General features: G+C 28.4%; 3 protein-coding genes across 15 annotated transcripts in view; 1 reads left to right on the top strand and 2 right to left on the bottom strand.

Annotated features, from left to right (window-relative positions):
* The window catches only part of LOC101238046 (uncharacterized), a 45,623-nt gene extending 44,983 nt beyond the window's left edge, over nucleotides 1-640 (top strand). For all 9 annotated transcript variants that reach the window (XM_065816767.1, XM_065816768.1, XM_065816770.1 and 6 more), the window contains one exon: nucleotides 1-640. This exon is cut by the window's left edge and continues 243 nt beyond it. In XM_065816767.1, coding sequence (XP_065672839.1) covers nucleotides 1-453 — 453 coding nt within the window. In that variant the 3' untranslated portion in view covers nucleotides 454-640.
* A 15,550-nt stretch (nucleotides 641-16,190) lies between these two features.
* On the bottom strand, nucleotides 16,191-53,833 carry LOC100199564 (uncharacterized). Of its 5 annotated transcripts, none has more exons than XR_010643093.1 (9): nucleotides 52,936-53,833; nucleotides 41,607-41,717; nucleotides 30,326-31,626; nucleotides 29,123-29,474; nucleotides 28,704-29,027; nucleotides 27,827-28,287; nucleotides 27,379-27,730; nucleotides 18,174-18,366; nucleotides 16,191-16,673 (listed from the first exon to the last, which is right to left on the bottom strand). XR_010643093.1 is itself a non-coding variant. In XM_065815503.1 (8 exons), exons 1-8 carry the CDS (start codon nucleotides 53,414-53,416, stop codon nucleotides 16,324-16,326), a joined length of 3,732 nt encoding a protein of 1,243 aa, XP_065671575.1. In that variant the 5' UTR covers nucleotides 53,417-53,833; the 3' UTR covers nucleotides 16,191-16,323. The 5 variants fall into 5 exon arrangements, 3 of the variants coding, with proteins under 3 accessions (XP_065671575.1, XP_065671574.1, XP_065671576.1); XR_010643094.1 differs by having other exon boundaries at nucleotides 16,191-16,918; XM_065815503.1 differs by lacking the exon at nucleotides 18,174-18,366.
* Nucleotides 53,834-61,499: 7,666 nt separating this feature from the next.
* On the bottom strand, nucleotides 61,500-63,665 carry LOC136089804 (uncharacterized). The gene has a single exon (XM_065815893.1). It carries the CDS (start codon nucleotides 63,663-63,665, stop codon nucleotides 61,500-61,502), a length of 2,166 nt encoding a protein of 721 aa, XP_065671965.1.
* Nucleotides 63,666-72,089: the final 8,424 nt, after the last annotated feature.

A 72,089-nucleotide genomic window follows, 5' to 3' on the forward strand; every position in this document is an offset into this window, starting at 1 on the left:
TCAGAACATTCACGCATTGCTAATGATCAGAGACTAGGTGATGTCCTTCGTAATAATACTTTTATGAACACATCTCCGCATGATACTATACAAGCTATGCAGTCATACTCGCGAAATCACGATATGGATAAAGATCAACAGCGTATTACTGATTATAGATATCGTTATCAGACCTCGCCTGGTATTAGAATTGATGGTATTTCAAGTCGCAGTGAAAATAGGACTGTTTTTGATCATAGGGTACCAAAAATGGAGGATGGGGAACAAGCACGACTTCGTGAACGGTTTTTGCATCAAAACACTATGCAGACTGGGCTAAATTCGATTTCCCCTAGTGCAGCGCACTCAACTGTCCCGACCAATCGACCTTCGACAAATTTAGTGCTTACAAGAGTAGATGGCGCATTTTTAGGACCGTTGTCTTATGAAAATAGAACTGAACATAAAAGATAATTTTCTACACTACAACATTCGACTTTGATAGCCAATCACTTTTTGCTAAGCCATAAAACGCGAGGTGCAAGTCTTGATATTTTTTAGAGATTTTTCTGATTTTTTTTTAGTTTTAAAACAATTTTATTTTATCGTGTAACATTACTTCCAATAAAATATATTACCGAAACAGCGGTAATAATAAAAATGTATACTTTCAATACATTTTTACCCTAAATCGGGCTCCGTAAAGCATGCTATTCAAACTGTACCTAATAATATTAGGTACTGTATTAACATAGTCATAAAATACATAGTCTGGCCAGTTGAAGAGCGCTTTCGTTTATCTTATTAGCATTTTTTTAGAACCCAGTCTACTAACTAGTGCACACTGTAAACAAAGACTCGTTTAAGAATAATATTTACAAAAAGGTTGTTGATTTATCCTTGGTATTTGCAAATGCCTGGTACTAATTGTTCTATATTCGGTTGTGTTACTTCTCGAAGAAATAAAGGTGTTTCACTTTTTAAGATACCATCCACCGATGATGATTTCAACATAGAATGGAGAAAAAAACTTACCCATAACTAAAGATTGAGTAATTGACGAAAACCCAAATAAAATAAAAATATTGTTTATTTGCGAAAAGCATTACGAGGCTAACATGTTAATTGTCAATCCAATTAAAATTACTCTCAAGCCTAGTTCACTACTTACATTAAGTCTAGCTTTTACCAGTTAAAAGCTTTTCATTGCAATGCCCTTCTTCATGTTTGCTTATTCCCAAAGGACGAGGATCAGCTTCTTCTATATCCCTAACAAGATCAGCTTTTCCTTCTATATCAGATAAAGCAATCAATAGTAAGTCACATAAGTCTTTTAAGGAATTGGTTAAACGTATTAGCTTTCAAAAACTTGACTGGGATATAAATGCTAGTGAAACTTTTTTTAAATTGAGTAAGATGAATGAATTTACATTGATGATAGCCTCTCATTTACTATTCGTATATTTTTATGGCTTCTACCAGATAATCATGAAATATACTTGCATTTAAAAAGATCAATGTTTAATACAACTATTTCTAACCTTATTTCAATTTTGTTATCATATATGGTATGCCCTGGTATTACAAATAAATCCATTAGTTTTTATGGATATCTTATGTTATACCTAAAAAGTTTGAATTATTTATTAGTTATTCTTTACCTTTAAATCAAACAGAACATATCCGATCTCTTTCATGCGAAGTTATTATTACTAAGGATGAAATTTGAAACGCATGCCAATGTCTTCAGTCTCAAGAAAAAATAATAGTGACAAATTACTTATTCCAGCTAAACTTAGAGCTCCAATTTCTAAAACTGCATCAGAACGTGTAAAATTAACCCTACAAAGTTATTGTTTAGAAAATAAATTGCTAAAAGAGAACATAAAAGAAATGCAAAAGGAATTAAGTAAATCCTCTCATCTTGTCAGTGATGACCTACACAAAGACTTGGTTTCAATCATATCAAGAACTTATAGGACAAGCACTCAGTTTATGAAGCTACTTTGGGATGAGCAGCAAAAATACTTAAATACTTCAAAACATAGAATTCGTTATCAATTCGTTATTTCATTTTAATGAAAAAACAGATTCTGGATTTTTAATTTTACCAAGTCAAAGGCGTTTAAGAGACTACAAAAACTATATCCGACCACAAAGAGGATTTAACCATGAAATTGTCAATGAATTAAGTTTAAAGGTAAAGGATTTTTCTGAGCAAGAACGGTTTATCATTTGATGAAATGAAAATTCAGGAAAATTTGGTTTGGGACAAGTGTTCTGGTGATCTTATTGGATTTGTTGATCTTGGTGATACAAATATTAACTATGCAACTCTTAACGAAGTTGATGAAATTGCAACACGTATCCTTGTTTTTCTTGTGAGAGGTATTGTAAACCTTTTTAAATATAGTTTTACAAACTTTGCTACTACAAACATCCAAGCTATTCAGTTACTCCCCTTATTTTGGAAGGCTGTCAGTATTTTAGAGCTTTCATGCAATCTTAAAATAATTGCTACAACAAGTGATGGTGCCTCATGCAATTGCAAATTTTTTAGCATGCATTTTCATATGAAAGAAGAACAAGATATTAACACAAACGTTAAATTTATCTATCACATCAAAAATAAATTTGCTGACGATGATCGTTATATATACTTTATAGCCATTTTATATGATGAATGATGAAAGGTTAATATGGTTGACTGAAGTCATTTTAAAATATTTTGAAGATTGGAATTTGTCTATAGATCAAAGACCTGGAAATTTTACTGAGGCTGATCGGGGGAATATGTTTTTATCTTGGACATATGAAGGGATCAATATTACTGTTCACTCAGTTATTGATTTAATTAAATACCTTTTAAATATGGGTGTCCAATATGTTTTAACTGAACGGCTATGTCAAGACTCATTAGAAAATTATTTTGGCCAAATATTAAAATAAAAACTTACTTAATTTCATTTGATTTTCACTGTATTAATCATTGCATCATGCTGCAATATAGTTCCTATGCAAGAATATCCATCATGCTGCAATATAGTTCAAAATCATCCATCATGCTGCAATATAGTTCCTATGCAAGAATATGTTTTTAATGACATTTGTGGCTATAAAAATAACCTTTTCTAATGTCTATTTTTTATCTAAACTATTCAGTGGAGTTCAAAGTTCCTTTCTTAATTTCTTTTCTTAATGAATTTGTTCTTTTGTTCTTAGACTTGATTTTATGCAAGTTTACAAGGTCATTTGAATAGGAAAATGAGCGAACACGAATGTAAAGAGTTAAAAGATGGTCTAGAAGATTGAGAGACATTTCTTTAGGTACTTTGGTAGAAGAAACATTGCAAATTTTTGAGAAGTGAGATAAAACCCTAACATCTTGAAGCAACTCTGCAGTCATCTTGCTGCAGTCAATATTTTTACTTAAAACTTTTGTTGATTTTCTGAATGCTATTTCTGCTATTTTAAATAGTGACAAAGCATCAGAAGATATAGACCAAAGACCACCTCGATTTTTAAACTAGTACATTTTTTATTAGTATCATGGTTATACTCATCAAAAAATAATTACAATCATTTTCTACAATTTTTCTAGCCTACAGAATTGAGAGTGTTTCTTGACAAAATCTGGTTTGCCAACTTTTTGAATAACGTGTCCTTCGATAAAAAGTACCAAATACATACCCACCCAAATATTCAATTAAATTATTTTCTTTATCTGTAAACTTGTAAAATTGTGGATAAAAAACTTCCGCATCACCATTAAAATTTTTAATAACTTTCTTTATTAGATCAAATGAATGCTTTGCTTCATCTTCAGAAAAACTGTACCTTGAAAGCTCATCTCTGATATATGGAGGGTAGCAAGATCGTCTTGTACAAATTTAATGCTTTTTTTAATGAAAGTTATGAACTCGTCTGCAGTACACGCACGTTTAATATCAGTTGTTGCATTTGTTTGCATTGTTGAAGAGTCAATCTTAGAGTGATGTGTTGTTATGTGGCGTTTGAGTACTTTCTCTGATTTGCATTTTTTCACACACTGCTGGCAGTTAAAGTTGTTTGAAACGCTTCCATTCTCAATTTCTGTAAGAAAAGCATGGACATCATTAAGAAACTTACTTTTTTCAAAAAAAACGTCTAGATCTAATATAAAAGAATCAATGGTCTGTTCCTCTCCAAAGTTTGCCATTTTTTAGATTTTTGTGCACTTGTTAGTAGTCTGCGCACGATAAATAAACTATTTTCAACATTAATTCAAATTTTTAATTTTTATTGTTAAAAAATAAAAGAATCTTGCGAAAACGACCCAACTGACCATACTATATGTTATTATGACAATGGCATTAATAATACTAAATTACTTTTTTTTGTTAAAAAGATTTTTATTATTTCAGTCTCCTAACAACGCACATAGCAACCGTTTATCAATCAATCAGTTAATATATTTCTGAAATAGTTGTTACATTTACGGAAGTTTACAAATAGTTCTAATTCTTAAGTAAAAACCTCGCAAATAAAAGCTGATAATTATATCATTAAGCTAATGGTAATATTAATCGCAGTAACAAAATTATTTTACACATTAAATGTTGTTGGAGTAAAAATACTACTACTAATAATAAAAATGGTAGTAGTAACAATAATAACAATACAATGATAATAATAAAAATAAAATGATAAAAATAGAAATGATTACAATAATCATAAGAAAAATAATAGTAATTTAGTATTAGTCACATATATATAAAGACAATATATATATTAGTCACATATATATATAAACAAATACCTACTTACAAACACACATACATTCACAAATACATGTAAACACATATACTTATAACCCCCTGTATTTTAAATACAGCACATTGTACTTCTGCGTTACTATTAATTCTCTGGATTCAGAACATTCATTAATCAAATCTGACATACGAACTAAAATATTAGTTTTAAAAACAATAAACGAAAAAGTCGATCGATAAATAATTTTATTTAAAGTACTTTTATATCTAACGAATTTGTTCTATTCAATAACTAAAATGTTCAATAACAATAATGTAAATTGTGCGGCCGTGGCGCAGTGGTTAGAGCGCTTGCTTTAGAAGCAGGAGATCCAGGCTCGAATAGAACTGTGGACATATATTCGCGTCACGGTAAGGACGATGGCGTGAACTTCCCAGCACTTTTGCAGTGCTCTGTGTCAAGACCGTTAGGTCTTCTTTGGGCACCTAAATAACAAACAAAAAAATACGTCCGCAATGGACCGTTACATCAATTCCCAAGAGCCACTCCGTTGTAAACAAAATATTAGCTTGTTTTTTTTTTTCCTAACTTGACAACCACAAAAATAACAATTTAAAGTAAAAATTATGTTTATTTCTTATTTTTTAAAGTGTTTCTAACCGATCTCGCAAAGGTTGCCCAGAGATGGCTTTAAACTGCCACACAGTGGGCTAGAATGGCCAATTTTGAGACAAAATTAATAGCTAATTTAATATTTGTGCTACTTTCACTATTTTTGGCATGAGTACCAATATAAGGTTTGAGTTTCTTATGAAGGAATTATTTTTTATTTAGTTGCTATGGATACCAATTTTTTGCTTAGCAATAACCAACTTTTTGTAGTTGCAGATTTGTTATGCGCGCTATGTACACTAAATTTGACATGAGCACCAGTGTAAGGTCTGCGCCTCTTATTAAGGTGTTATTTTTTATTTGGTTGCTATGGATACCTAATTTTTGCGAACAAACGACCTACTTTTAGTAGTTGCAGACTTGTTATGCATAACATATATATAACATAGCACACATATATATGTGTTATACATACTAAGTTTGCCACGAGCACCAATGCATGGCCTGCGCTTCTTATGAAGGTGTTATTTTTTATTTGGTTGCTATGGATACCTATTTTGGGGCAGCATTAATCTATTTAGGTCATATACACTAAGCTTGGTAAGAATACCAATACGAGGTATCCATTTTATATTATGATATTAAGTTTGGTATGGATGCCTTATTATGCATAGAAACAAGCTTTTTATAGTGGTAGTCAATTTTATACAAATTCTTGACTTACGCTGCAAATTATTTAAAAAATTGCAATTTTTAAATTAAATTTAAATTAAATTAAATTAAAAAAATTTTAAATTAAATTTAAATTAAATTAAAAAAATTGCAAAAATAAAAAAATTGCAAAAACTGCAAATTATTAAAAAAATAGGATTTTTAATGCTCTGGTGTTCCAAATAAATGTATGTGGGAACTTTTTAATTTATCTTAATTATGGAATACTGACATTTTTAATTTACAATGCATAAATTTAAATTTTAATAATAATCAAAGTAAGAAACCAAAATTTGGCCTGAAAAAATCCATAATAAGAACAACTAAACACTGTTTTTTAACAGTTGCAGAACACCTTCTGGCAAACCTTCTTCTTAGTTCTAACTATTGTTCTTAGTGAAGGAATGACTGAATAACTAGAACAAAATAAATCGCTTAAATAAATCTTCATTACATTTGATACGATCACACTTGCGTGTAAAATGCTCACAATACTTTTTAAAATCTTTATTTCGGGCCTCTATAGTTTCTTCACTTAAGAGCCCAATTGGTAATGTCATGTAATTAACAACACTGGGAGCATGAGCTAGCATTTTGTGAATGCTCTGCGGAATATAGTACCATGGATAGCATTCCACGTAAAACCTAGCTGTATGTGTACAGTATTCCCTGAATAAATCTACATCAAGCTCAAAACTACATGAAATACAATTCAGAACAACATGGAACATTATTATAAGTTCAAAATTAAATTCTGTGATTTCAGAAAACAATTGTTCATTCTAAAAGGCTCTTCTGGAGGTGTTGCAATAAAGACTCATCAGAAATGCATCATTTCTGATGAGTCTTTATTGACTCACCATCATTTCTGATGAGTCTTTATTTATGAAACACAGTGTTAAATGAAAAACTTTTGTAAAGTGATTTTCTGCTAGTTTATATATATATATATATATATATATATATATATATATATATATATATATATATATATATATATATATATATATATATATATATATATATATATATATATATATAGAAAGAGAGAGAGAGAGAGAGAGAGAGAGAGAGAGAGAGAAAGAGAGAGATATAGATATATAGATATGTATCTATACACATAAGCGTGTACCTGTGTACAAAATATTTTCTATATACCTTGTCAATATTATTCATTTCTTAAGGACTAACACCACATAGTCAGTTACATCTGGTAATGCAGTATGGGCTTTATCATCAATCATAGTAATTTCAATTTTATAGTCAACATCAATAGACTTAACATTAAGTAGGATATAGCTTGTTTTAGTTAGCTGTTTGATCTCATTTTTTAATGTAAATTCCTCACAACGAAAAAGGATGCGGATTCACAACACTTTCGTAAGTTCAAAATTTGCGTAAAGTTTTCGTAAGTTTTGCTTAAGTTCAAAGTTACGCTAAGTGGTATTCACAAACCTTGCGTAAACAAAAACTTACGAAATTCTTAAGTTTTTACGTAAGTTATTACTTACGCAAAAAGTCTAAAAAACGGTATTCTCAATATTTTTCTAAAAAGTGCTCAGCAAACTTTACGCAAGAAAAGTAACGTCTGCTATTTTCTGACTTAAGTTTGGCGTAACTTTAAATCATCTAATAATGTTTAAAAACGGCGTTTTTATCATTATAAAACATTTCAGATCTTGTTTGTTATTGCTAATAAAATATAATTTTATCTTAATTTTATACTGTTATGTGTTAAGTTATTTATTTAAATAACACAATTATAGTTTTTTTTTTAACAACAACAACAATAGCAGTATATTTACCAAAAATTTAGATGTACTACATAAACTTATTTTATAAAACTTGTTTTCACCTTAAATTTAAGGTTAAAAAAAATACACACATCTATATAATGGATATTTCACTCTCTCATAGCCTAGCTAAAACAAGGAGAGCGACCATAGTATGGATATATCATATAGTTTTGTAGTATGCCAATAACTTATTAAATAAGTTAAGTTAAATTAATAACTAGTTATTGTCATACTTCAAAACTATATGATGTATCCATACAATATTAACTTATTGTTGTATCTATACTATACTATCTATACTATATTATACAAAAATATATACAATAATATTATTGAAGATATACTTTAACTTGCATAACTAGTATAAAGAGAGAGAGTCTCTCCCTCTCATTCTCTGTGTATGAGAGAGAAAATATTTGTGCTAACATCGATAAAATATTCACAAAAATATGTAATCAATTCATTAACTTTTTTAAATATCTATTTTTTTTATTTATAAATGTGAACAAGACTATTTCAAAATATAATAATGCTAAAATTATCCCCGAGTAATCAGGCTATTGAAGTAAAAAAGTATTATAACCTAAATATTAAACTTACTTTGAATAATGATGCTATGTTTTTCGATAATTTCAGTTATTCAAAGGTATTAACAATATTAGGATTTTTTTGAATCATAATGCTCTGTTTTTAGTTATTTCAATTATCAGGAGATATTATTAATATTTATGGATAATTTAAATTATTAAAAAAAAGAGCATTGTTTTTTAAAGCCTAATTTCTTGGTAAATAATATTGTTATTTGCAAATAATAAACATATTCTGTGATGGTTTAAATTGTTTTGGTAGATCATTTTTTTGTATTTCTATATGAAATCTCATTGTTGTAGTTAGTTATTGCAAAGAGCAGAAATTTCATAAAAAGTTCCTTGATCCACCAGTTAGTCCAAATGATAATTTTTTGCTAATGTTTTCAAAATGTTCCTTATATTTCTGACAATAGAAATTTGTTTATAAATAGTTTCTTATATACTAGAATGCAATCAAATGTATTTCTTGAATTTATTGAAGCAATTTCTTTATTTAATGAAACTGTCTTTCCCTATGCAAATAAAAGTATTTTTGATTCAAGTCATTTAAATGATAAAACAAGACCACTGAAAAGAAAATTTAACAATTATCATGATTTTTTCTTATACCCTAGGGTATCAGAAGAAAGAATGAAAACAAGAAGTTAAAAAAAAACACTTTAGTTTAGCACTTCTATTTTTTTACGAACGTGAAATTTTTGCTAAACTAAAGTATTTTGTTTTAACTTCCTGAAGCAATGCAAGACAAGTTGCATGATCTGATCAGGTGTGAACCCAGACTTTTTTTGGTACGATAGGACTGGTATGGGTGCCAAAATAATGCCTCAAAATATTAATTTCATGTTGTTTTTCTTTTTCTTTTTATATTGCCCATTTGGATTTGAATAAATATGCCCATATTATTTCTTAATGAGTGCCTGTAATGTTTATATTCAAAATAATAGATGTGTAACATTTTGTTAATAATCGATATCTCATTTAAAAAACCAACCGACTCTTATTTGTTCCATTTTTAATTCAATTATTAATTATTTTGATTATTTTGCTAATAGATACTTAAAATAGATTGAAAGAATGTTTATGCTATATATGCTATTACTTTTAAAAGTAATTTCACGTATATGCTATATGGGGCTATTCAAATAATACGAAACACTTTTTTGCTTTCAAATAATACGAAACACTTTTTTGCTAGACTCTCTTCTTTGTATATGTAACATTTTAAACAATCTCTCCCCGCCCTATTTGTGACGTGACATTATTTTTAAACAAATATATCTTTGAGTTTGTACTATTATGCTAAAGGTTTACTATTCCGCTGTGATTAGAATTTAAAATTTAAAAATTTTGTCATGTCACACTGTGACTAACCACCCCCTCTCCCATGTGATGTTTGGTGACACTTTCAAACACCTCCACTCTATATAAGAATGTCGCATACTATTTGAATAGCCCCTATACGGTTTTGCTACATTTTTAAATATAGCAACAACAACAAAAAAATAATTGTAAGTAAATTTAAGCCCTGACTTTAAAAAAGAAACATTCACTGTTTGGTCACATTGCCCTGTGTGTCTTAATAAATTAGTAATACTAACTACTTCCTTTATACAAATAGTTATAAAATATTTGCCTTAAATTTTCGGTAAGTTTTTGCGTAAGTTTTTCCATAAGTTTTGCGTAACTCATGCGCAACCTTAACTTTACGCAAATGCTGCGAAAAAGTTGTGAATACCAAATAGTTACACAAAAAATATTTTGCGTAAGTTTTTCGTAACTTTTGCTCAGCTACGCAAGAGTTACGCAAAAGTTGTGAATCCGCACCAAGCACACAAATATACGTATAAATATACAAACGCACGTACACTTACATATATACACGTACATTAACACATACATACATACACATATACAAAAATAAATACAGATACACACATATACACATACACGCATATACGCATACACATATATGTATATATACACACACACACAAATTCACATATATATATAATCTACAATAGACTCTATAAATAAGTAACAGAAAGCAAAATTTTTAGCGAATATCAGTATGGCTTTCTAACGAATCATTCAACGGAACATGCAATCATAGACCTCATGAACAACATCAGCTCATCCTTTGATATAGGAAAGTTTGTATTGGGAATCTTTATTGACCTTACAAATGCTTTCAAAACGGTCAATCATAAAATTCTGATTGAAAAAATGAAAAAATATGGTATAAAAAACAAAACTATTTAATGGTTTACCAGTTATTTAAATAATAGACAACAATGAGTCATAATTGACGATATTTCTAATTCAAAGCTATTAAAAATAAAATGTGGTGATCCACAGGGATCAATTCTTGCCCCCTTGCCGTTCCTTATATACATTAATGACCTTCCTTGAGCCTCTGCAAACCTTGGTTGTATAATGTTTGCAGATGATACAAATCTGTTTTATTCATATTCTTCTATCGATGACCTTTTTGACAAAGTCAACCTTGAGCTTCAACAACTTAAAACATGGTTCAGTGCTAAAAGTTATCAATAAACGTATAAAAAACGAAATATATTTTATTTCATTCAAAACAACAAAAAAAGGCACTTCCATCAATTCTTCCCTCTCTAGGTATAGATTTCAACAATATTGAAAGAACCCAAACAATCAAATTTCTTAGAGTGGTTATAGACGAAAATGTTTCATGGACAGCCCAAATAAAGGCCATCAACACTCAAATATCTAAAAATCTTGGTTTACTTTTACAAAGCTAGATCATTTTTATCACAAAAAAACTTAAAAATTATTTACTTTTCGTTTATACATACATAAGCTAACTTTGCTTGGGGAAGCACACACATGAAAAAATTAATGTCTCTTTATCGACTGCAGAAACGTGCTTCTAGAAATATCATAAAAACAAATATACACATACTAAACCTCTATTAAAAGAAATGAAAGCGCTAAACATTTATCAAATCAATATCTATGCTAATATACTATTTATGCTAAAATATAAAATGAGATTAGTACCTTCATGATTTACAGAAAACTTTTTTCATTCAATTATTTATAAGTTTAACACTAGAGCAACTGGTAACTTTATCGTACCCCGAAAAAAAAAAACTCTAAATTTTCTATCTCTTATCACGGTCCCTATTTATATAACAAATTAATTCTGAAATACACCTTAATTACTCTTCCTGACAATATATTTTCTTTAAAGTTGAAACTAAAACATCTTGTTCTTAATATAGATAATTACATAGAACTGTTCTAGTTCACAAAATCAAAATTTTAACTAAAACAATCTACTACGTGAGAAAAGTCGGATTTATATATATATATATATATATATATATATATATATATATATATATATATATATATATATATATATATATATATATATATATATATATATAAACCATTAAAAAAATAAATAAATTAAAAAAGCACACACACACAAATCATAATCCAACTAGAAAAAACAAAACAAAATTTTATCACAATAACATTTAAAATATTTGTGCATAAGAATCACTAGGTTTATGTGTATCTTGTGTAGTAAAGGTTCTCAATGATAAGACTTAGTCAGTCTTCTACAAGTTCCCGATAACAATATAATCTATCTTGACAAGTCCTTCATAATATATTCACCTAATGCTTCTCAAATTTTTTTTTTTTTCAGTTGTTTCTTCTTTTTAAACTGAGTGTTATTTTTTCTGTTAAATGTATTTTAGCAGTATTTAGTTAAATATAATCTTTTGTAACGGAAGTATAATTTGCTTATATTACGATGTGAAAAAATTGTAATATAAGCACAAATATATATATACACACACACACAGACACACACACACACACACACACACACACACACACACACACACACACACACACACACACACATATATATACACACAAATAAATTTCTTAAAATAAGAACCAAAAGTTTTAAGATAAAAATTTTAGATTCAGATTATCAATTGATCGAAGATAGTATTGGTTATTTGCATTTTTGGGGAAGAAATTGTTGAAGGTAAAAGGTAGGATTTTGTGCTGGTGATTCCAGATAAAATAGCAATTTAAGAATTGAACGAGGTCACATAGTTTAAGGATCTTAGAAGTAAGATAAAGCTGATTAGGATTGAATTTGATTGAATTTTTTCTGAAAATGTGTTATTCTTAAAGCTTTGAAGATTTAAAACTTTAAGACTAAAAAATATAAGAATGAATTCCTTAAAACTGCTTGTTGTTGAGATTGTCCCCATATTTGACAAGCATATTGTATATGTGAGCGAAAAATTGCATGATATATAATAGTGTTTCCAGTTTGACATAATGACTTTATCCAGTATTCTATTTGATCTGCCTAATTCTATGGCTAAGTCTTTAAGATGGGATACAAACTATAGGTTGGAATCAATTATAATTCCAAGATATTTTCCAAGATAGTTTACAGGAATGATTTTCTGGCCACGTAATCTAAAGTTTAAATTTCTATTGATTTTTGTTTTATTAGATTTGAATATGACCAGTTCAGTTTTGCCACAGTTGAGAGAAAGCTTATTTGAGCAAAGCCACTGAACTAGATTGCAAGATCATGATTAATGTATTTGTTAATTTTTTGAAAGATTTTTTATAATGAGCAAGTTAGTATCATCGGCAAAGTGGTAAGGAGTTGCAAACTTAATTGAGTTATTAAGGTCATTAATGTAAAAAAGAAAAATTAGTGGCCCTAATACATTTTACATCTCTACATTTTGTGCATTTTTTTTATAGTTTGTTTTTGATAGAAACATATCTAAGTATGTACTTAGATATGTTTCTATAACATATCTTAATTTGCTGCTTAGTTACTTTTTTGTATGGAGCATGTTGGTCTAATATGTTGTCAAATGTCTTTAAAAGAAAACTGATCAATTGATTTACATCATCATCTTTTTTAATATAAAGATCTCAGTTAAAGTTGGAAACATCTTCAATAAATATATTTTTGTTAAAGTTCTTGAAGCATTGCCTGTTAGATATACTTTTTTTAGGATGGTTAGTTGTTCTAGGAATGCTGAAAAAATGACAAAAAGTACAACTGGCGTCAAAAAGTAGGGAGAATTAAAAAAAACCAGTGATAATAAGGGTTTGTTTTATGGAGCAAGATGCATTTTGTTTTTATATATAATATGTTTTACATACTTAGAGTTTTTTTTACCATTGTAAAAAAAAAAACATTTTTACTATTTTAACTTTTCATCCATTCCGAAGAAGAAAAAATTAATTCCGACTTTTTATGTTACATCTATTTAATATTTTAATTTTTATGTAACATATATTCAATATTTATAATATAAATTAATAATATTTAATCGATAAAAAGTTCAAGAAAAATATAATTAGCGTTAAAAATAAATTTTCCAAACCTTTTTTTTAACCTTTTTTTTGAAATATCAATATTTTTCTAAATTTATCTGACTGCGACGAGAAAGTTTCAAAAATTTTGGTTGATCAAAATTTATCAAGTTATAAAATTATATCAATATATAAAGATTTTTCAGCCACCGTTGGGGATATATAATTAGCATTGCTTTTGTATCACTTTAAAAAAAAATAAAACACGGCCCCAAGTAACTGTGAAGTTTTTGAGATTGTTGCAAACCTCTAGAACCACGCTAGCTATATGCAAAATTGTATTTTATGTAGTCTTTTGCATTTTGAAATATGTTTACCACAAAAACTTATTTTTTCCGTTATTTTAAAATTGGCCCAGGGCAAAGCAAAATTATTTTTTTTAAACATATCAATTTATCTTAATTTAATTTTGGGGTTTATTTTGTAAATATTTTCAAGATGTACAATAATACTAACTTTAATGATAACAGTAAATATTTGAATGACATTAGGTTTCCTGAAGATTTAAGAGAGAAAAAATTCTTAAGCGAAAATCTAAAAATTTATGTGTTGCAAAAAAGGTATTAGCAAGACAAGGAAAACTTGTTTTGCGGGAAAAGTTTTAGATTATTATAAATCATTTAATTTGCCGTTGAAGTAAGACTTAATATTTTATAGTCTTTGAATGAGATAGGTCTGAAATCAAATTAAAAAAAAAGGCGTAGCAAGTTAAACAAATTAAGTCTAATATAGAGAAATTTAAATTTGTTTGTGTCACGAAAGGATCCAGTGTTTGAGATTTGTAACCCCACAGATTGATAGGGGTTCAAACTTTATATGGTCTTAATTTTTGAATGCTGAGAGATAATAACTATGAAACTTAAAATTTATCGATGAATATAAATTTAATTGAGAGTAATAATCAATTATTTAATCAACTGTTGTTCTCATGTTTGAGGCAGAGAGGTGAAAATATTGGGACTATTTTGTTGCCAGGCTCCAATCATCGCAATTTTTGGCATAGCATCATTATTTGACATTTGTATAAACAAATAAATATTTTGAGTTTGCTCCATGTCTATAATTATAATTAGAGTTTTTTCATGTCTAGAAGCTTAAATATCAAAAAATGCTGAATCCACCTCTGGTTTGTGTCTTTTTGCATAAGGTGAAGTGTCAAATTAACTGTGCTTCCGAAATATTTTAAAGTATGCATATTAATTCAAATGAGTCTACCACAGCAGTACGAAGTGTCTTTGTACTACTGTGGTAGACTCATTTGAATTAATATTAATTAAATTAAAGAACATTTAAAAGAGTTTAGAAGTTCTTATCATGAAGTAAAATTGGAAGCATTTGACCTTGTGCAACAGTGGGGAATAAACGTCGTGATCGAATCAAATGCATTTGATAATAGAAAGCATCAGTTTAACATCGTTTTGGATAAATTAACGTGCAAATTAGTACATTCAAGTTGTTTCTTTGGCAAATAATGATTTAACGATTTCAATTCTAAGTCTATAAGATTACTGATTTAATTATAAATGTGATTGTTTAGTTGATTTTCAAAAGTATGTTGTGTTAATGTCGTTTTTTTACGCTGTTGCTAGTGTCGAAAGATCATTTGGCAAATTTAAAGCAATAAAAATTTTTATATATTTTTATATACAATAAAAAGGAATTATATCGAGGAAACCACATTAATTATCGGATACCCAAACCTAATTAAAATTCTATTCAAGAAATTTATTAAAAAAATTTTTTATTGCGATCTTACTAATCAAAAAAAAAAAAGATGTCTCTTTAAAAGTGCAGTTATGAAAAGCCGATGGAAACTACTTTTTTAAAACAACTTCTTTCTTGCTAAAAGTTATATATGCGTTCGCAATCTAGCAATGAAGTAAACTAAAATTTGCACCGTCTGAAAGTGTCATGCTTGTATCATCAAAAAATTATTGGTGGCAGTAATTTTTTGATGACTTTATCACTGGTCGGTTTAATAAATGAACTATTAGATACACACCTATATTTTAAATGTAATCATACCGCAACGCTATCGCACTTTACAGTTGTTGAAATAATTTTATTTAAGTCAAACAATGCTGCTCCAAATTGATTTAGTCCGCTTAGTTCATTACTGTTTTAAGTTTGTTTTAACAAATTTTTTTACTTTTTAAAAATGTCGTCTTTTGTTTACCAACACTCATATTCAATTACGCATTTTGGTCTGATCTAGCATCATCACAAAATGCAATTATCATTTTTAATTATTTCAAGGTTAAACACATATTGCATATATAAGGAGAAAAGTTCAGAAGCTCTTGGAATAGAATATTGTTAGAATTAAAAGAAGGATCACGACTACAAATGGAAGATTATAATTTTTAATAAAATTTTTTATTTTACAAAATTAATATGGGACAATTTCTGGTACTTATTATCTTCGAAAAATGTAATAATCTAATTCATTTTTAACATTTAAACATTAAGTGAAGTCATGTATCCCAGAGTTCTTCTTCTAATAAAAAAGGACAATTTTTTTCCATGGTATATAAAAATCGAAACAAATCACTACCGGCACACGTTTCTTTAGGTTCACCAACTTGAATGTAACCACTTTTTGAAAAAAAGCCCACGGCTTTGCGTGCCGACTCGACTCTAATAGGCCGAGGTAAGAAGTTAAACGCTTCAACCTCCAGGTAACTCAGCAAAAACTTACCGATGCCTTGTCTTTTATAATCCCGGTGCACAAAGATAAAAGTGACAACGTGCTGAAAATTACCACCGGTTGTATCGAGACAATCTTTAATTGCTAACTTCAAGCTGGCGCACGCAACCACTATTTCTAAAAATCGTATAATGTAAATGCAAAATAAAAACAAACAAAAAAATTAGCTTTTTCTAGATTTTTGCTTTTTACAGAAGATAATAATAGATGCATAGCATTTTTTTAAACATGAAAGCCATCTGTTAAACACTTGTTAAACTCTTTTAAAAATACATACATAAATACTAATTAAATGATAAAAATAAAAAAATAATAAAAAACTTAACTAAGTTATAAAGGGATACTGGGGTAAAGTGGCCAGTCTAAAAAAAAATATTTTTTACTCATTTAAAAAGAAGTTAGACTAAAAAAATTTAGTTTGTATCATAATTAGCGCATAATTAACAACATTAACAATTAATAACATTAAATCAAAAATATCTCGAAAAAATTTTTATGTGAGAAACTTTTAGTTAAAACAAGTAGCTTAAAGTTTTTCTTACACTTAATATATTTAAGAGCACTGGTATGAGTATTTAAGAGCCTTAATGATGATGATGATTAATATGAAATAGAAGATTTTAAAGAAAAACAATTTCAAGCAGCAACTAATTGTTTAAATTTCATTCTAATTGGTTGTTGTGTTTAAGCGGCGAGCCACACACTTTTAAAAATAAACTTAGGAGTTATTTCAAAATTTAGACTAATCACGTAAAAACTTTTATAAAACAACTCATCTAAAAAAAAACTTTCATTTAATTTTTCAAACTGATCACACTTAGCGGAGTTAATGTGTCAAAGTGTGGTATTCTTGTTGTGTTAAGCTAGGTACTCTTGAAAAAGTTTGATTAAAAATTAAGTTTCATTAAAAAAAAAGATATAATTTACAATTAATTAACAAATATTACATAAAATCGCTTCAACAACTGATCAACATATAGCGATAACGATAAATAGGTGGTTTGACCATGACTGAACATTTGTATTAATATATATCTGCGAAAAATCAAACATATTTCAATATGAAGAGAAGTGTTATCAAATGTTTAGACATGACGTCAAAAATAAAAATAAAATACGTTTAACCCTGAAATCTTAAAATATTTGAAAAAGTTAACGTTAAACAATAAAATAGGATTGAAACAAATATAATGTAAAAAATTTAAAATATATAATCAAAGTTATATAAAGTTACAATATTCATAATTTTAACTTATATTTAAGTTATAATATTCATAATTTTAACTTTTCTTACTATTAGTAAACTTTGCAAATACCCTAAAATTACCCTAAAATTAAATGAAATTGCCTTTATTGCCGATTTGCCTTAAACTCTACTTTTTTCTGCCATTGAAAAAATTGAATAAAAACTACAAAGTTCGAACTCTACATACCTGATACAAAATCAAGAAAATAAGTGAGTATATAGGGATCAATATATGGAAAATTGGTATGAGTAGAAGCTTGCAGTTATAACCATTTTAAAGTTTATGCTTAAAATAAAAGCTTATTAAATATAAAGTTAAAAAGAAAAAAAAAAAAAAAAACGATATAATATAATTATTATGAATTATTGACCTTTTAAATTGTGGTTATTTTGCTTAAAGCCAAAAAATATCTGTTCAGTATCTTCAGGTTCCATTGATTCACCGCAATTATCTCTAGAGAGCGTTCGAAAAATTCGTCGATTTGTCATTGAATGTGAAACTTTTTTGACAGAAATCATTTTCTTGGTTTTGTAAAATCTATCAAACTTTTTTTCCTGATGGCACTTTAAAAATGAACATCATTAAAAAGAGTTTTATCTACGTAGAATAACTAAAATAATAAGAAAAAAATTTAAAAAAATAATAAAACATTCATTATTAAATTGTTATAATGGAAAATACTATTAACGCTTTTTTAAAATTGAGATAACCAAGAAATGAGTTCAGACAATACACAAAAAACGGATTTTGAGAAACATTTAATATTGATGACATTTAAAAAATATTTAAAGTGCAATTTCAAGCGAATAAATGCTTTGTTAAACAATTCTGTTCTGTATAATATAAATCTTAATAGCGATTTCTTAATAAGGAATTTAAAACACCTTTTGAACTTAAAAACAATTTTGTCTGCAACTGATAGGTGAGAAATTTGTAAGAACAAACAATGATGAAAAAAACTACCAATTAGTATTATATATATAAAATAATGGAAGATATTCTCACTATATTTTTGCAATGTCGGTTTAAAACCGCGACTATAAATAAAAAATCAAATTTTATGGGTTTAATAATAATAAAATTTTTTTTACATATAAAACGTGATTTTTTTACATATAAAACGTGATTTTTGCACAATTTATTACAAAATCGTAAAATTAGGCGCTCTAAAAAGTTTTTCAGCAAAGACATCTTCCATTTTTACATAATTTAATAACTTGTTAAACAAACTTCAAGAAATCTTCAATTAAAATAATTATCCAATTCCATTTAGCACACCTTCCTATCTCGTTACTCATTGTTTTATCTATTTTTTTTAACACTATCTACTGTTTACCCAGATCAGTAAGCTCTTTCCCACAGCTCTTCTTATATGACAAGTCAAAAAACTATATCGACTATTATATATATATATATATATATATATATATATATATATATATATATATATATATATATATATATATATATATATATATATATATATATATATATACCCACACAATACAACTTTACTGATTACTAGTAATTTTACAGAAATTATTATAAATTAAAAGAAACTATTGCATTGATTTGTTTTTAACGGTTTTTTATGTTTATATTATACTCGATAACTGTGACTGATCCAGGATTTTTTGGTGTTTGAGATAGCTAACTTTCAGACATAGAGCAAACTCCAAACATTGGTATGTTTATACTTATATCAAATAATGATGCTTTGCAAAAAATTGCGATGATTAGAGGCTGTAACACCCTCAAGTAGAGGGGGTTTAAACTTAATATGGTCATAATTTTTGAATGCTGAGAGATAATACTATGAAACTTATCAATTTATCAATGAATATAAGTCTAGTTGAGAATAGTACAAAAAATATTTTATCAACCCGTTGCCCCTCACGTTTGGGGTGGGGGTAATGGGGGTGGGGTGGGATGTAGGTAAAGGGCTTTTTCGTTCCCAGCCTCTAATCATCGCATTTTTTTGCTAAGCATCATTATTTGACATAAGAATAAACGTACAAATGTTTGGAGTTTGCTCCACCTCTGGAAGTCAGGTATCTCAAACACCAGAAAATCCTGGTTCCATCACTGCTTGATAACAAGGGTACCTATATTCCCTTGAAATATTGTAGTAAAAATCAATTTAAAAATAAAGAGTTACATCCATTGCAGTAATTTTAGAATTTTTTCATTAAAAAAATCAGACATTTAATTACTTTTCTTTTTTTATTCTTAACTCTAAACTATTTACAAAGCAGTAAATAACAAAAACTATTAAAACAAAAAGAAAGCTTTATTAACTAAAAGTAAAATTTTTTTCAGCCAAGTGAAATATCTACTTGCAATTGATATGTTTTTAAATATTCAGCAACATCTCTCTCTCTTTGTTGCAGTTTTTGTGAGATTTGCTCAATAGTTTTTCTATGGACAATATTGGAGAGTTCAGGCACAATTAAAAGCTCCTCAACAACTGAATTAAAAGTGTCCTTAACTTCTAATGGGGTGATAATATTATCATCAGATTTTATTTCGTTTATCAGTGACTCAAATATACAATGCTCTATTGGAACCCAACTTTCCATTTCACAATCTGCATCGCCTTCATTAATGTTTGTTTGGGTTGCTATGGTAGTAGACAATGCAGAACTTTTGCAAGTTGCAACTTTAGCTGCTTCGTGTGCATACCTTTGCCTATATGGTACCCTGATTTTTCTAGTGCGCATTTTTTCAGGTTTCTTCCCAAAGGGATTTTCACAATTTCGACAGTCACACAACACTCCACAAGCTCGATCAAGTCTAAAACAGATGCATCTGGTCATGTACTTTCCTTTGTCTTTTGAAACACATTTAGCTTGGTCATCTTTACCCGGAGTTCCGCGACCACATCGACATTGAGGCTCTTTTCCTTAAGTATTAAGTTAATAATACTAAAAATAAAACTCGTAGTTTTATTACTTTAAATTTTACTAAATGAGTTAAATTATTAAATAGTTTTGGGTCATTTAATGTCAATTTAAAAACATTTCTTTACACTATGCCATCTCATATATTAATGATTTTTTAATACTTATGCTTACATTTATAAAAAAATCTTCAATTTTAGTTTTCTTATAACTACAGAGATTCTGTCAGAATCTCTTTCTTAACCTTTTCCTGTGTACATTTTTTATGCACATTGCTTCACATAATTTGCTTTATCCCAAGCAATATTTTTTCAATAATGATGAAAACATGTACCTAACCATTTTCACAGTAAATGATTATATTACAATGGTCCTAATTTAAAAAGAATTTAATTTTACTAACTATATATATTATGTGCATACATGCATTTTATAGTTAAACTATAAAAAGAAAGTTAAAAACTTATGAATTTTTTGTAGAGCAATACCGCATAAATGCAATGTTAAACTCAATCTGAACTAGTGAGTCTAACTAACAACATGAGTACCTTCACTTACATTCTTACATGGCACAATGTTATTAAAATTAACATAATTTAAAATCAAACATGATAAACTGATGTAAAATGGAGCATAGATACACAATTACAAAAACTTTTGTAATTAACATTTGCAGTTATTTCACTTTCATTCCTTAAAAAAAAATCATTCCATTGAATATTCAAGTTTTTAATTTATAAACTGATGAAATTTTTAAATAAACCCTTTTTATTTGACCCTTAGAGTGTTTGCATGTTTGATATAAGTTAATAATAGATCAGACAAGTTGAGTTAACATAAAGAATTTCAGGGAAGAACTCATACATTCAAGTTATCCCTCAAAGCCATATTGATCCTCAAGAAATAATGAGTTGAGTTACATCAACAAACATATATACAACAATTATCACTCCAACAGTAACAGGAAAACAATAAAAAATCAGTGAGATTACAGCGAGAGTACAAAAAACACAATGTTGGGAGTTACCAAAAAGCAAAGGAAAAAGTTATAAAGCAAGGAAACAGTTGACAGAAGACTGGAAAGAGCGTCTGGAAAACAATAAGTATTTGTATTTGGTAATAATTTGTATTTGTATTTTATTAATCTGATTTTTAATTCATTTTGCCAACATTTTCTTATAAGTTCTTTAATTTTTCATCAAATTGTTTAAGAAATATTCAAAGTAATATTTTTCTTGTAAAATACAGTATTATATACAATTATAAGTAAAAAAAAGATTTATTTTTTTAAGTTTGTTTTTAAAAGTAGAAATGTTGTTGAGATACGTTGAGTGATATTTTTATATTTTAAAAATATTTCTTTATATTTTTCCTTAAAATTGAGAACAAATGTATTATTTAATAAAATGAACAAAAAATTAGCTAAGTAAAGATGTAAAAAATAAATAAAAAATTTAAGTAATAAATTAAAGTTAGTTTAAAAAAAACAAAATTAAAAAAAATAAAAAAGTTTTTTATTTTTTACGTAAAAAAATGCAAACTTTTTTTCGTTGGTTTAAGTTCAAAACTGTGTAACATAGTCACGAAACTTCTGCAGTTGTATTTAACAAAATTTATGTAAGTGTTTTCATAAGTTCAGCCCTTAAAAATTGGTATTTATCAAGCTAAAATGGTATTCACCAAACATTTTAAAAACTTGCTCAGCTCAATTTAAGCAAGAAAAGTTACACTAGCTATGAGCTGCCTTCACTTTAGCATAACATTAAAATCACTAAATATTAGAAATGGTGTAATATTATTATGATTCATATATAGCTATATTTTGTCAGATTGATATAGAATATTATTATAATATATACAATTTATGTATGTAAATTGCATATATTATAAAGTTAACAATAATCATAGTTATTAACTCAAATAAAACTGCATCATAATAATGCAACATCTCAAGATGTTACACTACTATAAATCATGTTACTATAACATCGTATAATATAATATCATAATAATATAATTAAGTTTAACTTAATGGACTTAATTTATATATATTAATATGCTATTATATTATTGATATAACATAACATCTTACAGGGTTCCTACAGGGTCATTGGTAAAAAATAGGAGATTAAAAAAAAAAAAAAAGGACTGTTGAGGCCTAAAAAACATGATTTTTCTTAGAAAAACAGGCTATTTTATGACACAATTTAAAATATATTATTTAAAAAAATGATAAATGAACAAGTAAAAACGTTTTATAAACAGCAAAAACTGTGTACATATATATATATATGTATCTATGTATATAGAAGTATATATATATGTATATACGTATATGTGTGTGTGTATATATATATATATATATATATATATATATATATATATATATATATATATATATATATATATATATATATATATATATATATATATGTATGTATATATATATATATTTATATATATGGTATACACTAGCCCTGAATCAAATATGATGCTTTGTGTATGACTGACAATATCAAATTTCAAAAAACAAAAAGTAAATAAAACTTAATAGAGCATAAACGAATCGCAAGATGCATATATGCTCTATTTAACATGGAGTTTACTTGATAATTAAAATATTTGGGGTTAACTTATCTTAATACTTATATTATAACTTATAGTTAATTGTAATTTAAGACTCTTATTTTTATATTTAATAATCATCTCATGTTTTATTTATTTTATAATTTATACTTGTAAACTTTTATATTTAAACTTTTATTTCAAACTTTTTTAAGGAAAGAATTGAAAACAATAATATTTTTTACATTTTTAAAAATTTTTCAATTGTGAACAGCCTTTCATTATTTTAATTCTAGTTTTCTTTTCTTTCCTATTTCCATATTCAACTCTGCGCTTAGTTTCTGTCCCAACTCTACTTTTTGCTGGTCTTCTAGAAATACAACCCTTGATATTTTTTCATGCAAAAACTTTTAATAGTTTGTTTCTCTCATCCAATATTTTATTGGCAGAATCTATTTGTATTTTTAGCTGTTTTATGAAATGCACAATATCTTCAAGCTTTAAAATGACCAAGAAAGTCTTCTGCAGTACATCTTCCTACAAACAATGTCCCCAAGTACGATGTTATTATTTGCTGAAAGTGATTAGAATGGTACGTGGCATAAGCGCCATATTGTTTTTTGTCTGTGATGTAGTTGTTTCATCAAATTGAAATGTGAATGGCAAACATTTCAACTCATTTTAATTAATTTTTTCAATATAAGAGGCAATGCCAAACTGAATCATATATTTAAGTTTATCAGATTTTTGTTGATATGCTTAGCAATTTCAATTTGAATTTGTCACAAATTTAGACTGTGATCTAGCTGATTTTGCATTTTTTTTTCCTGTTTCTTTGACTTTAAATGTAGATTAATTTGGGTTACACCAGTTAAAAATGCTTATATCCACAGAACAAAATCTATGGAAGCCATGATTAACAGATTTATTTGAAGCTTTTATCCATGGATAGCTCTTTTCCCAGGATAATTTGTATTTAGTCTTTCCCATATGATAATATTTACTTCAAAAAAATTAACTTTTTTAACTAAAAAATAAAAATAATAAATTGCACTCTTGGCTGCCTAAAAGGTTCATATCAATATAACAGAGTCTAGAAAATCATTGTAAAGTTTAATCATTGCAGTTAAAACTTTTATATTGGTAAGAGCTTTCCCATTAGAATTCTGTAAAACTGGTTTCATATGGTGAAGGAGAGGCTCTTTAACTCTGATTTAAAAATCTAAACCACCTAAACTATAAAACTACGTAAACCCTAAAATAAAATTGCAGTATGAGGTTAGGATGGTAATCTTTCTAGTTGTCACATAAAACCCCCTGATCAGCAAAACAGGTTAACGCCATATCAAAAAAAGTTGTTCTTTAAAATAATTTAAAAATAAAATTTTCATGATTATTACTATAATTTAACTATTCATGTTTAACATAACAAAATAAACAAAATAAAAGTTATTCGAAAATTCAATTTATAACATTTATATGGTTTAATATTCTATTTCATAAAAATTGATGTTAAAACTATGTTGTTGTTTTTTTTATCATTAATTATTATTATTTTTATTATTAATTATTATAAATTTTTATTACTATTAAATTAAGTAATAGCTGATATTATACCTAAAACAAAAATAGTAAATTTTGTTTGAAACACTTTTTATCTTGATTGCCTCCTAAATCCATAAAATATATAATTTATATATAAACATTGCCAGACTTTTAAAAAAAAACAGGCTAATGCCTTAAAAACAGGAAAAAAACAGGAAAACAGGCCAAAATGGAAAAAACAGGAACACAGGCTCTGTAGGAACCCTGATCTTATATAAAATAATAGAAACATTATTATGTATAATAAGATATTGTAATATATTATATATTATTTATAGAATAAAATATATATTGTATATTTTAAAAGATGCTATATATATAAAATAAGATGTTATAGTATAATATTAATATATCACCTTAAAAAGATGTTACATTGTTATGATGCAGTTATGATTTTGGTAATATATACAATTATTAAATAATTGTAAATATTAACAAAAAGCAATTATATCTTTATAAATTTTTTAAGTTTTTTTAATTAAATGGCACATATCTCATTAAGTATAACAATCATTTTCATTTAGTAATCATGTTTATTTAGTTGTTTTAATAGCTTCACTTAGTTTTCATTTAAGTGGAAATTTAGTTAAATTGGTGAAGATCAAATCTCGAGCTCAGCATGTTGCTTTGAATGATTACTCTGATTTAAAATGTGGTCAAAAATTTTGTTTGCCTAAAAATAAATAGAGATATTGTCAACACATTAACAATGATTTGTCACCAATCATATTGTAAGGCAACTTAATTTCTTCAAAAGCAAAAGTGTTTATGAGGCTTTTATCAAAGAGCTCTATGAGGCTTTTATCAAAGAAACTGGGAATTTTCGAAGAGTAATTGGTAAAAATTATTAGTCAATTCAAAAAAAAATTTTTCTCGCAAAAACAGAGGCAGTAAATTGACTCTGGTAACAAAAACACAATAAAAAACTTTCTCCCCCCCTCCCCCCACACGCACACCTACGCCAAATATTAGGGCAATTAGTTAATAAAATAGCATGAACATGCAGAGTGCAGAGTTTTCACAAAGCCTGAAAGTGGCATTTCTGAACCCCATGAAATATTGTAGCTACGGTTTAGTATACTCATTTTTAATTAATAATATTTTAAATAAACACTATTTATGTTATATTTATGATTGAAGAAAATGAAAGTTTCTATGGCAAGTTTAATTGTATAATAAACAATTGTCAAAATTTACCTGTCCTATATAACCTCTTTGTAGATTAATCAATTCTGAACCCCTCTCTCCCTCTTTTCTACTTTAAATTAGTTTCCTAATTTTAGTAATTTTAATATTTTTTATTGAATATTTAATCTAAATATTCAATATAAAATATATATTTAGTTTTTATAGTAGAGTTTTATAAAAATATTATTGTCATTTTATTAAGCTGTAAAAAAATAATAATTTGTAGTAACCTCTAATTTAAATTTGTTTGAAATTATATGAATTCAACATCAGAAAAGTTTGTTCTTTATGAAAACTTGGTCAAAAAATTTTTTTTGCGTAGTTTTTTGCATAAGTTTAGTGCAACTTGTACTCAACCCTAATTTTAAATGCTGAAATGCTGAAAAACATTTATGAATACCATATAGTTATGAAAACAACGCTGAACATATGGTTTCGTAACCTTAGTTAAGCTACGCAAGTGTTACAAAAGTTTAGTGAATACACACCCTGGTGTATAGGAGATGAAATGTCAGACTTTCCTTTGCTAATGCTGAGGATTTTCTGTAAGTTTCTGAGATAAAATATGAGATTTAGTAATTTGAGAATAACATACCTTAACGCCAGACAATTCCTTTTTTCATAAATTTCTTGCAATTATAAAAAAAACGCTTGTTCTCAAGAGAGTTGTTTTTGTGAAAAGATAAAAGAAATTATAATTAGAAATAGGAGCTACACAAGAAAAAAACGATTTAAACATTAAAAAAACAATAGAGATTTGAACATTGTTCACTCATTATATTTTAATTTGTACAAGAAATGACAAAACTTTTACATCATTTTTGAAACTAGGTTTTCATATAGCTTTTTATTTTCAATATTTCATCATTCTTGAATTTCTTTCAATATTTCATCATTCTTGAAATTCTTTAAAGTTTATGTAATTTTTTGAATTCTTTAAGTTTCATGTATAAATTTCGACAACTATTAAACAAACATTTAAAGTGTGTGACAAAATAACATAATTGTGTGATGCAATGTGTAAAAAAAATGCATCTGAAAAGAGTATATCTAGAGGCGACACCAAAACTTAAACTGAACTTTTTTTGATGAATGCAAGCTTGTGATGCCAAAATCATTAAAATCAAAGATGATATTGTGTCAAATATAAGTTAATTGACCAAGAATGATAACAACAACAACAACAAAAATGCATTTCATAAATTAAATTGAAGTTTGTGAAACTGTAGATTACCAATAATCTTTAACTGAGCGCTTATAAATGAAAAGATTATAAAAATGTTTGTCTACTATTCTATTATAAAAAAACAAAACTACCTTGTCTTTTTAAGTTTATGTTTCGTATAGATGAAACTGAAGCTTTATTGGTGAGCCATGCAGGAAAAAAACGACCAAACCGATACACAACAAAAAAATGAGGAGAAAAAAGATTAAATATGTCAGGAAATATCGGTATCAACCAGCAATGCTCCAAGTTTGTTATTATAGTGATAACTGCACCTAGCTTATCAGCTAATTTTTTTAAAAGCTCAAATTCAAAGCTGATTAAAGCAGAATTCACTTCATCTGTATGGATTTCATTAGTTGGTACAGGTGAACTATTTAATTTACAAGATTCATCTTGCTCTTGGTCATGAGCCTCATGACATTCTATATCCATAAGATTAGACTAAAATGAGACGAGAAAAACTAAAATAAGATGAAAAATGAAAACATTAAAGTAAAAAAATCAAAATTTTACCTTTTTGTGCATATTAAACTTTACCTGTGTTAATGATTGCGATGGAGCTGTGGAGCTTCTCTGTCTGTTGACTGCTTTAGAATTTGAATTTAAAAAATCAATTTCATCATTGTCATTCAAAGTGCCTACAGAGTCAGATGTCAAATCTTCATTATTGTCATTTAACACAACCAAATCTTGTTGCATTGTAAAATTTTCAAAGCTAGTGTTGGATAAAAAAGAGCTTTTATATTTTTTTGTGTAGCCCACAAGATTTTCAAGAGCTTGTATTAAATCCTTTTCCTTGCGATCAATAACTTGAACACCAAGGTTTATTAAAAACTTTAAATATTCTAAAACATCCACTGAAAGATTGTCACCAATTTTGTCCTTTATCAGTTGACGTGCTACAATATAAAAAATATCATCAATTGAACCATTCAAACAACTGCAGCTTAACGTATCTATATGTAGTCTACGAATCTTTAGCTCAACGTTTGATAATCCTGCAAAAAAAAATTAATATACAATTAACAAAACCATTTCAAATACCAGACCATAAATAGTTATTATTTTAAGTATAATATACATGTTATAAATCTTAGGTAACTAGCTAACTCTTATAGCAACTCATTTGAATATCTTAAATGTGTTTGAAATATTAAAATATTAAAGCCCAAATGTAACGGAGATAAAAAAAACAATGTCAATTGAAATATTTTCCTTGACATCTATAAACATCTTTCAACTGTATTTACCTAGCCAAAGAAAAGGAGGCCATTACAGTCAAAGGAGCAACTCATTTTTAAAATTGTTGTAACAGCCCTATAGCTCCGAAACTCGAAAGACAAACAAGGCCAAACAACAAATTTAGCCAAGAACAATTACCTGTTATTACCAAACATAAAAAAACTTTACATACCTGCAACAATCTTATTTAGATCTGATTCAAAAGGCTCCCTTGGAAAAGCAGAATGTGATATTAAATTCAATGCTGATGAATAATATGGTAACAGTCGAAGATTTTTTATTGCCTGTGGTGCAAATGCATCAAAATCTTCTTCATACTTGTAATACATCAAAGCTTGTATTAAATATTGGGACATTTTAAAATTATTTTTTGTATAGAATACATTCACTGCGCTCACTATATCAGAAATAGGCATAATTGTCTGCTTTTTCTCTTTCATGTCTTGTAAGATTACATTTATTTTATTTTCAGTCTGAATTGATACAGTTGTCATGCCTGTAACAAAGGTTACTTAAAGTAGTAAACTTTTAAAGCCATAGAAAAATATTTTTTTTGTAAATAAAACACAAGTTAAATAAGGAAAATCTTACCTTCAATAGATATATCAAGTGTTTCCTCAATATCATTTATTTGTTTAAAATGGATATTTTCAGAAGATTTATATTGAAAATCCATTGAGGCCCCTTTATTCTTGTTTATTTCATGAAGACACATAGAAAATAATGCTGATACTAGTGGAACAGTAATTCTACAATGAGAGATTGATTTTCGCAAAGCATTGTGGACCTCATTAAAATTATCATTCCCAACTTCTGGAGGGATACCACTTAAACAACCACTTTGAACATGTTTTTCTAACTCTCGAAGAAGCATAACAGCTTTTTCTGGAAAAACAGCTTGAAGTTGATCATCTATCACATCTTTCCACCGTGTCATAAATTCCTTAAATTATATTAATATATTAAAACGATAAGTAGTTATAGACTAGTACAGGAGTCGGCAACTCCAAGATGTCATTACCATGGCAAAATTTTGTAACCAATTGCCATCGTTTAACTCTGTTCATAAGCTTTTGATAACAAAAATATTTTAATATCAATGCAGTGACCAAAACGTTTAACCCCCCCTTAGATTACCAACATAAATTTTTACACAATAATTCATCAGAATATCTTTCAGAATATCTTTCATTAACTTCATCAAGTAATAAACAAATTTTGGGAAGGTTTTTTTTTTACTAAGTCATTTACATCTTAAATCTTAAAATTAATGGTTGACAAAAATACAATGTTGTTTAAAAGGTTTGCTACAGCAAGGTTTAAACTTAGTAAGATTAACTTTCATTTCTAATCTTACAATACAGTTTTCATACTAATTGTGTTTTTATATTAAAGCATTACATTTAAAAACTTACAGTTTTTAAATACAATGTTGACATTTTTGCGCGCAAGTTTTATTTATGCACTCTTGCGTGTTTTTTGACTGTTTGAGCAATACTATATAAATTGCGTACTTTATTTTAATTCTAATTCAAAAAAAATTCTAATTAGTTATTTTAATATAATTCTATAACTCTAATTATTTAATCACATTTAAAAAATTTTTTCGAAAAACTGTTTTTATTATAATAAATTAAATCTTTTCTTTGTTTCAATAAAGTTAAAATAAAGTTAATTAGGATAATAAAATTAAAATATATGTAATTAGGATTAAAGAGCCACGGGTTGCTCACCCCTGGACTAGTATATTATAAATAATTTTATAACATAAAAGTATAACAAAACAAAAATTACTTGTAAATTATGAGCAATCAAAATTGGATCAGTTGTGTAATCCTTGCGCACATCTCCAACATCATCTGGCTCCCGAAAAACCATGGCTAATTCATTTGAACATTCTTTAAAATAAGTATGGTCAGATGGCATTTCTTTTATTATTTTATCCAGAAAAAAACGAAGATTTCCTTTAACAATAAACCATTTCCCAAATATTTGTCTTAAATCATCTCGCCATTCACAGCATTTAGTAGTGAAACAAGCTTTTAGTGACTTATTGTGTTTATTATGTCTATCACAAAGCTCTACTAACACATCGTGTACTTCACTAAAACATGTTTCTTTTAAAAATGTCCAGGTCAAAACATGCTTTGCTTCATTATACACTAAAAGTATACCACGATATTCTTCTAGAAACAATTTCATTGGATTTCCCCAGACACCTGGCAAGCCAATTCTAGCTCCAACACAAAAGCTATCATCCAAAATTATACATTCATTAGATAATAACTGATGCATACAAAACTTATAATAATCATCCTTTTCTTTAAATGAAGCTAAGAAACATCGACCCAAAAGAGCCTTACTAGGATGACAATTAACGTAAGGTGGGAACATAGCTTCATTGCTTATTTCAATTTGGCCTCCAGCAGCAGTAACATGCTCTCTAATACTGTCAATTTCGTTAGCAAAAAATTGTGAAGTAATGGTATGGTTTACTTCATACTTTGTCTTAACCACATCAAATAATCTGTTCACTGTCATACCATTAATAACATTCTCCATTATAAATTCCATCATTCGTTTAGTTATACCAGCCTTGTGAAATAACATAAAAGGTAAATCCAGGTTTGGGAACATTCGCAGGAGACGTGGATCATAACCTAAAATTTCATGCTGTTTTTTACCTTTGTTAGAGCAACGCAAAAAAGATGTAACAAGTAACACAGGTTTGTCTAAATCATACAACATTCGTAGAGCAAATCTTTGTCCAAAAGAAACAAATGTCATGGGACATGAACAACTTGGGCAGTTTAAAGGACGTCCTGCACCATTCCTAGCATACACTTGCTCAAAATCCCAAAATTGAACTGATGGTTGTAGCATATCTTTTTCTGTAATTCTTGACAAAATTTCTGCTTTCATTGCAATATCATCAGTTGCTTTGAGAACAGTTAATATTTCAGGCTCATAAAAGTTTGCGCCATCTGAGCAACCTTTCTCTAGCAATGTTCGTGCATACACTTTCCACTCAACTGCTTCTCTCATTAATGCTTGACGACTCTTTAATATCTGCAAATAGCTTTCATCAAGCACATCTAAAATAAAAACCAATAAGTACAGCTACAAAAGAAACTTTTAAAACAAAATTATTTATGCTTTTAATGTTATCAATATATTTAAACTAATTGTATCCATGTGATGTTTATGTCAACAATAGTTATTTATAAGAAACATTTTCTTTTTTTAAATACAAACTATTTTAACTATACTTTATAAATTTATAACTAATTAAATTAAAATTAGAAACTAAAAAAAAAGTTAATATAAAAGAAATGTCAATTAATAAAGAAAATGATCAAATTTCATTAAATGTAAAACATGGGTATTATATTCTCCTTCCCAAAATTTTAGGGGCCACTACATTCAAAAAAATTACTCTTTTTTTCAATCTTATTTATTTTTTTATCTCTAATAATTTAATCTTCTTTAACCCTATATCTCTAAACTCTCAACTTTGAAACACTTGAAACATTTTGAAAATTTTTTCAAACTAAGTGTGTATATATATATATATATATATATATATATATATATATATATATATATATATATATATATATATATATATATATATATATATATATATATATATATATATATATATCTAGGACTATATATATATATCTAGGACTATATATATTTATATATAGTCCTAGTCGGCGTTTACGGGGTAAAGTTTTTTTTATTCCTGTAATGTATTTTTTTATTACTTTTTTCCTACTAATATTATCATATTTATATAATTTTTTAAATTTTTATTTTATTTCTATTTTTATTTACACATTTAAATTTATTATTTTATTATCAAAATATATTTTTTATATTTATTTTTGTTATTCTTATTTATTATATTTCATTTTTATTTTCATCTATTTGCAAAAACGATTAATCACAGTAATATAACCATATTTAAACCTTGCTGTAACCCTAACCCTAAGCCTGACTTTGATGCTGACCCTAACCAAACCCTCAGTCAATGTAGCAGCATTTCCAGGCTATTTGATAGTCGATGTATGTACTTTTCACTCTCTCTAAAAGTTGCTAACAGGGACATTTTTTTTACAAAAAACAGTGCTTACGGGGAGAAAAAGTTAATGGGTACACAAAAATGTCCCTGATAATGCTAATGTCCCCATAAGTATTTGTTTTTTTCTGCCCCGATAAGTGACACTATAGGTGTGTGTGTGTGTCCCTATTTATATATACATATATATATATATATATATATATATATATATATATATATATATATATATATATATATATATATATATATATATGTATATATATATATATATATATATATATATATATATATATATATATATATATATATATATATATATATATATATAAGTATATATAGTAGTCTATAAGAATTTTGGGACTTTTTTTTTTTTTTACAGTTAATAATGTGCTTCAAAAAGACATGTTCTTGTCGCAAAGCACTACAAAAAAACATTCAACTGGAAAGTTCATCTCCTTTCTTGCCAGTTTTGTTTATTTGGCCAGATTGAGTAGCGGTTTAGAATTTCCTACAATGCAGATAATTTTAAAATCATGTTTTAAAATTTTCATTGGACAAATGCCTAAATAAAATTTTTAAAAATGCAATAAAACCATTTTATATTGTGACATAGTTGCATTGTTCTGTAACTTGTGAGAAGCCAAGCTATGTGGCATGCCAAAAATAATGCGCATAATTCAACATTTGCTGATTTTAAAACTTATAAAGTTTAACGAATATGTTAGTCATGGAATATATTATGTCTTAAGGCATTGGTTTTCGTTATATTTTGCTAACAAAATGCTTACTACTTATTTTAATACGGCCAAATAAAATATTGAAACAAAAGTGTTAAGGTTTTGATACGCAAAATTATTAAATTTAACTAACAAATTAGTTATATGCAATAAAATAATTGTGTCAATAACTAGGACAAAAGTCATGAATTCAACAAAATAAGTTAATAAAAATCAAATTTGTCTGTAATTTTACGCTATCAAGTCAAACTAATGAGCTAGACAATTGGTAAAAAACAGAATTACTAGGTCACAAAGAAACCAAAAAAAGGTTATAAAAATAGCTTAATAAATAAATAAAAATTTGTGCAACATTTCCGTTCACAGAATTACTTTTAATTATAATGCACCTTCCTAATTTTTTTTGATTTAATTCAACATATTAGAAATAATAACAGGAAATATATTACAAAATTTGGTTTTACATGATCAGTTTATAACTACTCATAATAACGATTTTCCTATGTTTTTGTGGGTTGTTATACAAATAATTAATTTTGGGAAGAGTATATAACAGAAAGTAAATAAGTTACACCTTCACAATAAATTGCAACAACAACATTCTTTCTTTATATTCATATTTGCTATTTATTCACTTGCGACAATTCTGACCAGTAATGACCACTAACTATGCATCAGATACAACCTTTTAATCGAACAAATAAAATTTTGAATGGATTTAAAGAAGTATGCTTCAAATGTCTTGTACTCGAAAAAAGTAAAAGTAATGAGCTGTGCGGTAAAGAAATTACATGTGCGACAAAAGCTCATATAAGCAATCTTATACAACACTTATCTAGAAAACATCTGGAACTCCACATCATGTTAGAAAAAGAAAAATTAGAAAAATAAGAAAAGAATAAGAAGCAAAAATGTATAGTCATCAAAGGCAATCCATATTAAAGTGTTTTGTACTGCATCAAATTAATTTGCACATAGCAAAAGATGAGTTTTTAGAAGCCTTTAACCAGCTGGTTTTGGTTGAAGGTCTTTCACTCTAGGTTCGAATTTTTTTTTTGTTAATAATTATTATTTAATTCTAAAAATAATCACAGCTGTGTAACATTTTGAAAACTTTTTGCCTTTTTTTAATAAAAATTTACTATTCTAAAAACAATTACTATAGGCGTTTGATCGGGAATCTATTCAAAAGCTTTGTGGAAAAGTTGCTTCTCATTTTGGGTTTAAAATGAATAGAGAAAAATTGAGAATTCAAATAAGCAAACTTGCTATAAAGCATCATCAACAAATCAAAATTAAAATATTGAAATTGTTTATTTATTCAAAAGTCGATTCTACAACTAGGCATATAAGGCATGTTACACAAAAATTTGCTGTTTCTTGCAGGAGTTTATGTAGATATTAGGCATGGCTGTATGTTGACAGCGTCTGTCAGCATACAGCCATGTCTAATATCCAGGTAAAATTCGCATTTAAAAAAACATAAATGCTTCTACAGATAGCTGCAGCTGAGGGTCTTTGGAAAATTAATTACAAGTTGGTTCAACTGGCTAACGTAAATAATAATGATGAACTCAATAAAACTAAAAAAGCAATATCATGCAACTCTTTTGCAGTTCATGTAGCAGACTCTGATACAGAAAATGAGGAGAATGCTTTACGAGTCGCAAAAGCGACGACCAAATTTATTAAGGTTTTGCAAACAGAAAATAGAAGAAAATTCTTTGGAAGAACAAAAATTCAACTAGATATAATTGAAACAGAGTTTAGAGCAGCTTTAAAAACAATTCCAGATATTCAATAAATGTTCAAAAACAACTCCTCCAACCTAGATGAGTTTTTAAAACTTGTCTAGGTCGGAGGAGTAGTTTGGGGTTTCAGTATATACATCAACTATCTTATTGCCTGCAGCCGCAAAGAGTGCTGCTATTTCAACTAAGGGTATACATACATAAATACATACATCAGGCCTTGTTTTAAATAAAAAATGGTTAATGCATTAGTCTAATGTGAATTTGACGTAATAAGACTCTTCATCTTTTCATTTTTTAAAGACAAACTTTTTAAAATTCTGCAATAATATTAATTACCGCAAAATTAGTTAAATATTATTTGACTCGTATTTTATTATTACTATTGGAAAATGTTTATTTTTCTTCATTTTTATTTATATATATTAAATAATTAAATTTAAAATATATAATAACTTATTAAAATTTTTAATATAAACAAATTGTTTTTCTTGATATTTGAATACATTTTTTTTTTAAACATCTTCGCTTCCAACAAGGCTGCAAACAACCACTAAATAATGTTGGAAGTTACTGAAAGAGAAAAGATGAAGATTGTAGAGCAAGATAACAATTGACAGAGGACTTAAAAGAATGCAGATTATATGAATCAGGAAAGCAAGATGAAGGAAGTGAACTCCAAAGAACTGATGTTCAAGGAAAAAACTAGATAAACAAGGGTTTTTGGAGCAATTAGAGACAGTCACAGAAAAAGGATGAGACTTGATTGAATGACGAGTAACACAAGAATGAGTTTTAGTAGATGGCACAACAGGTGCTAGCTCTTTAGAGCAATACCTATTATAGTATTTGTAGAAAAGAGAATGAGAAGCAACATTATGACAATGTGATAATGGTTGGAGATTGGCTGCCAGAGCAGGTCCAACTATGTTTACAATGTGTTTTTGCACCTTGCCTAAAAGAGAAAGGGCATCATTAGAAGATCCGCCCCAGATATGGCAACAGTATTCCATACAAGGCCAGATTTGAGATTTATAGAGATAGAGAATAGAATCTGAAGTAAGAAAGTGTTGAGCATGATAAAGAGATGCAACCTTAGCAGATGGTAATTTAGCAACAGATTTGATATATGGTTTCCAAGAAAAATCAGAAGTAAGAGTTAATCCTAAAAGATGAAGGGTAGATGACTCATCGAGTACATCACCATTCATAAATATAGGAAGATCTAAATTATTATGATAACGATTGGCTGAAAAAAATTGAGCTTTATCTGAGTTTAAGTTCACCAGCCACTGTGAGCCTCATGCTGTAGCAGAAGTGAGATCCTTTTCAAGCTCAAATGCCCCCTCTAAGCAATCAGAGAGTGTTGGCTTTTTATCATGACAAGAATAAATGGTAGTATCATCAGCGAACAATGCCACCTCAGAAGTCAGAATATCTGGAAAATCGTTAATATAAATTAAAAATAGTAAAGGGCAAAGGATAGAACCTTGAGGAACCCCTAAAGTTACAGAATAAGAAGAAGAGTGCTGTCTATCGAGGACAACTTTTATACTACAATTAGAAAGAAATGATTCAATAACCTTGAAGATGTTATTAGATACAGCATAAGAAGAAAGCTTATGGAGAAGACCAGCATGCTAAACTTTATCAAATGCTTTAGAAATGCCATGAGCAATGGCCTTAACCTCTCCACCTTTATCTAATGCACGATAAAACCTATCAGTTATTACTGTTAGCAAATCAGCTGTAGAACGAGAAGATCGAAATCCATATTGATGGTCAGAAAGTAAGTTATTAGATTCAAGATGAGAAATTAAGTGTTTGTTAATTAAAGATTTAAAAACCGTGCTTATGATAGGAAGAGGACTGATGGGACGGTAGACGAATCAGATTGCTCTCCAGAATTTTTGAAAATAGGGATAACTAATGCTGTTTTCCAGCAGGCTGGAAAACAAGACTCTGATAAGCACTTGTTGAATAGTTTTGAGAGTATAGATGACAGCTCCGGAGAACACTTCTGCAAGACTATTACAGGTGTGTTGTCTGGGCCACAAGCTGTAGAAGAGTCTAAGCAGGAAATCACTTTAGATACAGAAGCTGGAGTGATACGAATGTCAAGCAATGGATTAACCTGTTTGACAGCTATATCAGGTAGAATGCAACTAGTGGAATCCAGAGATGATATTGATGAAAAGTTCTTAGCAAACAATTCAGCTTTGTTTTTAGGGGAGGTGACAAAGTACAAGAGAGGTGGAATTACAGGTTTGCCCTTTTTTTTGATACTATTAAAGATTCTTAAGTCACGAGAGCCTAATTTTTGTGATGAAATGCGAGATTTCATGACCTGAGAATAGCTGGCTTTGGCGTTAGACAAAACCTTTTTACAATGGTTTCTAAAAGTAGTAAACAGATGTCTGTTTTCTGAAGAACTGTTTTGCTGATAGATATGAAAGTAATGGTTTTGATTGTCAATCGCAGCAGCACAATGTGTGGAAAATCATGGAGAAGAGTGAGACTTGACCTGGAATCGTCGATTGGGAATAGAAGATTCCATGCCAGCCTGAATCCACGAAGTTATGCAAGAAGCACATTTGTCAACAGGAAGACGAAAGATTTCTACCCAAGGGCCATCACAAAGAAAATCATGGAAAGAGTCCAAGTCAGCTTTAAGGTAGTTGTAAGAGGTATGATGATAGGGGGATTCAGATGATGATGAAGAATGAGATAATAGTTTTAGAGAGATCAAATTCAGGATCAGAAGCACCTAAGGATGAATGTGGAGAAACTGAGCACTGACTAGGATCAGAAACAAGATATAAGTCGATTAGAGAAGGTAAATGATTCGGGTTGTCTGGAAAGCGAGTTGGAAAGTTGACTATTTGAGTTAGGGATTGAGCAAGACAAAAGTTGTGGGCTTTAATGTCTGCAGAGTCACTGACACTAGAGCCAAGCTATTTAGTGTGATGAGCATTAAAGTCACCGACAACAACAATATTGACTGATGGATAAAGAGAGAGGGCTTGGTCAATTTGATCAGAAACAACATCAAAAAGAGTGCAGTCTTGAGATGAAGGAGAGCGATATAGAACAAAGAGAAAGACGAGTGAAGTGGTGCTAAACAAAAGCACATAAAAGAAAAGTCTGTGGATTCGAACCTAGTTTCCCACCAAATGGGTAAATTCTTACGAATGTAAATGACCAGGCCAAGCATGCGACTATTGGAGTCTTTACGAAGAAATATGTTAGTGTTTTACCTTGCTCATGTTAAACTTGCATATACTTTGGAGAAAAAAAATGAACTATGGATATTTATCTCTATAAATTTGATTGTATTTTGCATTTTCTTGTTAAACGTATTATTTTCTATGTTTCGATACTTATTTGCGGCACTTATTTATTAACTTATTTTGACAAATAACTTTTATCTGTCAAAATAAGTAAGGATTGTTACTGTTATTAAACGAAGACTAAACATGTGGTTATTGGAGCCTTTACAATTTAAAGGAAGATAACCATCAACACTAAGATCACAAGATGAGTCAGCTGAACTCAAATTAGTCTCACAAAGAGCAAATGAATTGAAATACGTTAAATTTTTTTAATGATTATTTCTTAAATAATTGTTTTTAAAAATTTGCAACTAAAAATGATTTTTTATTTTAAAAAAATTAAAAAACTACATCAATTTATCTATTTTATTAAAAGTTTATTATTTTATCAACGTTTTTGTTGTGAAAGCAAAGATTATTTTTCCAAACATCATTTGTTAAAATTATATCATTGTATATACCATTATTTAAAAAATAATTGCTTAACACTAATTGCGTTATAAAAAAAAGTTTAACTTGCGTTTTGTATAAATTTTTGATACAGACTTGGAACACGTTTATTTAAAATTTAATTTTGAGTAAAAAGTGTTTAGTAAAGAAAACCAAAAAAACAATTGCAATAAAAATGAGCTAATTTTTTAAAAGAATAAATAAAATTTAAATATTGAACAATATTTTATAATATTTTAAAATAAATTTGACAGTTAAATTAAACCCTAACATTAACTTTAATTTTAATAAACTTAAATATATTTTTTTAATCAGGATTATTATTTATATCTTTTTTAAATCAAAATTAAATTATATATTTTTTTATCAGAATAAAATTATATATTTTTATTAAATTAATTTTAAATAAAATTATATATTTTTTATCAGAATTAAATTATATCATAATGATCTTTGCTTCAAGCTTAAAGTATTAGCATTTTTTAAGCAAAAAAATCGATTATTAAAGATTAAAAAAAAAAAAATTAATTATAAATTATTTATTATTATATAGAAATTTAAGTAAAATTTTTTAATTGCAATCAAAAGTTGCATAAATATTCTTGTGCTCGCAATATGATAAATAAAAGCTTTTATTATATATATTTCTTTTATGGGTTTTTTTTTCCATTCTGTTTAATAACTTCATATTGAAAAAAAAAATTGTTGTTAACTTTAAACAATTTTGTTTTTTTGTTACTAAATATTTCGATAAAAAAATTAGTGTAATAGAGATTAAGTTTTCGTAGTTTTTAATTTTATTTGAGTTTTTGTCATTAGCGTTTATATGAAAGATAATTGTAAATTAAACTTTAATAATAATAACAAACCTTTTTTACATAATTGTCAATCAAAAGTTAATGTGGTTTTTTATAAAGTTAATTACTTCTTTTATCTTACTGCTTATAGAATAATTTAAAAGTTAAAAATGATAAAAAGTTGCTTAATGAAAATCGCTCTAGGCGTAAATTGCCAGCAGCTTAACACTTTAAAACAAGGCCTGATACATACAAACATATATATATATATATATATATATATATATATATATATATATATATATATATATATATATATATATATATATATATATATATGTATATATATATATATATATATATATATATATATATATATATATATGTATATATATATATATGTATATATATATATATATATATATGTATATATATATATATGTATATATATATATATATATATATATATATATATATATATATATATATATATATATATATATATATATATATATATATATATATATATATATATATATATATATATATATGTATATATATATACTATCACACATACCTAAATCAATGTATAACTTCAATACATATGAAGGATAAATAATACAGCAAATTAAAATTAATAATTTTTTTGTCTGAAAAAATGTCATGAATTCTAAAGATCTCATTTCTGATATTTTTTGGATTTGAATTCAAAAGAATTAGTTATTTCATAACCTTAATATTAGAATGTTTTTTCCATATGCAAGGCAAATGATACAAAAATATTTTTTGTTATTTGTGTAAAAAAAAATTCTCTTTTCAAAAGAATGATGCAGAACATTTTAGTATCAAAATTAAAACCAACGCATTATGGTGTAGTGATAACGTGTTAGCTTTGTAAATGAAAAGTTCTGCGTTTGATTCCCACTTTTTGCAATTTAATACCCATTAACACCAAAAATAAAACCAGTTTTAAAAGTATTTTATTATTTTTATTTTTTCATTCACATCAAATTAAGAACTGATTTTATTCTATTTGGACAGCACAAAAGTTATTCAAATAAAACAACCTTGAGATGTTGTTTTAATAAGACACAATTAAGAATGCAGTTTCTTTAAGGTCAAGTTTGGTGTGAATGGGGTATAAATTAGTGGGTTAATCAAAAAAAAAAAAAATTGATTGCAACTTGTTTAACAGTTGTAAAAAACAACCACATAAAAATATCATTGTTATTAGGCATGAAAGGGCTTTCTCTAGCCTAGGATTATTTGCACACAAAAAAATAAATTTTGTTATTATTATTTTTTTTAAATTGTATTCTAGGCTTGTATTCCTAATATGATTGAGAAATAAACTTTTAAATAAGAAACAATTATTATTTACACCTGAGTATGTATGAGTATATCAAAAGAGAATGCTTTGCAAAAAATCTCATTGGTTAGGGCCTGGGAACAAAAATACTTTGACACGTATACCTTAGCCCCACCTCCACATTCTAGATGTGAAGACAATCAGTTACCGATGTTACTAAAATTCTAAAGTTATATTCATCAGCAGATTTCAATTTTTATCTAAAAATATTTTAACATTCAAATCTTAAGACCATGTAAAGTTTATATTCTTTTGTAAAACATTCTAATTTGATAAATGCACCCAAGTTTATCCATGTCTAAATGTTATCACCAAAAAAAACTGTTATACTATTATTATTTAGAAAAAAAAAACATTTGACAAATTTATTAGCTTTTATTTATTTTAATTTAGCAACTCATTCTTATAACAATTGATGATTTAAAAAAAGAAATGCAGGTTAATAGTATAATATTTTAAACAATTTTAGCAAAATATAATTTAAAACTGTTAATTAAAGATCTTCAAACCATTTTTTTTTTTAATAGACAAAAAAATATTAATTTTATTAACCTGCAAACTGCAAAAGTAGCTTCCCATCGTCATCTTCATTAAAACATTCACTAAATTGTGTTGAGTCTTCAATATTTTGACTGCTTATATCATCTGTTTCAGCAACATATTCTTTAAAAGAAATATAAACTCGTTTAACTTTATTGTAAAATAAAATATTTACAAAACAGGCACACAAAAAACTTATAACTTTGCACAAAAAATATTTACAATTAAACTCACAAAACATTGCATCTTACAATATTACCAACATATTTGCATATAATTACACTGAATAAAAAATTGATGAAGTTAGAGAATAGATTTGAGAGTAAGAAAATAGTAATTTCAATAAAGAGAGGCAAATACTAACTTAACAATGGATTGTATATTTTGTTTTCATGAAAGAAATTCCAAGAATAGTGAATGATAATACGAGACATAAAGTAGAGGACTCAGTAAGAGTGTTGCAATTCATCAGTATAGGAATATCACTAATATTGTGATAATTGTTAGCATTAAATAACTGAGTTTTGTTTGGGTAAAAATTCACAAGGCACAGCAAACACCAAGATATCACAGAAAAGATCAAATTCAAAATCAGCTTCTTGTTATAAGCAATTAAAAATGATTTTTTTATATCAAGTCTGAAGTATACTGTTGTGTCATCAGCAAAAAAAGTCACTTTAGAACAATACAGGACCAAAAATGGAACCTGAGATAATAGAAATTTTTTAATTAAAAGAATTAAAGACCTTTCTAATAATAGAAAGAAGACTGATTAGTTAGAAACAGTTAGAAAGTTGTTTTGCAGAGTTTTTAATTTTGGAGCCACAGATACTATTTTATATTTATTAGGTGTGAGACTATTTGTAAACAGTTTTTTATAGTGAATATTTTTTTATATTTTACTTATAAGAAATATTATTTTGCTGCTTTATTGATGTCCTTATTATAAATATTATCATATTATTTAGTTAATAAAAATTTAATATATTTTATGTGCAAAAATGCATATGAATCAAATTCAAATTTATTAAAAAAGATCAAAATATTTTTAGTTGAAAAGTTCAAAATTCTTATCAAAGAACTTTTATTTTAATGAAAATAGATAAAATAATACAACAGTTACACAACAAATTTGTTTTAAATGGAAACTTAAGTGTAAGTTATGGAACTAAACATTGGTTGTATAATAAAATTTATGTTGTAAAACAATTGTTGTGAAAACAAATTGATTCCTACAATGAAATATTGTAAAACAGTTGTGCAATTTTGTTGCTGTAGGGGAAAGCGTGCACCCTTGATCATAAAATCCAGGGCGCATTGTGTTAATAACATTCTCCTAAATTAATGATAATTGTAAAACTAATATTGATTATAAAAAATATATTTATACTTTCTTAAAGTTTATTAAAACCATAAAGTTAGAAAACGCTAAAATAGTTTTATAATTTTGTCTTTCGTAAATTTTTGTTTAGCATTTTTCCCCCTGGATTTTAGGATCAAGGGTGCATACTTTCCCCTACAACAAAATTGCACAACTGTTTTACAATATTTCTACAATTATTGGAAACCAAGCTTTAGTAATTTTAATTACAGAAAAATAATTTGTTAAAACTGATATTTTACAAACAATACTCCCAGTTTCTTATATAGCCCAATGGCACCGCGTATAATGCGGAATTCCCAATAACAATAAAAATTAGATTAATAACAATATATATTCCCAATGTCACAAAAACGCGGTAAAAAATACATTCTGGTATAAACTTTTATAAATTTTATCTTCAAAGTTTTTTTGTTTTAATTTTGTTCAAAATGACCAAAACGAATAACTTTTTTTAACTTTTAATTTTTCAAAAGATAAGACTATTTTGATTTTTAACTTAAGAATACTTTGTTTTTTATTTAAAATTCTAAAAAAATTATTATGAAATAAATTCCACAAATTAAACATTCCAATAAGAAATGTTGTGTAATTAGAGTTGTAAATTTGCTCTGGTTGAATGATTAACTTCTTGTTATTTTATTGATTCAAATTCATACAGTAGTAAAAACAATGTAACATTTTGTTCATTTTATTTAAATTCATAAACATAGTTTCAATATTTTGCCTGTAAATGAAAAGTGTTTCACCTCAGTAATTATTTTATTAAACCAAATTAGTATATTAACATTATGGCACTTATTTTGTCCTTGCTTAGTTACAGGGCTCAAATTAGCACTTTGCAGTAAGGGGGGTTGCGATAGTATAAAATTATACCTTTTGTACATTAGTTTTTGTTGCTGTTTTTTTAACATAATAGTTCTCATATTTAAATAATACTTCATAAAGCTCTCATTTGGCAGGGTTTTAAATAGCTTAATTACTGTTATAATTTAAAGTTTAAGTTGGACTTATAATGTAATGTTCAAGTAACGTATTTAATACTATTACAATATTACTTTTAATAATTGTTTTTACCTAACATGATACTTAAAAAAAGTAAAAGTAAAAAAGCAAATATTAAAATATTTAAACCACTTAAAACAGTTATAAAAAAATATTTAATATGTTCATTGTTCATGTTGATAATAAAACATGCTTTATCATCAACATGAACGCTTATTAAAAAAACAAAAGTAAAGCAAACTCAAAAAAATACTAAATTTATTAAATACCACATTCTTTCTATTTTATTGCTTCTTGATCTAACATATAACAGTAAACTCCCGGTTATTTGAACCCTTAGAAGAACTAGAATTTACTTTGAATTACCAAAAGTTCAAATAACTGAAAATCTTCTTTAAAATGACCTATTTCAAGTTACTATCAAATTTTAACAGAAGGAGAGAGTAAAGAAGAAGAAAAAATTTAAAATAAGCTGTTTACCTTCTAAAAAACAAATTTAAAATAAAATCTTTAAAATTTATCAACGGAATCATGATTTCAAAAACTTAACTTTTGTCTCTTAGCTCCAAATTGACTAACTCTTAATGATTATGTCTTCTTAGTGTTTAATCCAGTAAGTTAAAGTGTTTTGAGGAGCACTAAACTTTTTGGCTACATTCTTTTTAGTTTAACCTTTTTCCAATCTTTAAAATTTTTAATTTGACTTTTTTACTTAATTTTTACTATAAAATTTGCATGAAACAAAGAGAATTTATTAAAAAAGGAAGGTTGATTGCACCTGACAACCCCCATGGTACGGGCATGGTACTGCCTTTTTTCGCATAGACCCCATGTTAAAATTTTCATTGCACTACGTTTAATGTGTTCAATTTTTTTATATTTTGATAATTTTATTTTTTTTAAATATATGTATATTTTATATTTTTTTACATATATATTACATACATTTATGCATGTTTTTACATATATACACATATATTTTGATTACATTCGACTAAGTTATATTTTGAAATGCAATGCGATGGTATCTTGAGCCGAAGAAAAACTGACAGGATGTTTGATAAGGGGAGCAAAAAATTACTTCAAAAAAATGAAATGTCAAATAACTGCTAGATATTTGCATGAGTTTGTTAAGGAAAATTCACAGGTAATGAAAATTGCTTTGAATAAGCAGGAAATTCTAATAAATGCCAGTTTGAATTTTTTTCATTCAAATGATTTTTGAGTTTATGTTTTCTTTAAAAATTTTCTTTTAAACTGTTGCGCAAAAAAGTTTTGAAAAAAAAAAAATTATGAATAGAATCACAATAATTTATTAATTAAACATAAATTTTTTATAATTTAGTTTTTATTTTAATTGTTTTATGTTTGTAATAGAATGCTTCTACTTTTTAAAGTATTTTCAAGAAACAGAAAATTATGAAACCTTAAAAAAAAAAATTTAACTATTAAAAATGTTTACAATTTAAATAAAACTTTTTCAAAATTTCAAATTTTAAATTCGCGATTATTTATTTAATTAAATATAATTATTTTATTATATTTAATTAAAAGATTTTATTATATTTAAATAAGAAAATTTAAGAAGACTAAAATTCTCTTGTTCAAATAAATTTTAAATTAATTCCTCAAAACAAATTGTAAATTTATAGATAATTTTTAATCTTGATATCACTATGAATAAAATGAAAATATATTTTAAAAAATGGTATCGCATTTTTCATATTCTTTTCAAAATTTCTTGTTAAAATAATTTTTAGTTAGAAGTTGATTATGTGCTAACAACATAAAATATAAATAGAAAGATTTATATGACTTACTTTTGCAAGTAAATATCTTTGAGTATATTAAGTATATTTAATAATTAAGTAACTTAAGAAAAAAGCAATCGCTATAGGTTTAATTCATTCTCAAAGTTATGTATATAATTACTACCTACAATTAATTAAAAATGAATTAATCATCATGCTCTTTTTCTTTAATTTTTAACTATTTTTTACTATTTTACAAATTATTCATTTTTCAATAAATAATTAGTATAAATCTAATTATTACTATTATTATAATTATTACCAAAACTCTTTAAACTATTATAACCAAAATAAATGTGGTGTAAATATGGAGCTAAAATTGAATCTAGAAGATTGACTTTCAGTTCCATGAAACCGATAAAGAAAATCTTTTTATTTAAAAAAATAGTATTTAAATAAATAAAAATTTTAAGCCGGAGTCAGAACCAGATTATGTTTACTTCTTCGGTTCTGCTTTTCCTAGTAACTAGTTAAACTAGTTATGAACTTTAATAAACTTGTTAATGTACTCAGACCAACAAAATAGGGTGTTAACAAAGTCCTACTAACTAACTAACTAACAGTGGGCCAAACAGTAGACATTGCTCAAAAATCAATGTTACCAAAATATATTTAAGTTAGTTGTTGTTGAAAGCCAAATAAATTTCCAGTTCATTAAAAAAAAAATCAATTCAAAAGCGTGCTTTGTTCAGGAAATATACTAGTTTGAATGACGTAAATTTGTTGCAAAAGATATGTAATAGGTATAAATTTTTTTTTTTTTTTTCCTTTTAAACATCTTCGCTTCCAACAAGGCTGCAAGCAGCCACTAATTAAAGTTGGAAGTTACTGTAAGAGAAAAGATGAAGGTTGTAGAGCAAGATAACGATTGACAGATGATTTAAAAGATTGCAAATTATATGAATCAGGAAAGCAAGATGAAGGAAGCGAATTCCAAAGAACTGATGTTCGAGGAAAAAAACTAGATGAATAAGCGTTTTTGGAGCACTTAGGAACAGTCACAGAAAAAGGATGACACTTAATTGAATGACGAGTAACACGAGAATGAATTTTAGTAGATGGGACAAGAGACGCTAGCTCTTTAGAGCAGTGCCCATTATAGTATTTGTAGAAAAGAGAAAGAGAAGCAACATTACGACGATGTGATAATGGTTGGAGGTTGGCTGCAAGAGCAGGTCCAACTATGTTTACAATGCGTTTTTGCACCTTGTCTAAAAGAGAAAGGACATCATTAGAAGATCCGCCCCAGATATGGCAACAGTATTCCATACAAGGCCGGATTTGAGATTTATAGAGATAGAGAATAGAATCCAGAGTAAGAAAGTGGCGAGCTCGATAAAGAGATGCAACCTTAGCAGATGCTAATTTTGCAACTGATTTGATATATGGTTTCCAAGAAAGATTGGAAGTAAGAGTTAATCCTAGAAGATGAAGAGTAGGTGACTCATCGAGTACATCACCGTTCATAAATATAGGAAGATCTAAATTATTGCGATAACGATTGGCTGAAAAAAATTGAGTTTTATCTGAATTAAAGTTCACCAGCCACTGTGAGCCCCATGCTGCAGCAGAAGTGAGATCCTTTTCAAGCTCAAATGCCCCATCCAGGCAATCAGAGGGTGTTGGTTTCTTATCACGACAAGAATAAATGGTAGTATCATCAGCAAACAATGCCACCTTAGATGTGAGAATATCTGGAAGATCGTTAATGTAAATTAAAAAGAGTATAGGGCCAAGGATTGAACCTTGAGGAACCCCTGAAGTTACAGAATAAGAAGAAGAGTGTTGTCTATCGAGGACAACTTTTGTGCTACGATTGGAAAGGAAGGATTCAATGATCTTAAAGATGTTGCCGGATACACCATAAGAAGAAAGCTTATGGAGAAGACCAGCATGCCAAACTTTATCAAAAGCTTTTGAAATGTCAAGAGCGATGGCCTTAACCTCTCCACCTTCATTTAATGCACAATAAAACCTGTCAGTTATTACTGTTAGCAAATCAGCTGTAGAACGAGAAGATCGAAATCCATATTGATGGTCAGAAAGTAAGTTATTAGATTCAAGATGAGAAATTAAGTGTTTGTTAATTAAAGATTCAAAAACCTTGCTTATGATAGGAAGAAGACTTATGGGACGGTAGTTAGACGAATCAGATCGCTCCCCAGAATTTTTGAAGATAGGGATAATAGATGCGGCTTTCCAGCAGGCTGGAAAACAAGACTCTGATAAGCACTTGTTGAATAGTTTTGAGAGTATAGACGACAGCTCCGGAGAACACTTCTGCAAGACAATAACAGGTATGTTGTCTGGGCCACAAGCTGTAGAAGAGTCGAGGCAGGAGATCACTTTAGATACAGATGCTGGAGTGATATGAATGTCAAGCAATGGATCAACCTGTTTGTTGGCAATATCAGGTAGAACGCAATTAGTGGAGTCAAGAGATGATATTGATGAAAAGTTTTTAGCAAACAATTCAGCTTTGTCTTTAGGTGAGGTGACAAAGTCTGAACCATACAAGAGAGGTGGAATTATAGATTTGCCCTTATTATTGATATTATTAAAGATTCTCCAGAAGTCACGAGAGCCTAATTTTTGAGATGAGATACGAGATTTCATGACCTGAGAATAGCGGGTTTTGGTGTTAGACAAAACCTTTTTACAGTTGTTTCTAGCAGTAATAAACAGACGTCTGTTTTCTGGAGAATTGTTTTGCTGATAAATATGTAAGTAACGGTTTCGATTGGCAATCGCAGCAGCACAGTGTGAGGAAAACCATGGAGGAGAGTGAGGCTTGACCTGGAATCGTCGAGAGGGAATAAAAGATTCCATGCCAGCCTGAATCCACGAAGTTATGTAAGAAGCACATTTGTCGACAGGAAGTTGAAAGATTTCTACCCAAGGGCCATCACGAAGAAAATCACGGAAAGAATCCCAGTCAGCTTTACTGTAGTTGTAAGATACTGTAGTTGTAAGATAGTTGTAATGATACATAAAAGTCATTTTTGGCATTATATAAGAAAAAATGTCACTATATAAGCAGTGCTAATGTGATAATTGTATGTAGAAACAACCTTAGACTGCAGTTTATAGAAATGTGAATGTTAACTTCATAGATTATTGGGCAAAATTTTTTTTACAAATTATATCTAATGAAACAACTGAAATTTAGCAAAATTTTAGTGTTTTTTAACTAATTTTTTATCAAAAAAAAATAAATTTATCTCAAAAAGTGGCAAGTTGGCATTAGTTAACCTATATATTTTTAAACTCCTATAACAAAGAGGAGTAAGATGCTTTTTATCTAAATTGTACCAACTTAGCACTTTTAAATAAAAGTGTAAAAGAATGACCCTACCCCTATAGTTTAAAATTTTGTAAAATATATTAAAAAATATTTATGCAAATAGTTTTACTGTTTTATATTTTTATAAGGGGAAGATGTGTTCAGTAAAAGTGCGTCTAGAAATAAAAAAAAGGATTAAGATTGATTTTTGACCAACACCTCTAACCCCTCCCCCCCCCCCACCAACCCGCTTTTCTATTGAACTTTTTTTTTACCAAATTTGATCTAGTTAGTACAACCATTAATGAAAAAAAAATATTGCATAATTGAAATCTGTTTTAAAATGAAAGAATTGCAAGAGTTAAAATCAAAACTGAGGGCTTTTGGTGTATATAGTAATAATACAATATTTTTATTTATCCGTACACTTGCTTATATTTTGAATTATATTATTTTAAGTTTAAATCATTTTGTTTAAAAAGTTATTAGATAATGAATCAACAAAAATATTTATATCTTTAGTTTAATAATAATGAAGCTCACTGAATTTGACTTATTTGTAATTTTAATTGCTGAGGAAAATAAATAACTAAAAACTATTTCTGCAAATACAACAGGTTATATACTGGTAATTGCTAAGGCACTTGGCTCCGATGAATTGACATTTGCACAAAAAAAAATAGTTCAGAATAGCTGGCAAAGATCTGCATCTGAAGAAAAACAAACTTAAAAGATGGGCTATGTTGGCATTCAATTTAAGGCTGGTAAGGAAACCTTGCTTGAAAAGTATGTTAAAGAATAGCTCTTTCAATAAGTTTCCAACAAAAACAATTTAAACAGTTTGTGCTCTTGGTAGACATCCATATACAAACCGAAAAAAAAAACTTTTTTTACTGCTGGTTTCAACATATTGCCTAGTTGGAAACATCTCAGAAGAAAACAATCTGAAGTAATGCCAATTATTATGAATTATCTTAACTTAATTCTTGTGTTTACTTCAGTCTATTTCAGGCTATTAAACTGACAATGCAAAGGATATTGGAGAACATTTGTTTAGATATAAACATTGAAAATATACTAATGAAAATAAAGTTTGGACTTGTCTGTCTTTAATTCTGACATTGAAGAGTTAAAAAACAAAGGTTTCCTTATGTTAAAAGAGGGAAAACAATTTGTAAAGGTCGAAGTGCAGTCACATATGATGGATATGAAAGCAGCGAATCTTTTTTAAAGAGTTGGAGGTGCACATTGTGATCTAGGCACATGGTCAAAAGATCAATGTTTGAATATTACAAAAATTAAAAATGGTTTTGTAATCAATCGAGACACTATAACTATGAATGAAATATTTAACCAATATGAGCAAGAAGACAGTTCTTTACTTAAAAAAACCCCTGATTATATCACAAGGGCCAGAAAAACTTTAAAACCAATTTCAACCTGTGATGTAAAACCAATACAAGTAAAATGGTATCTTGTAATAGTGTTCATATTATTTTATATTTTAAATATGTGAACATACTTTATATTAAAAATTGTTACATTTAAAAATTACTGATATTTTCATAGCTTCTTCATGCTTTACTGGGTACATTTGACCATTTCATAAAGACTGTTATACATGTGAAAGCTAGTGTTTTTGATTGGTTTTAGTCCCCGTTCAGTGCTTCAAATAGATTTCTGCAGCAAGCAGACACTTCATTATAAAAAGAGATATTAAAATAAACAGGTATAAAAAATGGGACTACCCTGATACAATAAGAAAAGAAGGAACAGCAACAACAGGTCATATAGCTAGAGAACTATTGCACAAAAATCATATAGAGATTCTATTTCATGTAACATTTCAAATGTTTGAATTGGTGCTCTCAGTAATTCTTTAAGTATTTTCCTTTTCCTCAAAAAGAAAAATTTATGTGGATCAATATTTAACAAGTTTCCACCTGTTACAAAAATAAATTTACCTGGACCATAGATCAGTATAAAACAATCACTTAACAAACTGATTAGTCATTCTATGGAGCTAATTTTGAATAATGAGGAAAGTGGTTTGGGAAATCTTTATGACTCAGGTTAAAAAGGTAATAACAAATATCAGGATGAATACATACTAGACTCTCAAGAAAAACTCCTATATTGTCAATTTAACAGACACCATTAACTAAATGTAGATATCATCTAATCAAAATTTTTTTAACAAGAAATATAAGTCAAAATCATTCCGCAAATTTTGGTATGAATGAGGGCATTCTGATAAATATAGTCATAAACAAACTCTTATAACATTGTATCTGACACATATTTTAAAATGTTAACATATGAATAAATTACCTATTTTAGTACTTCTTTTGATAATTTTTATTGTTATTGTCATTGACGTTATCTTTGTATTACAAAATATACATACATATTTATAAAGATTTATATGTATTTTGTTATAACCTATAAAAAAGGAAATTTTATGAAATTTTTAATATTTTGTTTTTTTTAAATTACGACCTAAATATCCTGCGGCAAAATTATTTTTTCGTTTTTCCAAAATTTACACATAAAAACCTTCCCAAAGTCTTTAATCGACATAAAAATTATGAACCAATGTCCGTGAAAACAGCTATTTGGCCCATTGTGTGACTGTTTTAAAAAAGCTATTAAATAATTAATTCCAGTATAAGAAATAGTCAGTTTTCAAATAAGCTTTTTTGAACATTAGAGAAGTTTGTTTTTCGAACATTGAAGAAGTCAAATTTTCAAATGTTAATAGCATTAATAAATTGAACTTATTTATATATAAACTTATTATTTACAAATAGTAAAAGTTGTAAATTAAGGTGAATGCATCAACATTTGCCACATATTCGATTCATTTGATCTAGCTCCTAAAGACTGTAGTGGCCCATATTACCACTAGAGTCTTACTACTTCAAGAAAAGTAGTTTTTTTTTAATTTTATTAGCAACTCTTAACTCTGAAATATCTTGTTAAACAAGTAAAATATAATTTTATTAACATCAAAATAAATTCATATTAACTTATATATAAACATGTATGTTTAACTTAATATAAATAAATGAACTATATATAACTTATAATTAATACCAACATTGCAAAATACAAATTCTTTATGTTATTTTTAATGAATCTAATGCTCTAAAACTTGGTTCTAAAGCTTGCTAGAAGCTGTGTAGAGAAACAAGTAAAGAGAGTTTCCAGAAGTGTAGTGTAGATTTACCACAAAATATTTAATTGTATATATTTTAGTAGGGAGGTTTTCTGCGCAACTTTCATATAGAAAGAATAATTCTTATAAAGAAATAAAGAACTCTATAATGATTTGAAAATCATTCTGTTGGGGGCCTATCTCAAATTGGTCTTTATTTAATCTGTCATAACTTGTTTAAAACCTGGTCTTAGTTGGTCACTAGTTTTTGGGCATAACTGTTTTATACTAAGAAATAAAGGTTTTGACTTGTCAATATACAGGTTAAATAATACTGAACTTAAGTCTGACTTTAGTAAAATCTTCTGTGTTAAGAACCCAATCACCTAATTGTTATTGTATGTTATTACATTTAAACGTAGCTTTTGTTTTTTAAATACTTTGGTAGTTGGCGATATAACCAAGATTTCCTTTTGTTCATCACCATTGATCACAATGTTTATTAAAACATTGTGATCAATGTCGATTAAAACATTGTGATCAAATGATATACCACAACAATTTCATTAATGAAATTGTTGTGGGTATATTGCAATTTAGAATCATTATTTTAATTTGTATCTGGTATATAACTCTTAAGCTTAAACTTAACATTTTTTATGGTTACTTATGAATCAAATCATAAAATAAATAATTATACACACCTTTATCATATAAAGTGCTTTTTTTGACAGTACTTTCGTCTTCAATATCTATTGATATTTCAACATTATTGTGATCATCTTCATGGTCGTGTTCCAGGGAAATTACCTCTGATTCTTCCACTTTATCCTCCCATTGAATTTCTTCCTGAATATTAGATGTATTTGTAACTTCTTTAGCATCATAAATTTGTGTAATATGATTATTGTCATCAACAGAATAAGTTGCAGTAATTTTGCTAGTATCTTCGTCAGCAATTCTAATTATTTTATTATTTTTATCATATGAGGTTGAATTAGATATGTTTCGAACAAATATACGTAATGAAGAATCTTCCACAAATTGAGCAGCTACAAACTCTAAATTTTTGTCAATTAATTCTGGATATTGATGTGCATTGTTAACTCGATCACAGAGAGCGACTAAACCGCTTGCAGCAACATCTGAATTTAAACTTTCTTCTTCGACATTCGTGTCTTCCATTGTGGACTCGTGTAACAAAATAATAATGAGAATTTTGATTTTAGTGAGTTGAAGCTTGGCTTTAAATAGTTTTTGTTCTTTAAATATTTTAAAAACAATTGCATAACAATTTAATTATTAATAACTTTTATATCGAACAATTTTTATTACTGATTACCTCTAACATTTTATAGTAAATTTTACGAAAGTTTTCGCAAATAGCAGCAAATTAAAGAAGAGAATTGTGGGAAAAAAGTTTTTTTTTAAAAATTTGTCCTAACAATTAGTGTAAAACTTTCAATTTTGGTACTAAAAACAAGTCAATCTAGGGTTAAAAGTAATTTCTATATTTCTAGTTAAAAGGTTTTTTGCAAATATTGGGCTTTAGTAACGTTATAAACAAACGTTGTTTGAACAAAAAACACCTTGCGGTTTTTCATAAATAATTTTTGTTACAATGTCAAATTGCAATTAATCCACATTGATAAAAAAATTGTGTTGAATAATATGAAATTTATTTTGTTAAAATAGAATAGAAGCAAACTTAAATTTCAGTTTTCAATTTAATTCGATTTAAAATTCATTATTAATGTACTTTAATAATTTTAATTTTTTTAAAAGAAAGTCTTTTAGAAGCAAACCCCATCAATATTTATCTGATACTTTATGTTGATGTTACTTAGTATTTGACATGTTATATGTTTAATACGATATAAGTTTTTGACTTCTTTTTTTTTAAAATAACGATGCTATATATTGATTACCAGTGATCATTATGATCGTTTCCATTGTAATGATTAGTACGAAATTTTTGTCGACGCATGGGCGCCCGCAGTATTTTTTCATGTTTCAGATATGTCATATTCAAACTTAAGTATGTTTATGTCAATGCCAAATGATGATACTTATCCGGAAATTGCGATGAAGGAGGCCTGGGAACAAAAATATTCGATTCCCTCCTCCCCCTCCTCCCTTCGTTCCCAAACGTGAGGACAGTGATGTAGCAAAACTTTTACTATCTTATACTAAATTCAAATTCATCGACAGGTTTTTAGTTTCATATACATCACTGCCCTTAGATTTGGGTAACGGGGGAGGATTTGGGTATTTTATTCCCAGGCCTCCATTATCGCGTTTTTTTTGCAAAGTATCCTTATTCAAATGTATTACAAAATCTTAAATGTTTGAACCCTAAAAATAAATATAATCTTCATATCTTCATATAATCATAATAATAATAATAATAATAATAATAATAATAATAATAATAATAGTAATAATAACAATAATAATAATAACAATAACAATAATAACAATAATAATAATACAAGGTTATAGCTATGGTTTTATATAAAAAACAAACAAACAAAATGTAGTACTGCATTACAATAGCCTTCGAATTGATTGTTTTTAAAATAATCATTGTTTATCTTGTTTTTATACTTACTATTTCTTGATTTACTGTTTGTGAACTTAGTTGATTCCAATTTTTTACAACTCTTTTGGTAAAAAAGTTTATTTTGGTAGTGATGGAGTGCTAATTTCTTAATGCAGTTCGTTGGTATTTAAAGGATTTATGCAACTGATAGTTTTGAACCTCTTGTAGATTTTATATTGATAGATTAGGTCACCCCTTGCTCTTCATTTTTCATAATTCCTAATCTTTTTAGCCAATCCTCATAGCTGCAATTTCTTAAGTCATTAATAATTCTTGTCGCTCTTCTTTGTATGCTTTCAACAGTTTTAATGTCACCTTTTAAGTACGGACATATTATTAATCTTATTTCCCCTTTTTAAAAAAAGCAAAGTAAAGACCATTTTTCGTTTCTTACTGAGGCCCTTACTTTTGGAACAAATAGTCTTATCAAATTTTGATTTTTTTACTAAACTGACTCATGCTTCATTTAAACAAAAACTTAATTTTTTTTTAATTGAAAATATTTTCATTTATTTCTAATCGTTTTTTATTTCTTTACTTTTTTATTTTTTTTTATTTTTTTTTTTTTGCATATTATTTTGTTTAACAATTTATCTTAGTTTTCTAGATTTTATACATAATCATTACTTCATTACAGAAAATGCATTTTTATTAAAAACTGACTATATATATTGTAAAGAGCTTTATAATAACATCCTCGTGATCTTCTAGAAGTTCTACTGTCGCTAATGTAAAAAATTGTAAAATATATCTATTTATTATAACTATTTTTAAGCCGCAAAATATATTTATATAAAATTATTTCACTTTTTTTCATATTTGCATCTCAAAATAAAGACTAAAATTTGTTTTTCATATTTGTATCTCAAAATAAAAACCAAAAGTTAAATCCTAAAATAAAGACCAAAGACGAAAGTATTCTGAGCGAAAAAGAGATAGAACTGTTGTAGGTGTTTTTACTTTACAATAATGGAGCTTGTCACTATAATCGTCACTAATTTTGTGCTTGAGATAATTATTATAAGAATGTTTTAGAAAACAAAGTTCCTAGTGGTGAGAACGCGTTTCGGCATTGTTCAAATAAAAAATATGGTCTTAAACTTAAAAAAAAAACTTAAACCAATAACAAAAATGTTTCAACAAGTTGCAAGTAAAGTAGCTAACAAAGCGATTGATTTACATCAAAATGTATTTACACCGGGTGCAGATAAGATAATTCGCAAAAAAAGATATCTTTTGGTGGTTTTACAATTTAAAAATTATATACTTAACTTCCTTGTATGACCACCAGAAACGCCCATTAAAAATATATTAGTTGCAATACTGCAAAGCTCCTCGAGTTTTCTTATATAATAGAAAAATAATAAATGTATACCCCCATCCTCCCCATTGGTAAAATTATACGCAACTCCATATCGTTATTATCATATATTGGTTAAAAGTTATGTCTATTGGTATTTTTTTGATACTGGTTATAGTTAATATACAAAAGTTATCAAAAATTTAGATTCCGAATAATAAAACTTACAGTCTTTTACTTATCTGTGATTAAAAAAAAGTTGTTTTTATTTTTGCAATTTATTTTTAATACGGTTTATTATTTACAAAATTTTATATAATATATAAAAAATAAAGATGTAAAAAATAAGAAGAAAAGAATAAAAAAATTTAAAAGCATTTTATTTTGAAAATGAAAAAATATGTAAAAAGCATCTATGTGTATCTACAAAATCTTGATCATAAGTTGAGACTCAAAATTTTTCATTTTGAGCTGTAAGTCAAGTTAATAAGGTATTTGTTATCTATGCAAAGTCTACATCTTCTTTTAATAGAGTTAGAAAGATTTTTGCAATATTCAAATCAACTATAATGCAACTCTTAACATTTTCTTAGTTCTTCAGCGGAAGTTTTGATCAGTTTTTGGTCATGCACAGTACATGCATTTTCGATTAGATTTAAATCTAAATGAGAAGTTTTATAAGCGTTTCATTGTACCTGGTTGCAGGGTGGAGGAGGTTTAGTTGGTATCTGGGGTTGTATCAAATATAGTTGATTTGAATATTGCAAGCTTGCCACTGGAATGCATTGATTTAGGTTCATTTCCAAAAAATAGGTCTCTTTTTGGAATCAAATAATTTTCAAGCGTCTCAATGTATCTATATTGGTCAATTGTACCAGTGTATAAATAGCATAGTCCTAGTCATCATACTTGATACAACCTCAGATACCAACTGAACCTCCTCCACCCTGCAACCAGGTACAATGAAACGCTTATGAAACCTCTCATAATGGTGTCTTTGAACTGTTACTCTATTTTTTCTATTAAGAACCGTATAATTCGTTTCATTGATACTTTTTTTTTTTAATCTCATTATTACTCATCTTGAGAATTTTTGATGCAAAATTGTAGCCATTTGAGTTGGTTTGAGTGTTTCAACATTAATTTTCTAGCAGCAGTTTACGAGTATAGTTTACAATTAATTTATATTCTATTTACTGTTTGTCTTGAGATGCTATTTTTAAAAGCTAAATTTATTTCTTGACCAATTTATTCGGCACTACACTTATGATTTTTTGGCAATTCTATATATACTACTGTCATAAGTTCCGGATCTGATTCCATTTAATGTGCTACCTGTTTTTTTTCAATTTACTATAATTTTAGTGACACATAAATGCAATACGTCCTTGAGAATCAGTTGAGTTTTTTTTGTTGAATTACCAGCAAGGTGCAAGGTTATAACTCTTTCTTTGATTTCTTTTGAAAATGATGTTTTACCCCTTTTCTAAATATCTAAATATTTTCAAAGCAAATATTGTAGATTCAATTTATAATACAAAGAGCAGCCGTGACACAGTGGTTAGAGTTCTGGCTCAGAACCCAGAGGTCCGAAGTTCAACGCCGACTAGCCCAACAAGCGACATTAGTACGGACGGAGGCGTCAACCTCAAGTTAAATGCTCTCCCGTGATACTCTGTGATAAGACTGTAAGGAACTCTGGAAGTACGTAAATAAATGCATGATGTAGTGGTTAGAGTTCTGGCTTCAGAAATACAGGGTATACTTCTAAGCTATAGTGTTTTAAAAGCTCTGGCCATTGGTTAAGCAAGAGGCGAACTAGTTAAATGCTCTTCCACGGTGCTCGGTGATAAGACCTTTAGGACTTATTAAAGCGTCTAAATAGTTAAAAAAAAAACTAGTAACAAATAATAAATGACACATACTATTAAAATAAATACCAGACATAGTTCTTTTTTCTTTTTTTTTTTGATTTATGTTTTGACATACATCGATGTACTGATAGTTTTTACATTAAATTTAATACCATGGTTAGAAATTAACAATGAAACTGTATAAAGAAAAAAATATATGAAACTTGATAATGGTCTGGACTACTTTAATTTTTTGTATATAGATATATTTTAATTCTAGCGCTACGGGTTTTATATACATCACTCGAGAATTCTTTTGTGCGGAATTAATGTCCATGGAAATTATAGCGCTGCAATTGTAAATGATCATCCAAATAGAATTAGTGACGTAACCATCATTTTTTGGTGTTTGATCTAACTTTCAGAGATTTTTGACATGAGTATAAACATGCAAACTCCAAACATTTTTATGTTTATACTTAGATCAAATAAGCATGCTTTGAAAGAAACTGTGATGATTGGAGTCTGGGAACAAAAAAAAACTAAAAGCTTCCCCCCTCCTCCTACCCCAAACCTGAGAGCAGCAAGTTGATAAAATATTTTTTTACAATTCTCAACTAAATTGATATTCATCGAAAAATTTTAAACTTCATATTTTAATCTATTGCGTTCAAAAGTTATGACCGCATAAAGTTTGGAATGGTGATTTATTTGAACTTTTGCAGTTTGTTTTAAATTACAGTCTTGAAAACTTAGTTCCTAATATATTTATTCTCTTACGAGTTTTTCTTACAATTGCTGTGAGTGTGGCTAGTTGTGAGAGAAGTTTTTCAAAACTAAAATTGATAAAAAGTTACCTTTGATCTACAATGAGTACCACACATTTAAGAAACCTTACCACAACAGCTCCACTTGACAGTGGAGCTGTTGGTGAGCAAATAACAGTCTTATTCTATTGGAATATGTTGTCATCAGACTCCGAAGATTTACAAGACAAATCACTAACATCATCCATTTCTTTACGGATTCGAAGAGCTTCATTTGGGTCATTTATAATTCTACTTCTCAAAGCCATCTGCAATAAGGAAAGCCTAACAATTACGTTTATTTTTGTCAATAATCTTTAGTGTTTTAAACATAAAAGCAATCCGTAAATTAATAGTTCCTACTTTACTAAGCTTAATTTATATGTCTATGAGCACAAAAGTTAATATTTAACTTTAAATAGGATTGAACAATAACTTTTAAAGAGATATTTTGATTGGTATATAATAGGTGCACATATGTGCGCCTATAATATAATATACCTATTTAGATTTTTTTTTTAATTCACCTCCCCAAGGCCGAGAAGGCCGAGAAGGCCACTACAGATGAGGAGGCTACTTAATTGTGGTTATAACCCTCTCTCAACTCTATAACTCCGAAACACGAACCTTGACAAACAAGGCCGCTGCGCGGAGAAACAAATTGAGCGCGGTACTACCAGGGACGTGGTGGGAATCGAACTCCGAACCTCTTCTAGTCAGGGAAAATTCTAAGACTCTGATCAACCCACAGTGGTCCAGAAATGTCACTTTTGAGGCAAAAACATATCTTCGTCAATTTTGAAGCTAAAAAGCTAAAATTTTCTATGAATGTTCATTATACCCTGGCCAACAATAACTATCATTGTAATGTCAGTTGTCATATCTCTGAAGGACATATCAATAACATGAAACCAAGGACAAATGAAATAACGAACAATAAACATGTGATACGTATTTCATATTTAATTTTCAACTTTCTATTAACTATAAATAGTCACCAGCATGTATGACACATTTTTGTTTGAATGAATAAATATCATACATGTGCAGAAAACCATGAACACATAGCGTCGTTACATTTAACGTACTTATTTTAACATAATTATTATTAGAACACCTTTTAATTAAATATTCTCTGGAGGACAAATTACACATTTATTACATCGTGATAGATTGCATAAACATGTAGAGTAGCACACCAAGGACAAAAAGTAGACATAACATATGACACATTTTACATGACAACATTTAAATAAATTTAATAATTTACATGATTTATGGTACACTTACGAATATTAATGTGTAGAATAAACAGACTCTAATCTCTAGAAATAACACAACAAAGACACTTGACATAACATTTTTTTGCATTTATGTTTAGATCTAAATTTTAAAATATTTTCAATAATAATGATTTCTTTAGTTTGACTTCCTGGTCAATTAATAAACAAAATTATCGGGCACACATATTTTATAATTACCTAAACATAAATATTCAATGCATATAGGATCACAACAAGAACATATCACTACTTACAAAGAGCGCATAATATTGGTTTTACACTGAGATTATAAATAAAAATAAATTTTTTTAAATATTTCTATATTATTATATTTTTTTACTAAACTGAGCTATTTAAGAATACATAACTATAAAGGGTTTGAGGTTTTAAAAACAACAATGAAACAGGTGTCACATCCTTATTCAAAAAATAAATGTGCTATTGTAAACATGCAGCTTTTTACAGATTTTTTCAAATAAAGTAAATCTATTTAGAACCCATATTATTAATACTAAAATTAAGAATACACTAAAGAATATAATTATATTAATAAAATTACAAAAGAAGGTTTAAACATTCTGCTGGAAGAGCAAGTTCCTTCTTTGATTCAGAACTTCGTCTCATAGAAGTAATAAAGGGGTCTGATGAGCAAAGCAATCTTCGCATTACATTTTCATTTGTAATTTTTCTAAAAATTTTCTTGTAAAATGTTCTCAAAAATTTTTAACATCTTTGTTTCTACTTTCCTGGGTGTAATATTAATTCTATATTTGTTTTTCTCACACACTTTGTAAATATCTTTACTCAATATATATATACATTTGCAAATACCCCCGAGGGTATAATAAACATTATAAACGTTATATACAATGTAATAAATGACACACCCACAACGTTCCTTCTGTCGCAATACAACAATAGTTTATATAATACAGTTATTTACACTAATTACAACACCCCTTGATCTCTAGATCACAAAGTCCGCATACTTATTCGGAAACCTCCGCACTCGCGTCGATCTTCGGAGATTTAGGTTATCCGCGATGGGTTCTTCCGATTCTCTGATAGACAAGTCAGCTACAATGGGAGCAGGACGGACGTCCGACATGTGTCTCGGCAATCCATTGATTTCTACCGAAACTCCTCGTCCTTCATCTGAGACTCTTCCTCTGTTCCATTCGCTCGTGCATTTTGAGTTAGGTGGTTTTACAAATACTTCTTGTCCTTGTGTATAGTTGTGGAGAACTTCCGCGTTAGTTTTGGCAGAAATTGTGTGTGGTTTCCACTCGTAGGAAAATATAGCTTTGTAGGGGAGCGATGTTTCCTCGCCATTTTTTCTGGGAGCTATGTTATACCAATATACCATTTTTAACGGGTCTTTGCCACTTCTGGCTGCCATGCGCTTGATTGTGCGATGATGACGTTCAACAATTCCATTTCCAGATGGCCTGTAACAAGATGGACACTCCCCAATCTGCGCATAATTCACCAACGAGTTTTGAGCAAAAAGTCTTGCTGTTGTCAAGTAGAACTTGCCACGGAGGTCCTCTTTCTCGGAATATTTCTTCTAAATGGAAGCACACTGTTGTTTCTTTCTCGTTCTGTAGCCTTCTCCAAATTGCAAACTTGCTCCTTTTTCCACAGTCAATAATAGACAAGTAAATCTCTGATTTGTAGTGGGTTATGTCAATAGCCAAACGATGCCAGCTCTTTCCAACTTCAAGATTTCCTTCTTCCCATCTAATCGGCGCAGGATCCACCGATAAACATCTTTCGCAACTTTTCACGACTGATTCAACGTCTTTTCTGCAAACTTTCTCCTTCGGGTATGTTTGTTTCATCAAATAAAGTGTTCGATTGACTCCAAAGTGATGAAGATTATGAAACAACTTCACATCAGGCGGTACAATGTTTGCTGTCATTGCAGAATGGTTTGCATGCAGCCAGTTCTGTGGTACCCTCGTAAGAGCATCGGCTTTGTTTTCTGCTGACTTTACCAGGAAAAGTTTTAATTTTATATTGCACTCCTTCACAAGGTCTTCAATCAATGACAATCGGCGACGGACAAGTGGTTCTCCTAGACCGTGTACTCGAACGGGTTTGTCACCGATAATTAAGGATCTCAACCAACCGACAACAGTAGCCGAATCACACTTTATGTTAATACATTCGAATCCCCATTTTGTTGCTAGATTAATTCCTTTTATCACGGCTTCTAACTCTGCAAGATTAATGTGAGCCGTATCATCTTGTTTCCTCAGCCACGAACAGTCTTCTACTATTTCTCCAGCCACTTCCAAAACTATGCCAACAGCTAAACTGCTTGCATCGCACCACACTGTTGCTTCAGAAATGTTTTTGACGTTCCATGACCCATGAATGGGATCTTCCTTTGTAAGTCTTTCATTCAAACTGCTTACTAATTTAACAACTCGTTCGTTCACCAAAGAGTCCCATCCACAACTACTCAAAACTCTTTTTAGATAGCTGCACGAAGGGCGCAGCCAATTTGCTATTGAAAAATGTCCGGTCAGCTGTCCGCACCAAGAAAAGATTTGCCGACGTGTCATTTTTCCTTCCGGAACTTTGGGTATGTTGTCACGTTTCCAACGGACTTGGTTGCATTGTTTGTACACTCGCAATCCAAGCACACGACTACCGACAAGTTTTTCTGGCAACTTAGAATCCAAGCCATATTTTTTCAAGAGTTCTTGAACTCTGCAACTTGACACTATGTTATTATTGACAATGATATCATCAATAAATGAATCCGTCCCAGACTCGACAAATTTATCTAAGGATAATACCTTTTTTAAGATTTTAGTCATTATTCTGGGCGCCACATTTAAACCAAAACCCAATCTTGTTAGACAGTAACGCTGCCCTTCATATTCCACAACTTGATATTTCCATAATGCTTCGTCGACACGAATTTGCAGGTACGCTTTCTTTAAGTCGATTATCTCAAGATTTTCTCCCAACTTTCTCCAGTTGCGAAGTTTGGTACTGCAAACATCGCCATCTGCAGTATGACTGGATACAAATTGATTCAACTCCCGGTAGTCCATCACCGGACGTATTTTTAACTTATTTCGTTGAGTTACTGCCATCAATGGAATGATGCCATTACATCTCCCTTCAAATGGTTTCAGCCATCCCTGTGCTATCCATTCACTTATTTCCATTGCGTACTCACTTTTAACGTCCTCAGAGATATGATAGTTTGGAATTTTGTTAGTTAACGTTGGTGGTTCCATCAGCCATTTCCAAGACACGCTCCAACTGCCATTTTTGAATTCTGCTACGAAGTCTTTATCAATCAGCTTTAGAATAGTAGACGAGGATACTTCACTCGTTTTTTCTTGAGAAACAGCAGTAGCACCGATAGCTAGTTGTTCCACATTGAAGTTTATGGTTTCGCCGTCTCTCCCGACTTGGACACCTCCAAGCAGTCGTATTGCGTCCATACCAAGTAGCATTTGATATTCGGGAACAATGTCTGCTACCAGGCATTCCAAATCGATGGTGGTATCATTTATAGAAAGATTAACAACAATCTGGTGTTTTATTTCAATTGAGTTTCCATTCATCATAACAACCTTTTCTCTTTCGAGTTTGACATTTTTTGCGTTTATAATTTCCCGACTTAAAATGGATTTGGAGCATCCAGTATCTAACAATGCTTTTATTTTTCTTCCATTAACATATACGCAGAGAGTTGGCGGTTTTAAATTTTGTGGGAAGCCGCTCGCACAAAAACGGGTGGCTTCCCTTCCACGTTTTTTGAGTTCGTACACTTTTTATAGCAGTGCAGGGCCAGGTGATTGTCCATTCCACACACAAAGCACCTCTTCTTGTCAATTTCTTCGCTACAATTTCGACTGATATGTCCATACTCGCCGCAACGGCAGCAAGTTACGGTCTTTCTTCCTCGTCCTTGAGGAACCTGCCTTGGACTGATGGCAACAGGATTCACGCAACTAACAAAACATGATTCTTTACGACGTAAAATTACCAAACTTCTTGATTTTTCAGCGATCTGGTACAGCGACATTGTTGATATTGAGCATGCGGTTTGCAGCTGTTTTCTTGCTTCGTCAGGTAACCCGAGAATGAATGCGCACCTTATCCACTCTTCGCTTACGTGAGTTGGTATTAGCTTGCTCAGCCTCGTTAATTCTGCGAGATATACGTCAACAGACTCGTTCTCTTTAAGACGGCGATTTACGAATTCTTCGTATGCTGTTAGCGGAGAAGCAGAGAAGGCAGTAGTCAGTGCATTTTTCACTTCTTTGTAGTCTTCTTTTATTTCATCACTAAGACCTTGATAAACGGCAAACGCTCCGCCAGAGAGAAATAAGGGGAGCACCACATGCAACTCGTCAACTTTTTGAAGTTTTGCAACCAGTTCCAATTTCTGTATCCATTCTGAAAACTCACCCGAACCATCGTATTGCGACACCAAATCTGCAAACTTTATCACTATACTCATGGCCGAAATAGCTTGTAATATTAATTCTATATTTGTTTTTCTCACACACTTTGTAAATATCTTTACTCAATATATATATACATTTGCAAATACCCCCGAGGGTATAATAAACATTATAAACGTTATATACAATGTAATAAATGACACACCCACAACGTTCCTTCTGTCGCAATACAACAATAGTTTATATAATACAGTTATTTACACTAATTACACTGGGCTTCTTCAGATAAGAGGCCAATTAGAACTGGCTTGTCTCTTACAACCTGGTGTGAATGGACAATCATCTTGTGCACTCAAGCAGGCATAAGATACCATTTAAAATGTGCTACATATGTCTTAAATGTATCTTTGCAATATATTTCTAGTTTATCTGGATCAATTGGGTGCTTACAGGACAATACACAAAGAATAATGAAAATTTTTTAAACTAGATCCTTATCAATTCCAAGTATTTTAGCAAAAGTTTCATGGCTTTTAAATGCCCTTCTCGCTGTGTTTCTTTCATTGGATGTACCAGAGCCACCACTTTTTGGTATATCAACAATAAGTCCGAGTGTATTTTTAAGTTTTTCCTGAATTTCTTTTTTTCGACTTGCAACTATTATTTTCTTTTCAGGAGTGTTTGCATGAAAAAATCCACAATCGTTGTATCCTGGTCTTCTTCTCTGTCCAATATGTAACAGACATTCAAAACAACGAATCCAGAGATGGAGAGTGTGAATTCCAAGGTCCAAAGACATATGATTTGGTTGTCTATTGTAAGCAATTATGAAGTTATTCATTTTTTCAGGATTTAATCCGCATATATTGCAAACTAGATAAGAATTACTTAATGGAGAAAGAAGAGTGGAAACTTTCCCATCAATCATGGTACATTCTAACTTGTGCTTAAAAATAAGTCTATGATTGTTGTTCAGAGTTCAGTTGACATAAAAAAATCATATTCTGCTTGAACAATTTGCTGATTTTCTTTAACGTATTGCATTCAAACAGGACGACAATATTGGGTTGAGGATGTTTTGGGGTTAGTCCAAAGAATAACATTAGTCTCCTGTATATTAAGTTGCACAGGTACTATACACGAAAGAAACAAAGATTTTTCAACTGGAACTGGTAATCTGTCCTCTTCATCATCAGTTCTTTGAAGATGAAGAGGACAGATTGTCCTCTTCATTTTCAGACTGTCATAAACAGACTGTCCAGAGGAACCATCGAATCCGACTTTGCTTATAAGAAAAAGAGTATAGCAAGGCTCAGGTAGTTTCAATTTACCCATAACTTTCCAAATTCTGTTTGTAGTTTGATTCATTATTCCTTGAAGATTCACTGAAGCACTGTAGTTTGATGTGACAATTCTGGAATCTGGAATGCAATCACTTTTAGCTTTCACAATAAAATTGTGGGCAGGGTATAACATGCAACCTTTATTTAAGGCCCCTTTACGGATAGTTTGATAGTCAGTACTACTCATTTTACAGTCTAACATTAAAGCTGAAGTTTCTTCTGCTGAGTAGCTTTAAGAGGATGATACATTACAGGATCCATCAGTTTTACTTTCCATCAAATGTTTGATAACTTTGGCATCTTTAAATCAACCTTCTTTATTGAGACTAAGAATAAGGGGATGAAACAGACTTTCAGTGGTAGCACCTAATTTTTCAGTAATCTCTGAAGATCTTCTTTTCTTAGAACTGGTTGAGAGATCTTCAAATGATTTTGAGGTGCGCCTCGTTGTACATTTTTTATCATAACTTGCTGTTGAGGTTCGTTTACAATAAATTCCATATTTAAGCATTTCTCATAACAATTTATAAATCTTCTTTTTTGTCTATCTGTCTTATTCCATTTCTTTTTAAAGATTTTCATAAATTTTTCGTTAACCACATCTGATTGTAGTTCGGATAACATTGAGAAATCAATATGCAAATTTCAGTTTTTGCTTCTTTACTAATTAAACTTTCATATTTATTCTCATACTTTCTTTTGTAATCAATTAAGTAATCAAAAATTTCTTTTTTCCTCATATTTAAACTTGGTTTTACCACTAAATAACTATTGAATATTATTTGTTTTGATTCTTTTGTTTTTTGATTTAATTCATTTGTTTTATTTATGTTTTGTTTGGTCCGCTTTTATACTAGAATATTCCGCTATTCATTATCACGGTTGAAACTCATTAAAAAACATCGTGAGTGAGAGGGGGAGCCGTATTTTAGTTTAAGTGCATCATGTTTGGACTGACCCTATAGATACAAGAGTAAACAAAAGCAGCCAAAACTTTTCGAAAAATTTTCTATAAACAACATATTTTCACAAAAAATTTCAAGGTGGGCAAAAAATTTCCTGGTTGATCAAAGTTTTATTTTCAAACAATTTATAATAAAAAATATTTAAAGATACGGTTAAGTGTGCCTTTTTTATAAAATTGCATATTTTAAATTATTTTATATTGATTTTCTATATTTTATAAGAATACTTAAAAAAATGATTTATCTATAACATTTTCAGGAGTAAGCTTGTATAAAAGTTGGTAAATTTTTGACTGAAAAGATGTGAATTTCTTCAATTTTTAAATTTCAAACCTTCCTTAGACAAATTTGTTTTGAATTGCGGACCTTAAAAATTTAAATTTGGTTTTCACATAACATATTAATTTTAATTTTTTAATTGTTTTTATTATAAAAATAAATTTTTTCTGTATTTATGGCATGGTAATGGACCACTGTGCAACCTGAAGAGGCCGAGGAGCACTTGACATACTAATGTATGATGTATGTTATCACCTGATTTATATATATATATATATATATATATATATATATATATATATATATATATATATATATATATATATATATATATATATATATATATATAATTATGTTAATAAAGTTCAATTTTATTGAAAGTTATATGTTTATGTTCACAATATTAAAAAAATTAAGTACATAAAATAAATAAATAAAATGCAGTCTTTATAACCCATGATCATACTTACTTGTGCAATCAACCACTCCTGGAGACCAAATATTCTCAGATTTAAATTCCCCAACCTCAAATATCTATACTTAGACATACAAATATTCCATCTAATTGAATTTCACGATCTCATTTACCAATACTTAGACATACAACATGCGTCGTCTAGTTGAAAAACCAGCAGGATATTCCAGGACCACCCTTGAACACCCCTAATATGACCAATTTAGTGGTCATGATCACTCCTGAAGACAGAATATGCCTAGATTTGAATTCCATGACCGCAATCACATATATTTAGACAAACAAAATGTTCCATCTAATTTTAAAACCATCAAGACTCCCCACGACCACCCTAACAAATCCTAAAATGACTACCTGTATGGTCATGACCACTTAAACTTAAAATGGAGACTAAAAATGAAATCTTTGGCCCCAAAAACCCCTTTAAATATTTTTAACCCATAAATAGTTTTCCATTTTTAGACAATTCTGGCTCACTGCGCGGTGTGTGCAATTTCTTAGATTTTTCTCGCTTATTTTTAGTAATTGCAAACAGCAAAACTTTCTTCAGCATCTAAACCTATTTATTTACTAATAACTTTTACTTTTTTGTATCTGAATTTTTATTGGTGAATTTTATTATAGCATTTATACGTAGGGTAGATTTGGGTAACTTGAGCGCCTAGCTAATATAAGCATACAAAAAGATTAACAAGATGTGAGCAGTGAAGTTCAAGCTGCTATTTATTTCTTGCGTTGATTTTATGCGGTGATAACAAGAAGCAGCATAGTTAGCTTAAATTTACACGCATTAAATTTAATAATTAATGTTAACAGCGGTTCTCATCAAATTAAAACGCTTTTCAATTTTTTGTTTTTAAAATATCATTACACATAAAAGAATCTGTGGCGCTAAACTTTGATGTTGAAATATAGATATTTATTTTTTCATAAAAATATGTTAGCTAGAAATCCGTTCCATTTTTGTTTGGGAAAAAATACAAAGAAACATTTATTTTGGTTTCATTTAAAGATACCATTTTTGCTTAATAAAACCATGCTCAAATTATCCAGTGATTTTCATTAAAATTACCCAGTTTAAAGTCCTAAAATTCCGGTGGTTTTAATTGCTTTTTGAATAAAAGCAAAATAGTAATAGTAATACAAAATGCTGTAACGACTATTGTCGCGGAGCATAAAGTTTAAAATTTATACTATAACAACCATTAACAAATGTTAATCTAGTCTAGCTTTAAAAGAATTTTACCATTTTTTCAAGTAAGGCATTCCAATGAGGTATCACTCTGTTCGTAAAAAAAAATTACGTCTAAGAATCGTTTTTGCAAATTCCGTTTAAAATTTTATTGAATGATCTCTTAGACTTTAGGAAGAAGATTAATGAAGCTCTTTATACCACAATACCTTATCAATCCCAGTTGTTATTTTAAAAAACTTAATGAGATCACCTCTTATACGTTTTGTTTCCAGTGTTGTAAGACCTAACTTTGCCAATCTTTCAGTATAACTAATATATTTTAGTGTTTTTTTTTTTTTTTTTTGTTCATCATTAAAATGTTTAAGATACAAATACAAATATATAAGAGAAAAACTACAAGTGAAGATACCATAAAAAAAAATAAAAAAAAAATAAATAAAGAACGCGGAAACTCAAAGAAGACCAGTAGGTCTTCTTTGAGTATCCGCTGATGAAGAGAACCGCTGATGAAGAACTTGAATCTTAAAATTTATACAAAGTATAAAAGTCGTTTTACAAATAAATTAAATCGTTAAGATTAAAATATCTTTTTACAACTAGAAAATATAAATAAGCAAAAAATATACAAGTATTTGATTTAATAAATAAAATGAAAGCGGACACTCGCAAAAGACCATCAAGTCTTCATCGAGAACCGCTCGTAAATTTAAAAATCTGATAAAAATCAAATGTATACATACATGGTCAAGTGTATAAAGCATAAGAATAATTTAAGTGCATTCATATAGATATTCAGTTGCATCACTGCATAAAAAATAAAAATGTAAACTATTCAATGTTTAAAAATACAAAATATATCATCAATAGACAAAATAATTTTTTTAGGCTTTTTTTTGAATGAGAGGTAACTCCATTCCAAAGAAAAATCAAAATGTTTTAAAATTATTTTATTCCAAAGAGAAGCTTAAAGAAATGAAATTCTTGATTTTCCAAAATTAGTTTGAAAAAATGGTTGACGAATTAAATTATCATTTCTTAAGTTGTATTTATTTTTATCTTTCAAGGTATATAAATTATGGAAAGAAACTCGGTTGGAGTTAGTTTTACATTTGTACATAAAACAAAGAATATTAAAAACATTTAACTGACATATATCAAGAATTTTCATTTCAAATAAGAGAGGCTTGGCATGAGTAAATCTATCTTTAAAATTAATAAGACGAGCAACATGCTTTTGTTGACGATAAAGAGGCCTAAGTTTGGATTTATTAGCACTACGCCGAGCAATATTTGCATAATTTAATAATAATTGCATAAGACAATGGATAAAGGAATAATATAATTGAGTTAAATTACGTTTATTTAAAGCACTTCTAGCTTTATACAATATTCCTATACTTTTAGCAACTTTATTACACAAGAATTCTATGAAATATTTCCAATTAAAGTTTTCATTGATATAGATACCCAAAATGTTTGCATTAATTACTCTTTTTATTAGAATTTTGTCAATAAAAAGTAATGGTAAATCGCGAGGCAGAAGTTTTTTTTTAGAAGCTGGATGAAAAAGTATCCAATTAGTTTTTTCAACAGTAAATGAAAGCTTGTTTATTTTGAACCATTCAGAAATTTTTGTTAATTCGATAGTCATATTTTGAAATAATGTTGTAATATTGTTATCAGATAAAATGAGGTTAGTATCAGCTGCAAATATGACAGCAATCAAGTTCGAAGCTTTATGTAAAACATTGATGTAAATGAGAAAGAGAAGGGGCCCAAGTATAGAACTCTGGGGAACACCACAGGTTATATTTAATAGATTGAATGGGTCAGTTAAATTACCATAAACAAACTGTTTACGGTTGCTTAAATTACGGTTACTCGTGTTACGTGTTACGGTTACGGTTGCTCGTGTTTGAACTTTTTCCTGGTCATTAATATTTTTTATTACTTGAACACCATACTGGAGCTGGGAATTCTAGGTTTAACCAGCGATGTGTTTAACTGCCTTACCATTTCAGTGTTAAGACAAGAAAAGCCTTTTTTGATTAAGCATAAGATTCATTGTGATTTACACGTAGCTTCTTGAACCTGATGATTCCATTTTATGATTATATTTTTTTTCTGATGTGCATAACACTGCATTTACTTGTGTTAAATTCCATCAACCATACACTTGACCATTCAGTTAACAAATCAATGTCATATTGCATGTTAAATAGATTGTTGTCTTCTTTTATATCAGATATGATTTTAGTATCTTCTGCATATAGTTTTGCAATTGAAGAGATACATTCAGGAAGATCATTGATATATAGCAAAAAGAGAAGAGGATCTAATACCGAACCCTGTAGTACACCATTGAAAATCTTGCACCAATCTGGTATAACTTCACCCATTACAACTCTTTGTTTACTGTTTTTAAAAAAGTCTCAATCCAATTTAATACATTGTCTTTTATTTTATAGTTTAAATCATATATAAGTCAATGATGTGGCACCTTATCAAATGCCTTTGCAAAATCTAGAAAAAGTATATCAATCGCATAATCATTTTCAGTTTCAGTTGTAATAATATTGAAAGTTTCTAATAAGTTTGTTGGGCGCCCTTTTTATTTGGTACAAATCCATGCTGTTTATTTGTTAATATATTGTTTTCTATTATATAAATTAGCAGCTTTTTTAAATTACTTTTTCCATTATTTTACTTGGTATCAATGTTAAAGAGATAGATCTGTAATTGTGCGGATCCTTCGTATCTCTTTTTTTAAAAAGTGGTGTAGTATTTGCATATTTCCATAATTCTACCAGTTCTCCTGAATGAATTGATTTCTTGAATATTATAGATAAAGGTTTAAATAATCTTTCTGCAAAATACTCCAACACTTAGGGACTGATGTTATCTCAACCAAGAGATTTGTTTTCATTAAGTTCTAACAAATGGTCAAGTATAATAACTTCTTTTAGTTCTTGAGTCACATTCAAATAATTGACTTGTTTTATTGATGAAATGCGGTAGATTTGGTGTTTTTTTGACAAATAATGATTGGAAACTAGAATTTAGTAAGATTAACAATGGCTTTTTTTTTATCAGTTATTATTTTATTGTCACTTGCTTCGAGTGCTAGTATTTTTGTATGTGTTTGATTTTTCCTTTGTGCGTATGCATAAAAGCGTTTCGGATCAAGTTTTAGATCTTTTGCTAAACATTTTTCATAATCACATGTCAATTTTTTAATTTGTTTTTGATTGTTTTATTGACTAATTTGTATTCATTATTCAAGTTTGTATTCTTGAAGTTCATAGCACGCACTCTGCACCA

The sequence above is a fragment of the Hydra vulgaris genome, chromosome 13 (genome assembly GCF_038396675.1).
Source record: "Hydra vulgaris chromosome 13, alternate assembly HydraT2T_AEP".
Taxonomy (NCBI): domain Eukaryota; kingdom Metazoa; phylum Cnidaria; class Hydrozoa; order Anthoathecata; family Hydridae; genus Hydra; species Hydra vulgaris.

Coding starts and splice junctions, on each gene's coding strand:
- LOC100199564 (XM_065815502.1), bottom strand. CDS start 53,416: ATGGAAGACACGAATGTCGAAGAAGAAAGTTTAAATTCAGATGTTGCT. Junction 31,627..41,606: donor GCTACTTTTGCAGTTTGCAG/GTTAATAAAATT, acceptor TTTTTATTTTAG/ATGTGCTTGATGAAAGCTAT. Junction 20,706..27,378: donor CATAAACTTAAAAAGACAAG/GTAGTTTTGTTT, acceptor TTAATACTTAAG/GAAAAGAGCCTCAATGTCGA.
- LOC136089804 (XM_065815893.1), bottom strand. CDS start 63,665: ATGAATGGAAACTCAATTGAAATAAAACACCAGATTGTTGTTAATCTT.